At 32.4% G+C, this 63,859-nt stretch overlaps 1 protein-coding gene, 2 long non-coding RNA genes and 1 pseudogene across 4 annotated transcripts; all 4 read right to left on the bottom strand.

Annotated features, from left to right (window-relative positions):
• Positions 1 to 2,318: 2,318 nt before the first annotated feature.
• LOC107960946 (uncharacterized) lies at positions 2,319 to 3,977 on the bottom strand (the record flags this gene model as incomplete). The annotated part of the gene is made up of 2 exons (XM_016897195.2): positions 2,319 to 3,552; positions 3,877 to 3,977. Coding segments are annotated over 2 exons (1,032 nt in total), but the record flags the coding sequence as incomplete, so codon positions are not given.
• Positions 3,978 to 23,242: 19,265 nt separating this feature from the next.
• On the bottom strand, positions 23,243 to 24,480 carry LOC107959713 (uncharacterized; annotated as a pseudogene).
• Positions 24,481 to 42,167: 17,687 nt separating this feature from the next.
• LOC107961450 (uncharacterized) lies at positions 42,168 to 42,917 on the bottom strand. Its single transcript, XR_001701293.2, has 2 exons — positions 42,805 to 42,917; positions 42,168 to 42,545 (listed from the first exon to the last, which is right to left on the bottom strand). It is a non-coding gene; the product is annotated as an uncharacterized lncRNA (long non-coding RNA).
• Positions 42,918 to 58,327: 15,410 nt separating this feature from the next.
• LOC121216271 (uncharacterized) lies at positions 58,328 to 60,737 on the bottom strand. Of its 2 annotated transcripts, none has more exons than XR_005912379.1 (5): positions 60,505 to 60,737; positions 60,350 to 60,387; positions 59,674 to 59,771; positions 59,442 to 59,497; positions 58,328 to 58,589 (listed from the first exon to the last, which is right to left on the bottom strand). It is a non-coding gene; the product is annotated as an uncharacterized lncRNA (long non-coding RNA). The 2 variants fall into 2 exon arrangements; XR_005912378.1 differs by having other exon boundaries at positions 58,328 to 58,601.
• Positions 60,738 to 63,859: the final 3,122 nt, after the last annotated feature.

Here is a 63,859-nt window from a genome sequence, read left to right on the forward strand (position 1 = left end):
AATAAAGGCATACCAACCCATATTCGGTTAAATAGAACGTGGGTATGATCTCTGCAAGGCAAGAAAAATTACCCTAAAAGGCCAAGTCAAAATGGCATTTTAGTAACTTGAAACTATGTTGTTTCGACTCTATTTTTTTTCCTGAAGTACTCATGTCTGGTAACCATATCAAATGTATATCCGGAAAAGGGTATAGGGATATGGTCCTCTAAGAACTCTGAAAATACATGGAAATCTTGGAAAAGTTTGAATAAACACGTGTCCGACAAGTCTTAGTAACATAGACTTGAAAACATTTACATTAAGAAAAAAGAAAATGCTTGCTGAAAGTTTATTGATGCACAAGCAGAATTAGCACATGAGCTTATGTAATTTTATTTTAATTTTCAAAGTATGATGAGATGAGATGGTGCATTAATCAGGTTGGGTATCTCATGTAAATTGAAGAGCACCACGAACATCGAGCATGGAGTTGCTGATACTTCCTTCAAGATCTACTTAACTCTTTGACCCTTTAAACCTCTTTAGATGGTTTTTTGATGCAGACACCAGACTGGACTGAGCTGTAAATATAAAATGCTTGAATAAATGAAGGCAGCAACCAAAATTCACTATGACTCCCAGAGCAACATAATTCCAGTGACCTAATTCTAGGTGCATTTTTAATGCCAAAAAACTCTAGAAGTCTAAAGGAAGAAACAGAACGGAGAGATCGTGGAAAGGGATGTCAGATGGTAGTCCAAAATATAAGTTCAAACTTAAAACCCTGCCAGGTTAAAGTGGAAGCCATTGTCTCACTTAACATCTATTAACAACTCAATATGGAAATTAGTATCAAGACCAAGGTAGCAGACAATTTATACATACTCAAAGGGTCCAATATAATTTTATAAGCTTTCAAGGTACACAGACAACAAATATAACTACCTGCATCAAGCTGGCACAAAAATTCACGTATTAAATCTCTCTGTCCTATCTTAAAAGGCAAAATAGAAAAGGAAATGATTCTTATTGTATCTTTTCTCACCAGATTCATGTAGCGACTGCAATGGTTGCATCAAACTGTAATGAAATTTCCAAGAAATTAGAACAAACAAATGCCGTTTGCTGAGTGAGTAGTAAGTTGCTTTAGTTGCTTTCTTAAACAAAACAGAACTTCATAGGATATTTATTATCAAAACAAAAAGGAAGGTTTTATATATATAAAATTAAACCATCACTGGCATTGACTTGATAATTTATAGATCAGAGTTGCACTTTCATCCTGATAAAAAATATCCAATGAGCAAAGACATCTCAATCTTCTCCAATAACACAAGCTTCAGAATGTAAGTTTGGGACATATGCAGTCTGCAAACACACTTTTACATGCTCTACAAATTTTAGGGAGAGATGAAGTGTAGCACAATAAAGTATTTATATGCAGAATGTTGAAATTCTCTTGGAACTCAAGCAGCATGGTCAAAGAGTAAAAAATTGACAGTGAATAGCAAATCATTTCTCATATTTAGAGTAATAAGACCTTGCACTCAAGTAAGATTCAATTCTATCCATTTTCAGAGATCAACCATCCCCATATTAAGTATTAATTGATAAAATCAATTGACAGTTGAATGCATAGCAGTTTTAGTATGTTTTTTTCCTGAAAGAAGTTTTAATATCTTCAAGCAGACTAAAAAGATCATTACCATTTGATCAGTGTGTCTTGCATTGTACTTTGGTGATTAGAAACGTCCGGAATGTGTAATAGAAAAAACCTTGAAAAGAAAAAGTACCTAATAATATTGAGTTATTAAACACAACACCAATAAGCAAGCTCAATCGCATACTTATGCAACGACTATAGCATATATATATATATAATCCCATATGTTACTCATAAAACATGAACTTTCCACTCTCCATGGAAGTTTTGCACTTTTGTTCAGAAATACATATCTAAAGACTCTAGGTTCCCTTTTCACTTCCAACACAAAGTTAATGCTTGCTTGGGTGCTTGAAGTGTTAGCTACTGCATTTTCATTTTCTAATCGTTAGCATGGATTAAGTTCTAACCCAAAGTCCAACAATCCGGACTACATTCATCTATGATTTGTAACATGGTAAGTTGATTCTTGCAACTTGGGAAAGGATAAGTTAGTAGCTGTTTTCCCCTTTCATGTCTGGGTTTCTTGTCTTTATTTTTTTTCAAAACTCCAGATTAGATAATCTACAGATGCCCTAGTAAGGAGAAAATGACAAATCAAAAAGTAAATAGATAACAAAAAGATAATTCATTCAAAGCAAGCACAAACAGACCCCTTAAAGGAAACAAGGGATACTTTGCAATTGGAGATTTATATAATTATTTGTAATATAATAGTATAGTGATCAAATTTGAATGTTTTCTTTCCAACACACAGCTAAATTTACCTAGTACATAGTGGATGTTGCAGTTTGGTTCAAGGTAGTAACTTTACATCCTAGTCTTCAGTTGTTTGAAGACAAGCTTCAAGCAATAAACAATTCAGTCCAGCTCAAATTCAGGGATTGTTACGATGAGTTGTATGTACGATCACTTTTGACAGTCAGTACTTTGGTCAAACAGAAAGAAAGGAGAATGTCGCACAATTGAGTACTGTTCAGGCCATATGAGACTCAAACCATTTAAAAATCTCTTCAGATTGCAAACTAGTCATTTCATGATAGGCAAATGCAAGATTTAGCTCCTCCTCAACGGGATGCACCAAATCCTTTTCTAGCAAATTAGGCTTACTATCCTGGAGAGCATCTTTCCAACGTGTCGCACGCCCATCCCGTTTCATATACCCATTCTCGTCGACAAAGCCTTTCTCCCTGAATAAGTTGAACAACGTAGCAGAAATAGTCTGATCAAGACCTGGGATTCTATCAAACAAAAAAGTTGGTGACAGAGGCAACTCCATGCATTCAATCTCTGCAACATCAACCCCTTTATTTCTCAAAACTTCAATGAATTCAGTTATTTTTTGTTGCCTGCGTAAATCTTTAGGCATGTGCACAAAAAGGGTCGGTGGATAGTCCTCTCTAATGTCCATGTGATCAAATAATCCTTCAGCAATCACAAGTGTAATACTACTAAACTTCAAATCATTAGCAATTGCAGATGCAAAATACCCACCAGAAGAGGCCCCCAAAGCCACAAGAGGAAGCTTTCCAAGGTTCTGTCTCTTAACCCACCATGTTATAATATCTTCAACAATCAACCTTTCTTCCCCAAATGCCCAGCACCTCCCTGCACTTGATATAGTCAAGACAGCAAATTTACGAGCAAGAGCATGAAGCACAAGCAGCCTTTCCTCAGGCAAACCAACACATTCAGGACATTTAGGAGACTTATCCCAAAAATTAGCAGCTCTGCCACTACATCCATGAGCTAGAAAAAGAACAGCCTTAGGCGAATCGGGTATTTGCCATATCAAATCCGTCCCATTCCGGAATTCTCTTTTTGGATTAAACTGCACCAAAGACTCAAACCTATTCCATTTTCTCTCCGGTGGCAGTCCGTATGCCTGAATCCGTTTTTCATCATTTCTGTGGAAAAGGAACACTAATGCTACTGAGACTGATACCACAAACATAACTGGGACCACAACCGGGTATTTTTTTTGTCCATGCCATGCCTTTAACTTTGTTCCACGATTCAGCATTGCTGACAACAGATTAACAATAACAGGCTTGAACACTTGTAAGCCTAAAGTCTAATTGAAACAATTCACTAATAAATTGAATCTAAGATTAGTCTAAAGTCTCAAAAAGGGTGGGTGTAATATAGATATTAAAGGTTGGACATTCCAAGATGTTATTTGTAGATCGCAAAAGATAGAATGATAGTTGAAGAAGTGAAGAAGTCAAGACCTGGAAAATATTTGGGAGGGTAGTTGGAGATCTAATCTTCTGCTTTCCGAATTTCCAGAGAGCTTAGCTTCCGTTTCCAGTTCTTGCAGCTTTTGAATGGGTTAACCTGTTATCAAAAGGTTTAGGGTAAAGTACAAAAATGTCAATAAACTATTGATTTTGTTCTATTTTAGTCACTTAACTATTAATTATTTCAATTTAATCACTAAACTTTTTGAAATAAAATATTTTAGTCCCTTGTAGTTATGAGCGAGAGGAAGTTGACTTGGGCTTTTTTTTTGTCTAATAACAAATTTACCCCTCAATGTTTACAAATTTTGTCATTTTAATTCATTTAAATTCTAAAATTTCAATAAATTTAACCCTCAACATTTACAACATGGCAAATTTGAGTCCAAAGTCTCAATTAATTAATCATCATAGTTGTATTGAGCGAGGCAATTAAATCTATTTCCTCAGATTCTAATACGATATTTTAACAAAATTAGAATTAGGTTGAGAAAATAATTTAATGGAGTTAATTAATTAATTAATATTTTAATAATAGAAAATTAGCTATTAGGTTGGTTAAATGATAAAATTAGCTATTAGGTTGGTTAAATGATATATGTTGGTTAGAAGTCCAAATAATACATATAATTATACCAGTACATGAGACGAGCCCAATATATCCATCTCAAATGAAAGGGGCAGCAAACCCTAGTATCCATTAGGGTATGCCATCGCCCCTTAATATTCCATATAAAGGAATATTGTATTTTTCTATTAAAATATCATTATTTAATAACATATTGTTCAAGTAAAACTTTTGTAGATTTTTTCTTATAAATAGGAACTATGAAATAACTTAATTAACACACCATTTAGGGGTTATTACTCCGTCAGAAAATAATGACAATTTATTCACAAAATAAATTCTATTTTCTACTAAGGTCAAAAGGTTTTCTAATTTCTCATAGAGAAGTTAACTTTCCCACTTAATTAAAGTTTTTATCATGTGTATTCAATTGGTGTTGTGTGAACCCACACTTAAAGTAATCCAAAGTTCAAGAAAAGCAAAGAATTGGAATGTTTTTGTCCAAATAGGCAATTATACAGTACCTTGCCAAATTCGAGATTGTCATCACTAAACAACCTCTACTTCATCATGAGTACTGCAACATGGTATCAAAGCTGAGTAATGATTTACCTAGAAGCTTGGTCAGCTGGTTTTATGACTCAAACACAGGCAGAAATTAGTAGTGTGCGTCTAACGTTTATGCCTCAAGACCAGGCTAAAAAGGATGACCAAAACCCTATTGTTATTGATGAACATGGTAAGTACTCAAACCATAAACAAATTGGTATAATGATATTTCCTCGAAAGGCTCACTAAATTGCCTGATGGTATTTTACAGCAAAGTTGGCATGATCAATTTTGCCTAGAAATTGTTCGACAAAATGCTAGAACTAAAATGTCGTCCTACTATATTAAATTGTAGAACTAAAATGCTAGAACTAAAATGCCAAAAATTGTTCGGCATTTACCCCTTCTTTACTAGTCACATTACAGAAAACAAAAGCATAAAAAATCAGCATTGTAACAACAAATGAGAGGTGAATTCATTCTAAAAGTCGAAATGTAAAGAGATTTTGAATGGGAGAAGAAATAAAAATGTGGGTTTTGAATAGGAGAAAAAAATCTTCCAAAGAGAAGCACCGGTGGTGGAGAAGAGGAGAAAATATACCGAAGATAAAAATTAATCCCATAATAAAAACAAACAAAAATATACAGAAGAAGAGAAGAAAAAGATAAACTCACCGGTGGTGGAGAAGAGGAACAAAGAACCAGCGACTTCTTCAGTGGAGAAGAGGAACAAAGAACCAGCAATGAAGAGATGAAAGCAAAGTGCTTTCTGGATGAAAACAAAGAACCAGCGTTGTGTTTGGCTAAAAAAGTAAAATACCAGCCCAAAAGCACTTTTTGACTGAAAAAGCTGAAAAATTCTGCTTTTTCATCTGCCCAAAAGCAATTCAAATAAGTTGAAAATTTACTATCACTAAAGTCTCTTCTTTATTGCTTTTTAGTGAAAAACTCAGAAAGTAATAAAGAACACAACCTAAGTCATGAATCATATGGATATGGTTAAGTCGTTTCCTTTTTTATGCTTGAGCATGAAATAACTTAGTATTAGCGTCCCCATGTCAGAGCCAAATAATTTTTGACCATTGTCTCCAATAAATAGCTTCCTGTGCTAAAAATTATTAAGGGCCTGTTTGTTTACATGTTAAAAATTGTACGAAAAATATTTTTGGTCAACGAAAAATGACTTATAGAACAATGTAAAACAACCTTTTTTTTTCTGTAAAATGACTTACGCTTTTGAAAAGCGTAGGTTATTTTCTCGAAAAGAGTTCCTCTATAGGTAATTTTATTTTTATATAAAAATCAACTTAAATCAAGCTTAATATTATTATATTGAAAATAGTTTTTATTTTTATTTTAAAAAATATTTAAAATATTAATATAAAATATTATATTTTCAATATCATTAAACATACATAATTATTTATTTATATTTAGTCATATAATAAATTATTAATATAATTAATATATTTATTATTTTAATAAATTATTTAATATTTTAATTTTATTTTAATAATAAATTTTAAAAATAATAATTTTAAATAATATTCTTTTGAAAATATTCAATATTAATATTTTAATAAATATTTATTACAATTATAAATATATTAATAATAAATGTTTTGTAGTATAAAAGTTCAAATATGTGATAAGTCTATGTACTCTTCACAAATTTTTAATTTAGTTTTTGTACTTTTATTTTCAAGAATTTAGTCCCTCTACTTTTTAGATTTGAAAATCAAGTCCAACAGTTGACATTGTTAATTTTTTTCAATTTTGTTGATGTCATATTTTTAAATAAAAAAATACTCACTTGGTAGTTGTCGAAATCTTTTTATTTTTAAAATCAACTTAACACGATCCCACCATGTGTAATGATGTTTTTAATTAAAATCACTTAAATAAATTAAAATATGTGTAAAAGGCCTTCTCATCTCGAGGTAACCCAAACAAAAAGGTCATGTCCCATCAGTTGGGACACGGCATCTCGAATCCTCAAAAATAAGCTTGCCCATTATTTAATTACTATTTAAATCTCATGTGTTTTAGTTTTAAAAAGGATGTTCGATTATTTAGATTCAAAGAGAAGGTAAAATCCCGTAAGTTAGGGCACAACTTCTTGAATCTCCAAATACCGAACATTGCCTTGATTTTAAAAATTTCCTTTTTTATGCATCGAGTAAAAACAAACGTAACATTTAAAGCAATATGCATTTAACTTATTTGGGCATAATATAAAAATGGATAAGTATATTTAAATACGGTTCATGGAGATTGGCCAAATGAAGTAATATAGTGGCGAGTAAAAAAAATAATGATATTAACATGATAGATGAATAAATAAATGAACAAATAAAATAAAAAAAAAGTCATGCTAATTAGTAATGATAATAAAAATATAATAGAAGTAAAAACATCAATTTATGGTAATAACAACGATATTGCGTCATGATTACTACCATAACATTAATATAAATGATAGAAAAAATAATAATAATAATAATAAAAGGGATAAAATAAAAATGCATAATAAAAATAAATAAATAACAAAGATTTTGAATGTTAAAATAAAAGATATAGTAAATAAATAGGCAACATTAAATACATGAGGGATTAAATCAAAATTTAAACGAAACATAAAGCATAAATTGCGAAATAAATAAGAAAAAAGGAAATAAAATACTAAATTAAAATTATAATAAAATTTATCGCCTAAATTACAAAGAAACAAAATATAAAGGATTAAATCAAAATAAAATTTAAATTATGGGGCAAAAATTAAAAAAATAAAAATAAATAGGACTAAATTAAAAAGATGAAAAAAGTAGGGGGCCAAATCTGTAAATAAACCCCCTTTAGAAAACGCACGGATCCTAAGGGGGTTGGGTCAGGTTGGCGGATTATGCTCAAAACAACTCCGTTTTGGAGTTTATGGAGCCAGGCCAAAACGACACCGTTCCAATACCCTATTTAAGTTCAAATTTTCCCAAAAAAATCATTTTTACTTTGTTTAAAAAAAAAACCCCTTCCTCCTTTTTTTTCCTCTGAAGTTTTTTCTTAGGCTGGCCATGGAGACTACCATTTTCGGTGACTGAAAAATTACCAAAAAATCCTCCTTTTAACCCCATTTTTATAAGGAACCCCATTTTGGGGTTAAAAACACTAAAATCTAGGCAAAATTGGGTCGAAAGTAAAGAGACTTTTCGGTTTCTTCTTCCATCCAACAAGGCCCTCAACGGAGCCCTAGAGGGACTCCAAGGCTTCTTGAGCCGGAGACGATTCTCATTAACGGTTGAAACAGGTAAAAAACTCTTTTTGTTAATTTTCTATTTGTTTCGAAAAATAAATAAAAATAAATCAAAAGAATCACCTTTTTTGTATTCAATTTTTGTATTTTTTATTGCTTGTCTATAAAAAATAAATACATGGTTGCCATGGCTTTTATAGCTGAATATGTTACACTTAAACTGTTGTTTTTTACTGTTTTTCTACTGTTCTTTGCGTGTTTGTGTCTCTATCCTTGTGTTTCCTTTTTGCAGGTGTCCATGGTCAACGGCGACAATGGGAGGTGCTCCTTTGCCATTTTGGTGCAATGGAAGCAGGGGTGCGTCAGGCCTCGGGCAACGAGCACACCGACGTGACATGAGGAGCGATGCCAAATGAAACTAGGGTTTTAGGTTTTCTAAAAAAAGTTTAGGTTTTGGGCCACTGGGCCTCCCTTTGTATTTGGGCTTGTAATAATTTTTTGGGGCTTTCGAGCATTGTAAATGGCTGTTATTATTACATTTTTTTACTGTTGTTTTATTATTGGGCCTGGGCAAAATTGGGCTCTTACAGCTGCCTCTCTTTGCTTATTGTCGTGTAACGGGAATGGAGTAAAGACTTTAAGAAGGGCTAATTTTGTCTGGTCTTGTCGAATCTCGACTTTTTTGGTGCTTCTCTTTTTCAAGTAGCCTCATTCTAACCCACTGCAACTTAAGGGGTATAGGAATTGTAGTTTCAATCTACTCCGCTGCAATTTCAGGGAGATGAGATTCGTAGCTTCAATCTGCTCCACTACAACTTCAGTGAGATAAGATTTGTAGCTTGTAGCTTTAATTTGTTCCACTGCAACTTCAGGGAAATAAGACTCGCTATGGTAGATTTAATCCGACCCACTACAACTTAAGAGGTATAGGATTTGTCATTTCAATCTGCTCCACTACAACTTTAGTGAGATAAGATTTGTAGCTTTAATCTACTCCACTGCAACTTCAGGAATATAAGATTTGTAGCTTCAATCTGCTTCACTGTAACTTCAAAGAGATAAGATTTGTAGTTTTAATCTATGCTGCAACACTTCATAGGCCGTTCTCTTAAGTAGATGTATATGAATGATATTTGTATGAATGCAAAATGTCATTTTCAAGAATGATCCCCTTTTTAGTACTTAGGTTGATATTGTTCGTTGTTCATCAAGGTTCTATCGCTGACGTGTTACAATACCTTCTTGTTCAGATCTGGTATCTTTGACAGGAAACCCGAAGAAGTGATCACAATTTAGACTATTCGTTCTCAGATATTTTTAACCCTTAGATTTGGTTAGTTCTAACTAGTAGTCCTGTTTCAGATCCTTGTACTATTTAGAAACCTTTTAGAGTAATATGCAAAAATCCTTTTACTTGAATATTGTTAGTCTATTAATCGTTATTTCAATGTAAAAATGCTTGAAAAGGTTGTAACAATGGACAAGATTAAAATCTATTGGGAGCAAAGCTCGAAATGAATAGATTAATCAAAATAGAAAACATTATTAAAATAAAAAATGAGTAAGATGAAAATAGGTGCCCCAAATATCGCAGCATGAGCTTCTTTACACAAACTTCTTGAAGACCAGTTTGAGCCTGATATGTGTTTAAGAAATCTAGAGTATTTTGTTGATGCCCCAAGATGTAACGTTTCTCCTTCCAAGAAGAGACAACTACCACATGCCCAATCTTCGATCCAAATTTGAGTTGCCCTTTCTTGGATTTTCAACTCAAAACCCCTTTGGTATCAAGACTCCTTTTGTGAGTTTTCGCATTGGCCTTTTTTTTTAGGTGAAGTCTTTCTTGACTGAATCTGAATTCACAGGATTAGGCAGGTTCTTGCCATCCATCTCGATTAAAATCAGTGCTCCCCCAGAAAATGTTTTCTTTACCACATAAGGTCCTTCCCAATTTGGCATTCATTTCCCTCTGAAGTCCTTTTGTATGGGTAGGATCTTTTTCAATACTAGGTCTCCCTCATGGAATTCTCTAGGGCGAACCTTTTTTTCATAAGCTTGTATCATTCGTTTTGGTACATCTGACCAGGATAGCTTTCAACCTCTTCTCTTTAATCAAGTTTAACTGATCATATCGAGATTGGATCCATTTTGCTTCATCTAACTTAAACTCTAACAAAACTCGGAGAGAAGGAATCTTGACTTTTAATAGGCAAAACCACCTCCATTCCATAAACCAATGAGAAATGTGTTGCCCCGGTGGAGGTTCTAACAGATTTTCGATAAGTATAGAAGGAAAATGGTAATTTCTCATGTCAATCTATATAAGTATATGTCATTTTCCCCACGATCTTCTTAATGTTCTTATTGGCTGCCTCTACAGCACCATTCATTTTTGGACGATATGGTGATGAGTTGTGATGTTTGATCTTGAATTGACTACAGACCTCTGCTATCGTGCTGTTGTTTAAATTTAATGTATTGTCAAATATAATCCTTTTTGAAATCCCATACCGACATATGATCTCTTTCTTCAAGAATTTGCTGACTACTAACTTCGTGACATTGGCATAAGAAGTGGCTTCTACCCACTTGGTGAAGTATTGATAACCACAAAGATGAATCGATGCCTATTAGAAGCTTTTGGCGAGATCGGCCCAATAACATCCATGCCCCACATAGAGAAAAACCATGGAGAAGTCATAACATGAAGAGGTGAAGAGGCACATGAATTTTGTCTTCATAAATTTGGGATTTATGACATCTTTTGGCATAACTGATACAATTCCCTTCCACAATGGACCAATCATATCCGGATCTCATGATTTGCCTGACCATTGTAAAACCATTAACATGTGTTCCACAAACATCCTCGTGTACTTCTTCTAAGATTTTCTTGGCCTTAACAATATCCACACATCTTAATAGTACTTTATCCTTTCTTCTTTTATATAGGATCTCCCCATCTAAGACATAGTCATTGGCCAGTCTCCTCAATGTCCTTTTATCATTCTCGGTTACCTGATTAGGGTATTCACGATTCTTTACATATCGCAATATATCGGGGTACTAAGGGTGACCATCGTTTTCTTCTTCCTCGATGTTGTAACAATGGGCCGGAGCCTCATAAATACTCATCTGGATAGGTTTTACATCCTCTTATTTGTTCATTTTAACCATGGAAGCTAAGGTAGCTAGGGCGGTAGCCATTTAATTTTCATATTGTAAAAGGTAACAGAAGGTGATGTCATCAAACTCCTTAATTAACTCAAGGACCAACCTTCGATAATTGATCAACTTGGGGTTTCTCGTCACTCATTCTCCTTTGAGTTGATATATCACTAGTGTAGAATCTTCATATACCCCCAGTAACTTGATCTTACATTCTATGGCTGCACGGATACCCATGATGCATGCTTCGTATTCTGCTATGTTATTTGTGTAATCAAAATCAAGTTTGCTGGTAAGAGGATAATGATCTCCGTCTGGAGATACTAGAACTGCCCCGATTCCGTTACCTATAACATTTGAGGCTCAGTCAAAATTTAGTTTCCAAGGATATTCTTCTTAAGCATCTTCTTCGGTGGTTGCAACATACATCAGATCCTCATTTGGGAAATTAAAATTCAAAGGCTTGTAATCTTCTAGAGCTTTACTGGCTAGAAAATCTGCTATTGCATTCGCTTTTACTGCCTTCTAGTTCACATAAATTATATCAAATTCAAAGTAGAATTTGATACATCGCTCCCGCATTTTTCAGCCCGAATGACATCACTTTATAGCAAAATGTTCCCTACATGGTTACGAATGTGACCTTTTCCATGTCTTCTTGATGTATCTTTATCTGGTTGTATCCAGAAAAACCATCCATAAAGAAGAATAGTGAATAACCTATTGTGTTGTCCATTAAGGTATCGATGTGAGGCAATTAAAAATTGTCCTTTTGGGCTGGCTTTATTTAAATCCCTGTAGTCTACACACATTCGTACTTTTCCATCTTTCTTAGGGATGGGGACTATATTGGCTACCCACTCCGAGTATTTAACTACTTGTAGGAAACTAGCGTCGAATTATTTCTTGACCTCTTCTTTTATTTTTAATAGGACATCAGCCATCATCCTTCGAAGTTTTTGTTGAACCGGCTTGCATTCTTCCTTTTTGGAGAGCTAGTGTACCACAATATCAGTGCTTAGACCAGGTATATCTTGATATGACCATGTGAAGACATCTTTGAATTCTTGGAGTAACTCAATGAGGCATTGCTTTGTCTCTGCAGTGATGCAAGCTTCGATCTTCACATTTCTCTTTTCTTATTTGTCTTCCAAGCTCACAATTTCTACTGACTCTTTGTAAGGTAAGATTTGTTTCTCATCTTGTTCTACCATCCTTAACAAATTAGGAGATAGGTAACAATCTTGATCATCTTCAAAGTCCTGAGGTTCCTCTAGACACATATCTTGTTCAAAAGGAGATTCTGAGTTAGTAGCAGGGTCGCTCATGTCATTGATATCTGGAGACCTGTTATAGGAATGAAAGAAGATCCAAAGAACAAATGAATCTAAAAATAATTATCTGTGTGGTATGAGTATGAATGAAAGGAAAAAAAATAGAAGAATATTTTCCAAATGAGACACAAAGATCATTTTGTTGAAATAAAAAAGTGGACATATGCCTTTTTCACAAAAGGATTCTTGTTGCTCCCAGGTTTAAAGCAATAAGTGTGTTTTGAACATTACTCTGAATTAGTTCTAAAAATTACAGGGATCTCTTCTGCAATCCAATTATTCAGAACACTTCTAGGGATATAAGGACAAATGCCTGATAGGTTTTCTTCCCCAATTCCTTCTTTGGACATGACATTGATGCTTAGATTTCCCAATATTCCTTCCACAATTTTGGTTAACAAGCTCTCTTTTTCTGCCATCTTTCGTTTAGGATAAATGATTTCTCCTAACATGAACATTTTAGATATATGGGGAAAGATCATCAATTTTCATATGACCTTTCCCCCTCTTAGTCATGCACTTCTTCTTTCTTGCTTCTTTTTTATCTCATTCTTCTTTTGTCTCGCATCTGACTTGTACCCTAAGCCGAATCGGTTTTGTTTGTCCATCAGCATTGGTGCTTCAACTCTTCCTTGAAGGTATTTTTTGAGTCCTCTTCCAGGTAAAGCTCATTTCTCAACTGTTAACTACAGACCCATCCTCGTGGTTCTGGATATTTTTGGCACTGGGATCTTGTTTCCTAACGAATGATTCTAATCCTCTGTCAAGTCATTTCATAATGAATGATTCTAATCCTCTCCCATGTTTCCAAGTAAACTGAAACTCGAATACTGGAATTTCTATAATCTTACAATCAAGAATGCTGTTTTGAAACCCACCCAACTAAGCAATTAGATAGTCACCACCTCCCTATTTATCACTCACTAAAAGTAGGTTGTTGAAATCATCAAGGCAAACCCAAGGTAAAGTATAAGCTCGAGAAAGAAACCGAAGCAACTCCCAACTATCTTGTTTTTATGCAGCCTCAAGATACCCATAGAAACCAATAAGCGAAAAATTATCACCATCACCATCAATATGATTTCTAGAAAAAACTAGTAATTGAAACATTATAGTCCTTATTCCAAATGAAGGCTAAGCCACCACTCTGCCCAACTTGTCGACATAGAAAAATAGTTAAAATTTAAGCTAACATGAAGTTCTTCCAATTTATTAGACAACACAAGAGTTTCAAATAAAAATAAAAAATCAAGCTTATTCAACTATACAAGGTCCCTAAGGGACAAAGTTGCTCGAGGATTGCCCAATCCTTGACAGTCCCAAGTAAGGCAAACCATTGCTCCTAGCGGGCCCCAGGAAAGGGACCGAGCGATTCAAAATAAGTGGAGATAATTGAGGGAGACAACTAGTGAGCTTTTCCTTCAACAGAAACCTAGTCATCTACATCAACAATGCTTCCTCTTTAGGTCTTTTTTTAATAGCCTCGACATCCATCAAACTATCTTCTAAAGGGATGTCACTTTGCATAAGAAAGTTGCATGAGCCATGCAAATTAGTTCCACTAATATTAGATGAGGACCCACACCACTACTTGAGTTTATGATCTGTCATAATTTGATATGTCAAATTAGGCTCCTAGTGTCACCTAACGAGCTTATTCTTAAGCAATTTAAGGGTATTTTTTTATTAGTTTAGCTTAATTTTAGATTTCCAATTTAATAAGTGTAAATACATCTTTTTACTCAATTTTTTATACCCAAATTGGTCAATTGTGTCATTGGGGACCCTAATGTCTATTTGAGTGTTGTAGGTACTTAACGGTGGTTCGAAATTATGCAAAAACATCATTGAAAAAAAAGGGTATCATGACATCGGAGCATAAGAATCGCAACACCTTTAACAGGCCCGGGATGAAGACCACCTACAGTGGTATCGCGATATTCACCTTCCAAGGGACACCCCATTTTAATATTGATTATAGTGTCGCAATATCTTACCTTGGGTATCACAATATCCACGTCATGTAGGGGACAAAAAATGACCCCAGGGGTAGTCTTTGTCCAACTGAAGCACCAATTAGATAAAGATCGTTCAAGGGCATTTTGGTCACAAAATAGGATAAGATTTTGCTGCTTAAAACAATCAATTTTGGTTGAGGAGAGAGGACACAACTTGTAGGTTTAGTTTAACTTAGTTTCTTTTAGGTTTTCTTCTTCATTTATAGGGTTTTTTTATTCTTCATCTTTTTTAGCTGTAGAGTTTATTTTTCTGCAATCTTTTTTCTTGTTCCTGTAACTCTTTAAGTTAGTTAAGTTAGTTATCATTGTATATAGAGTTTATTTGCACTTTTAGTCTATTTCCTTTGCTTGTAATGACATTTCAACTTTTAGTTTAATGTATTTTAGTTTCCTTTAGTTTCAGTTGTTAAAAACTTTATCTTTTATTATTATTTTTTGTTCTTGATTACTGTTGAATGTTCATCTTTACTTTGTTTTAAAGTTTTCTAGATTAAAAATCTCAAGTTTCATATTTTTCTTAAGCTTTATGTTAATGGCTACCATTTCCTTTTATTTCATGTTTATTACCTTAGTTTTTGGTAGGGTAACTAAACTCTAAGGGGGTTGGTTGATGGAGATGTGGGTAAGCTGATTTTTGGATGAATGACTAAGTTGTAATAAATTAGACTAAATTGAATAAACCTAAAAACTTAGGTTAGGATTGATACCCCTAAGGGAATATCTAGGAAAGTGAGATTGAGAGGTAATCTTGTTGAGCATCAATTCGTTAGTCACGAGTTAGCTGGTGAGATCGAGAGATAAACCAAACTAATTGGTTTAATTTGGTAAAATTGAGATTGAGAGGTAAAACTAAACCACTTTAGGAGTTTAAGCAATTTAGATCCCTAATTCGAAGATTAGTGAACCACATCAAAGTCAATCAACCACTATTTGTTATTCATTGGTTAATTTAGTAACTTTACATATTTTACAATATAGTCCTCGCGGAAATTAGTTGGCAAATTAGTATAATTATTCTTGATTTTATGGCTTGTCGTACTATAGTGTTTAGAAATTAGTTAGTTAGACTCTTAATTTTGCATGTTTGTAGCTAGAATTTGCTCAATCGTTGACTCTCTTGGGTTCGATCCTTAGAGTACTCCGTACTTTTTTGTACAATTATATTACAACTAACCTGTCACACTTGCAGACACCGGACGTTATTATATTCTGATTATTCGATTGTTTTCTTTAATTGTTGATTTCCTCTTGTCATTTGTGAGGGCGACGAGAGGGCGGTTAGTTGACCACGATAACATTAAAAAATGATATGGTGAAGTGATTGAATCTGTTTGGGATACGACTCTCCCCACATCTTGCATTTGAAATTCTAATTTCTTGAAAATCAATCCCCAAATCTCAGTCTCCCAAACTTCCCCATTCACGTCATCGCTATGAAGTCGAGGCTCTCGATTAACACCTAACATTCGCCAAATCTCCTCCGACCAACCTTGAACCACCTCACCCTTAGGAGCCTCAAGCAACTTACCACAATAATATTCACTATGCCCAATAATTCCGGATATATAGCAAACCAATGGTATATATTTGTAGTTAAAAGACACCTCAAAAAAAGTTATCAACCTGAGCAGGAATCTTCTTCCTGTTCATAAGCAATTCCTTTAAATTAAGACGAAACCGAATTTGTAGAAAAATGTTCATAAAATTTCGATAGTTGTTGACGTCGAAATCAAGAAACTGACCATGAGATTTCCTAGATTCTTAGCCAAACCCTATGAATCGTAGCCCGGCAGCAAATCATAGACTTGAACCCAAAAATTGGCAAATGAAAAATCAACTTGCTCTGGATTCTCTCCCCTCGCAAGTTGGTGTACGAAAAGAATGCGATTGCATTAAGTATTGTTGAAGTTTGGGCTTTAAGCATCTTACACATGATTCTTTCTGTTGATTACTCTTCTTGGCCGAAGCCTAAAACCTTGGGTAGCTAGGGTGAGGTGAAGGCAACTATATTAATTATATATATGTATTCACATTTTTTGTTGCGCTCATGTTATTTTTCAAAGTTTTATACCCTACTACTTAATTTTATGTATATTTTGGTGTGATGTTCATGTTTTTCATTTTAATTATTTAAGTTGTGTATGCTATGCCCCAATTCATCCATATTTAATGTAATTTTAAAAATTAACTGTATGTATATTTTAGCACGTTGTGCATGTGTGTCATGTTTATGTTATTTTCATTTTGTAATATTTTTATATGCTTTGTCATAATGATTCAATTTAGATAAATTGAATTTTTTTTATTCGTATTATGTATCCATTTATATCATATTTTACATAATTTATCATACAGATTCAACTTGTAAAAAAAAACTATCTATAAATGTATACATGTTCATTATATTTGTGTCATATACATATATATTTTTATGACATCATGAACATGTGCTTTAATAATTTTACACTTTTTTATTATGTCTTAAATTATGTCATATTTTCCATAGTCGTGCATAATATTTTAATTTTAATTTTAAATTCATTTAATTAAAAATTACATCATAGCACTTATCATATATATGATTAAATACTTAAATAAAACATAATCCCTCAATCACAATAATATACACTTAAGTATGTTTAAACTCACATTAATATAAATATTATATTCAAAACTTTAATAATGATACAATTACTTAACATATAACTTTTTATTGTCTTTTTTATTATGTGTATTTTAGTAAAATATTGAATTCTTTTATATTTGTCTTTTACCATTTTTATTTTTAATTGTTCACTTTAAATATTTTGATTTGGAGATATTTTATGAATTACTACCCCATTACAAATGTGTAAAACATTATTCCTTTTCATTATTATTATTATTATTATTATTATTATTATTATTATTAACTCACATAATGTCAAATTTAACCCTTAATATTATTTTTTTTGTTAATTTGTCTCTCTCTTTTTTAACTAAATTCGACCCTTAACATTTTAAAAGGAGTCGAATTCGACCATCAACATTTTATAAAAAGTTGAATTTAACGAAAATACTAACTAAAATGTTAAAATTTTAGACACGAGTATAGCAATCCACATGTACTTCATGCTAATGTTGTTTGAATTTTTACGAAGTTTTATAGTTTTTTTTTTATTTTAATTTTTAATTTTTAAATTTTCTTTAATAATTTTTAACTTATTTGTTGATATAAGACAAATAGTGCCAAATTAGCGTGAAGTATACGGGAACTGTCATGCGGATTACCATGCCAACATTATTAAAAGTTATTTTAGGTTGTGTTTGCTTCACTGAAAACAACTTCTGGAAAATGAATTTTGGAAAATGAATTGATTTTATGGAAAAGCTGATATTTTATAATTTTTGGATGATTGTACGTAAAATATTTTCCATTTTTTACTAAATTTCCTTAAATAATTTTCTGGAAGTTATTCTTAGTGAAACAAACATAACATAAATTATATTTGTTACAAATTATTATAGTATCATTTCTTTTTGACAATCAAAATTTATTTTATGATAAGATAATATTTTATAATAATTAATATAATATAATATTTAAACTTAATAATAAAAAATGCTTAATTAAAACTTAATTTAAATTACATATATTACGTATATATTTATTATTAAAATATTATTATAAATATTTTTCAATAATATATTAAGAATATTATTCAAAATTCAAAATTTTGTTGTTAAATTTTATTATTAAAATAAAGTTGTAATATTAAATAATTTATTAAAATAATAATTTATATTAATTATATTAATAAATTATTATATTACTAAATATAAATAATTAAATATGCATGTATAATAATATTAAACATTTTAATATTTTAATATTTTTAAAAATTTTAAAAATTAAAATAAAAAATTATTATTAATATAATAATATTAGACTTCATTCTAGTTAATTTTTATATAAAAATAAAACTACTTATAGATGAGTTTTTTTTCGAAAAATGACTTATGCGTTTCAAAAGGGTAAGTCAATTTATAAGAAAAGAGGTTTATTTTTGGTTGACCTATAAGCCATTTTTCGTTGACCAATTTATTTTTCATGAACTAGACACAATAAAATGTAGAAAATATTTTTCGCAAATCATTTCCCGTGGAACAAACACACCAAAAATTAAAAAAAGTATAATGCCAAATTTAACTCTCAATGTTTACATCTTCTGTTAGTTTGGTCCTAGTTCTTTTCTTTTCTTTTTTTTAAATTAAATTTAACCATTAACCTTTTAAAAAGAGTCAAATTGTTTTTTTAATCATTTCAAGGAAATGATGGCTAAAATTAACATATCATCTACATGTTTGGTGTTTTGTTCAAGATATGAATTGTCACGCCCCGAAATATAGGGGGTTAATCGTAATAGATTAATAAGAAATAGGCTTAGGTCTAATAGTTAAAAGCTTGCTTCCCTCCCTTGTGAACTTGAGCCATTTCATCTCCTTTTATTTTTAAGAAACATAGGGTAAAAGCCACATTTGGAATATATACGATCAGAAGTTAAGATTCAATAAGAAATGGGTGATAGCCTAATGATTAAGAATTAGTCTGTATGCTAAAGGTCCTAGGTTTGAGCCGTCTTTCTTTTATTTCTTTTAATTTTCAGCAAAGCCTTGTTTAAATGCCCAAATTGCCGCCCTGAAATTTACATGTGGTAGGTGTCTGGATTAAGCAAGCAATAAGCTATGGGCTCAATGGTTAAAACACTAGAGCCCTTCCAAACCCAAGTTTGAGTCCATTCCTTCCCTTTTTATTTCGTAATTTTGCCAAATACGCCCCAAAATATATGCATATGATTAAGCGTCAAAATTAAATAAAAAAATGAGCAACAGGCTCAATGGTTAAAGCATTAGTACTCTTTGAAGCCAAGGTTCGAGCCTTTTCCTCCTTTCCCTATTCATTTTAATTTCAAGTTCGGCGGAACTTTGAAAAATTGCATGTGACGTCACACTAATTCCTGTTCCTAATTAGAATTCATATATTGTCTTACCTCAAAATTCCAATAGAATTAAATTCCACCATATTTTTCTCTTCTTTTCCTAATTAGATTTTCATATTGCCCATTTTCAAATTCTAATAGAATTTGCTCTCCATCTTTCTATTTGTTCTCTTTTTCTTTTCTTTGCCTTTTCTTTACATCATATTTTTCACCCTAATTGTTGATAATTATTTTGCTAACTTGAATCAAATCAATCCTCTGTTTAATCGTTTTTCTATTGGTTTTGTAATTGCTGTTAATAGCATCTCGATCTTTGTCAAGAAACAAACCTGATTTAAGTGAATCAGATCAAATTTGATCATGAGGAATGTCGATCAAACTCTCGGTGAAAGGTGTGTGTTCTTTTACAAGTTAATCGAGGCAAACTGTGTAGGTTGAGGGCCACACAGTCTCTCACACGGGCATGTGGACCTCATGGCCATGTGCCCTTGTAAACCCTAGGCTAGTTCATGAACCACACGGCCTGTCACACGGCCGTATCCCCCCTGTAGATTATTTTTTTTAAAATTGTCACATGGCTACAATTTGTTACACGACTTGACCACACGATCGTGTAACCCCCTGTTTTACAGTTTTTTCCAAAAAAATTGTGAATTATTTTGTTTAGTCCCTATACAATCCCGAACTATATTTAGAGTTTTATTACTCACATTTGAACCCCTAATAATATGAATAATTGAAAGCTATGATCTGAATGACTAGATTATTACTGTTATATGCATAATATGTGAACAATACATGCCTATTGTCTCTACTGATTGTATGTTCAACATGCCTTTTAATACCATTAAACCGAGTACATGTTAAGCATGACTTTGCTACTGTATTAACTTGAACTACAGACTCGACATACAGATAACCCCCCCATGTTAGGACGTGAACTCAACATACAAAGGGCTCAGCTCTACTTAATTTCTATTAAGAAGAATTTCAGATTTACTATTTGAAATTTCTGTTATTTTGAAACTATACTGCTTTATTAATTTGTGGCATGATTCTTAAGCTTAGGGTTTATTTAGCATGCATGATATTTGATTTGAAGTTAGGATGTTGAAACATGGAATTAGGATTAATTACGCATATAATAATTCTGATTTTACTTAATTAAAACTAAGTATAATATTACTTTTCTGCTGTTAAATTATAAATAAATTTTGATGAATAAATAAATAAATAATTTAACTAAGTTTTCAAAAGTAGTCACAGTTATAAGGAAAATGTTTTACTTAATCAATTTTTGTTAACTCGTGAGTTTTTCTAAAAATAGGTTAAGTTTTCTTCTAAGATAAACAAATGTTTTAAAAAGTCTGTTTTATAAACTTCGATAGTCAACTGGGTCATTTCGATGATCAATGTAATCTTCCAAACTCGGGCCGGGTTGGGGAGGTTATATGAATGTTAAGGCCTTTTATAATTGTTTAAGAAATAATTTTCATTGATTTGGCTAGGATTTTATTTTAAGTAAGGTAAGTTAATTAACAAATTATAATTTATTAAGAGAGTATTTTAAGATTATCTATCTTAGTTTATTTTCTTTATTAAAGAAACATGTTAATTTTTTTTATAAATTTATAAATTTAAAAATGTGAAAAAGATATTTGTTTTTTCATTGTTGTTTTGATTTTTTTTAATTCTTAATTATTATATTATTGGTATTTTTAGTGTTTTGACTAGAGGTGCTCATGGGCCGGGCTGAGCCGGGCCCATAAAAAAATTTTGGCCCGAGTCCTAGGCCCTGGCCCGACCTGGCCCGAATAAGGGCCTAAAATTTTGCCCAGGCCAGGCCCGGGAAAAAAATCATAAGCCCGGGCCCTGCCCGGCCCATTTTTTTAATAAATACCAAAAATTTATTTTAAAAATTAAAAAATTTAAAAAAAGTATTTTAAAAATATTTTAAAAATATTTTAAAATTAAAAAAAAAGTATTTTAAAAATATTTTAAAATTTTAAAAAAATAAAAAAAAGTATTTTAAAAATATTTTAAAATTAAAATAATTAAAAAATAAATATATTTAGCCCGGGGAAAAAAATGGTACCCGAGGCCCGCCCGTTTTCTAAACGGGCCTCATTTTTTTGCCCAAGCCCATATTTCGAGCCTATATTTTTACCCAAACCCTTCCATATTTAGGGCGGGCCGTCGGGCCAGGCCGGGCCGCCTGGCCCATGAGCACCTCTAGTTTTGACCAACATAACCTATAATTACTCCTTATATATTCTGGTTATGATTGTATTTTAGCTAAGTTAATAGATAATTTTATAATTTATTGAGATACTGCTTTAAGATGGTAAATCTTAATCTATTTTCTTTATTATTATTTTATTAAAATAGTATTTTAAGTTAGTAAATATTGATTTATTTTTACTTTTATTTATTAATTTTTTAAAGAAACAGGTTAAGTTTTTATATTTTAATATATTGAAAAAAAATCTCTTCTTACTAATTTAAAATTTTTAATTATTTATGAAGATTGTATTTAAAAAATATGATTTTAAAATTTTAATTACTTATAGATATATATTTTTTGAAAATTTCATTTAAGTAATTTTCAATTTTAATTACTATCAAAGGGTTATATTACAAATTTAAAATGTTAAATACTGGGTTAGAATTTTACTTTACAACTTTAGCAATAGAAAAACTTTTATTAATTTTTAATTTTTTTATGACATGTAATTTCAATACTTTAAAATTTAAAATTTAAAATAATATAAAAATTAACTTTTTTTTTTGGTGAAAAAAGAAACTTACAAACCTAAGTTACTGAATTGGAAAATAAAATACAAAAATTTTTCTCTTTATCAGCTTTGATGAGTGCTGAGACTGCTTTGGGGGTTTCAATTAGTTGTAGATCTTTCTTTTCTCCAAAAGCTAGTTTGGCTATAAGATTAGCACTTTAATTTTGCTCTTTAGAAATGTAGCGTAGTAGCCAACTGTTTTTTTGGAATAGGTTTATTTAGACGCATTTAATTAAGATAAAATATTCCTATACATTACAAATAAATTAATAAAAAATTAAGCATGTAAAGATTAGGATTATATTTGAAAATTTTTATCCAAATAATTTTCAAAATAAGATAATAAAAATTTTATTTTTTGATTTCCTTTATATATATTTGTAAAATATTGTTTTTTATTTTTTTTATTTTTATTTCCAAAATTTCGGATTGTCCCTCCTAACAATACTAATTGAAAATATTGAAAACAATTCTATCCAATTTCAGAAATCATCCATTCTCATATCAAGTATTAATTGATAAAATCAGTGGAAAGTTATACATTTATGATTTGTAACATAACTTAATTCCAGCAGCTTGGGTATAAATAGATCAGCTGCTTCACTAGAAAGGAGAAAACAGCAAATCAAAAAGTATATATAGATAATACATAAAGATCCTTCATTCAAAGCAAGCAAGCAAACAAAGGACATTTTGCAATTCAAAACATAAAGTGAATAATAGTATTCAGTGTAATGAAGATTGGTTTGTTTCCCACATACAGTAAAATTTACCTAATACATAATGGATCCTGCAGCTTTACATCTTAGTCTTTGGTTATTTAAAGACAAACTTCAAACATTAAACAAATTTGTCCAGCTCAAGTTGAGGTATTGTTACTATGAACAGTGTATCACCCATCACCTTTCACACAGTCAGTACTGTGGTACAATAGACGGCTGCTCAGGTCATATGAGATTCGAACCATTTAAGAATATCTTCGGATTGCAAACTAGTCATTTCGTGATACGCAAATGCAAGATTTAGCTCCTCCTGAACAGGATGCACCAAATGGTTTTCCAGCAAATTAGGCTTACTATCCTGGATAGCATCTTCCCAACGTGTTGCACGTCCGTCCCGTTTCATATATCCATTCTTGTCGACAAAGCCTTTCTCCCTGAACAAATCGAACAACATAGCCGAAATAGTTTGACCAACACCTGGGATTCTATCAGACAAAAAGGTTGGTGACAGAGGCAACTCCATGCATTTAATCTCTGCAACATCAACCCTTTTACTTCTCAAGACTTGCATAAATTCAGTTATTTTTTGTTGCCTATGTGTATCTTTTGGCATGTGCACAAAAAGGGTAGGTGGATAGTCCTCTTTGATGTCCATGCGATCAAATAAGCCTTCAGCGATCATAAGTGTAATACTACTAAACTTCAAATCATTAGCAATTGCAGATACAAAATACCCACCAGAAGAAGCCCCCAAAGCCACAAGAGGAAGCTTTCCAAAGTTCTGTCTCTTAACCCACCATGTTATAATATCTTCAACAGTCAACCTTTCCTTCCCAAATGTCCAGCATTCCCCTACACTTGATATAGTCAAAACAGCGAATTTACGAGCAAGAGCATGAAGCACAAGCAGCCTATCCTCAGGCAAACCAACGCATTCAGGACATTTAGGAGACTTATCCCAGAAATTAACAGCTCTACAACTACACCCATGAGCTAGAAAAAGAACAGCCATATCAAATCCGTCCCATTCCGGAATTCTCTCTTCGGATTAAATTGCACCAAAGACTCAAACCTATTCCATTTTCTATCCGGTGGCAGTCCAGGTACCGGAATTGGGTTTTCTTCATATTTGTTGAAAAGCAATACCAAAGTAACTGAGACTGAAACCACAAACATAACTAGGACTACAACCGGGTATTTCTTATGCCCATGCCTTTAACTTTGTTCCAAGGTTAAGCATTACTGACAACACACAAAAAATAACTTCTAGGAAATATAAAAATCCCTAAGTTGGAATTGAAACGATTCACTAATAAACTGAGCCTAGGATTAGTCTAAGACTCTAAGTTGCAAGGGTGGTTGTATATAGATCTTAAACGTTAAGGCATTCCAATATCTTCATTATAGAAGGTAAAAATGAATATTTCAAATCGCAAACGATAGGATGATAGTTCCAGTAGTGAAGTAAAATACCTGGAAAATAATTTGTTGGGTTCTGTAATTTCGGGATTTCCAGAGATCTTCGGCTTCCGTTTTCCTTTTTTGCAGCTTGGAAACGGGTTAAGGCGTTTAAACTAGAAATCAACGTATGTTTTTATTTATTTTTTGGTTAAAATTTGCAATTAGTCCCTCTACTCTTCAGATTTTAACTTCAACAATTAACACTGTTAAAATTATTTTGTTAACATCTCTATGTTTTAGTTACATGGTTACAAAGTGAGTATTCTTTTTTATTTCAAAATATCATACTAACAAATTTAACAAAACAATTAGCAGTGTTAACGAGTGAACTTAAATTTTGAAATAAAATGATTAATTTCCAAATTTTGTGAAAGTATAGAGACTAATAAAATATTTTAACCAATTTCTCGTTGGACTAAATTCCTAGAATTAAAATTAAAATGATTAATTTCCAAATTTACGAAGAGTACAAAGACCTATCGTGTATTTTAATTGTATTCTTTTTAAACATAAGTTGGTATTTTAAAGGTATAACGAGAAATTGGTTAAAATATTTTATTAGTCTCTATACTTTCACAAAATTTAAGATTTAATCCTTGTACTTAAAAACGTTAAAAATAAAGTCTTCTTGCTTTTTCCATTTTAAAAATCTCAACCTAGTCACTAAAATTGTAAGTATTTGTTGTCAACTTGAAATTTTGATTAAGTTGTCCTTATATGACATGGCATATGATAGATAGAAAATAAACATGGTAAGCTGATAAATTTTGACAGAAATTACCAACGACAATAATGATTGGGTTAGAATTTTTAAATTGAAAAAGGAGGAAGATTGAATTTTTAATTTTTAAAATACATGGACTAGATCTCAAATTCTATACAAGTATAAGGACTAATAACATATTTTAACACAATAAATTTATCTCTAAACGTTTACCTCTTCACTTTGGCCTTAATTTCTTTTTTATCATTTTGATCCTCAACTTTCAAAATATTTTTTAAATGGAACAGTAAAAATTTTAACAATCCTAACTTGAAAATATATATGTACTTCATAAAAATTCTAAAAATAAAATTTATTAGAAAATTCAATAAAAATTAATAAAATCCATAATTTTATTTTAAAAAATTATTGAAGTAAAGGTAAATTTCAATAAATTTTCACGGTTGTGCCGCAATTGTTGGCTTGGTACCCGCCTAAGTAGTTTTTCGATCTAGATTTTGCTGGTTGTCGGAGCTTTGTTGTTTATGGGTCCTTTAGTGGGGGAGGAGTGGATGCCGGTTCTGACAACTTGCTACTGCGCCTTGGGTTCTTGTTTTAGTCCTAACTTGTCATTGTTGACACCATTTTTTTGACAAAACGGGGTCGACTTGGGTTTTGAAAAATGAAAACAAAAATGGGGGTCGCCACCAATCCTTTTTGATAAGGTGTGATCGGGTTACCTTAAAAAGTGGTTGTTTTTAGTAAACGGTTTGATTTTATTAAAACAACAAGTTTGGTCCACGAAATTCAGAAAAACGAGTTCGGGAGTCGGTTACACACGAAGAAGGATTAGCACCCTCGATACGCCCAAAATTGGTACCTCGTTGATTACTTAATGTCTTGGTGTCGAAAATTGAGAACTTTAAAGAAATTGAAAATACGATCCTAGAAAACACTTAAATAACATGGATTAAGATTTAAGAGGATATTTGGCTATTTGGTCAAACGAGAAATCGAAACCCAGCACATTAGGGCACATTTTCTCGAATTTCCAAACGCAAAACATTGCCTTACTTCGAAATTTTAAAAGGATATTTGACAATTTGATAGAACGAAAAAAACGAAACCCAGCACATTAGGGCACGTTTTCTCGAATCTCCAAACGCAAAACATTGCTTTTATTATTTTTTAGAAAAAAATCTTCGTCTCGAGAAAACGACATGTCATATCCAATGCGTTAGGACACAACGTATCGAATTCCCGATACGAGAATACATGCCAAAAAAATTTAATTATTTAAAAAGACATTTAATTATCTCGGGTTTAGAAAAGAGATCATGCCCAGCGAGTTAGGACACGATCTTTTCTTAATTCCCGGGATCGTTTAAAAACTTGAGTTTGAAAAGATTCGGCATTTAGATTTATTGCGAAAATCGAAACCCAGTAAGTTAAGGTACGGCTTTATCAAATCTAAACACGAAATTTTGTTTATTCAAAAAGTCATAATTTATGCATTGAACGAAGACAATTTAACGCAAAATAGTAAAAATAAAACACGATGTTAATATCATGAATTCGGTAATGTAAGTACGAATAAGACTAACGATCATCAAAAATGAAATAAATAAATATAAAAGACAAGTCAATCATGTATACACAATAATAAATAAATAAACAAATAAAAACTAAAGCATCAAAATAGACATGTAAATAAATAAATAAATAAAGAAAATAAAAAAGATATATATATGTATTCGTGAAAGAAAAAAAATGTATATGGATATATATATAGATATGTAGATAAATTATAAAATATAAAAAATATGAGTATGTATGTATATATTAAATGAATTATAAAAATATGTACATGCATAATGCATATATGTATTTATATAGAATAAAAATAAAGTTAGAAAATAATATAAAACTAATTAATATATTAATATAATAGTAACAAATAAATAAAAGGAAAATAAAACTAATAATAATTAATAATGATAATAATAATAAATGATAATACATTAAAATAATTAACAAAATAATAAGATTGCTAAAACCGGACTAAATTGATATAAAAATGAAAAAACAGGGTGAAATCGAAATAAAGAAGACAAGAGGGACCAAATTGTAACGCGCGCTGAAAGATGGGGGACCAACAGGGTAAATAAACCAAAGCCCCAAAACGCTGCGTTGTAGTGGACCAAATCGAGATAAAAATGAAATTTTGTGGCCAAATCAAAAAATAAAAGAAAATAGTGAAAAAGGGCCAAATTGCAATATGCTGCAAAATAGGAGGGACTGCGCGAGCAAATAACCCGCCCGCACAAAAACACGCGGACCCTGGGTCGCGGGTCGAGTTGACGCGCGGGTTAAAGGGCTAAACGACGCCGTTTTAGCTATTGGTGCTGAAGCTCAAAACGACGCCGTTTCATGGACCCTATTTAAGTCAAAATTTTTTTAACAATTTTCATTCTTCATCCATTCATTTAAAAAAAAAATCTCTAAACTCTCTCTAGCCCCCCTCCCTCTGATCTTGGCTCCGGCCAATGGCCACCGTGCTAGACTCCGGTCGCCGGTGTCGGCGCCGCCGCGCACGGTGGCCGGCGAAGGCAAAAAAGCTTATTTTCTAGATCTCGACCCCTGAGCCCGGATCTAGCCTCAAAACAACCGAAAATAAAGGGGAAAATGCCGTTATGCCTCTCTTCAACCGGTTCCGTCACCGAAGGAGTCTCCGATGGCGAGAGGACGGAGCGACTCCCGGTGAGTTCCTTTTTCCCTTTTCTTATTTTTTTATGTAAAAGATAAAATAAAATAAGTAAAATAAAATAAACAAGCAGAAACGCGGATATGAAAAAAAGAAAAAGTCACCTTCAAAAATCTATTTTGTTTTTTTATTTTCCTTAATGTTCATAGCCAAAATGAAAGAAGAGAAAACTCTTCTTCTTTTACAGTAAACTCGGCCCTTGCCGAAAAGGAAAAAGAAAAATCCCCCCGTTTCGGTTTACAAATCGGTTTTTTATACCCGAAAGAAAATAAAATAGAAATTCAATTCTTGCTATTGTCTTCTGTGTCTTTGCTTGTTTCTGTCTTTTGCAGGTGAAGTCAACGGAAGGATTTTTCCATCTTGGTGCAAGGCCGTACCAGAAGAGCAGACCTCGGGCGGTGGGCGTGCTGACAATGCACATGGGAGCAGCGGCGCAAAGGGGCATTAGGGTTTAGGTTTTCTTTTCTGAAAACTTTAGGTTGTGGGCTTAGGGTTTGAGTTTAATTTTGGGCCCTGGGTATGTTATTGTAATTGGGTCGGTGGGATATTTTGGGTCTTATTTGGTTTGATTTGACTGTGTTGGGCCCGGGCTAAAATTGGGCTTATACAGTCATCATTCTTAGGCCTTTTCCAATATTTTGGTTGTTAGTGAATGAGAATGGTTAATATCTACTTTCCTGTTTGAACTTGTTTAAAGTATATAATTGATGTTTATATATTTTTTACTTAATTGCTACATGAATTTATATTCTATCAATTACATTGGTATTTCAGTACTAGCACTATTACTTTGCGATGATGTGATATTATTAATCAATTTGGTAATGGCACGTATCATAAAGTAAAAAACTAAAAAAAAATCTTTAAAAAATATATAAATTAATTAAATAAGTATAATTTTTTTTACATTAAGAATGAGCTTAAATAAATAGTTGTCCATATACATCTAAATCTAGACATCAACTTGTCCAAATTTATTCTAGATGTATTTTATAATTTATAGTAGTTTATATATTTTTAAGTTTTTAAATAAAATATCAGTGGTTAGGTTATTATTATTTTTAAAAATATATAATTTATAAAAATATCTACAATTAAAAGTATATAAAAGCTTTTATAAAATATATATATAAGGCTATAATTTGAAAAAAAAAATTACAATATATAATATATAAATAAAAAGTTAAAATTTATAAATTTATGAAAATATATAAATATATAAAAAAACTAAAAATTTATAAATTTTGTAAAAAAATATAAATATATAAAAGAATTAAAAATCTCATATATAATGAATCTGGGCAAATGGTTGTCAAGATGCATTTGAATTTGAATTTATATATGCCATATTTCATATTAATAGGCTACCACGTATCACCACTGGATTGACTAATAGTGTTACATTTAAGTACCTACTAGTGTTACGGGTAATACGATTATGTGGGCAATTCGAAGCCAAGAATTGTGAATCAAGAGGATTCTGTTCGAAGTAAGTTAGAATGTGGGCAAGAGAGAGACACAACTTCTTGCCACCAAGATGTACCTATGAGTGGGACAGTTCGAGTTAAGAAGCGACGTAAGCCGAGATAAAAGTTTCGAAAGAAGGGAAAAGCTAAGGCATCGAGACGAGATCGAGGTGAATCAAGTCAGTGCCATTCCGAAGGCGCAAAGAGGGTGTTGCGAGAATGGGTGTAATGCCCCAAAAATCCAAGTATTTATTTTTGCATGTTTGTAACACAACTACTTGTTTGCTTTAGTGGTTAAGTGATTTGGGTGTGCTTGGGAATGTCTAAGAAGTCTTGAGTTCAAGACTGGGCTTGTGTAAAAAATTTTGTTTTTAAGGAAGGAAACCCTTGCCTATAGTTAGTAGGTTTTTAAATTTTTGTGGGTAAAGTATGACATAAAAAGCCTGTTGGTCTAGGGGGTAAATGGCATGTTACCTATGCTAGTGGTATAAGGTTCAAATCTTGTTGGAGGCAAGGGAGTGTTTATTTTGCTGCTTTGCCGTGGGGGGTGTTGGAGTCTGACTGAAACACTGAAGTGGTTGAAGAGAATTCAAATTGAGTGGTTGAGGGGAGGTGTGATCAGGTGGAGAGATTTAATGAGGGGATTTTAGGAGAAAATCAAGGGAAGTGTGGGGAGAGGGAGTGTTGTGCCGAATGGGGCTCTGAGGCACTCGAGAATTTGGCTAGAGGGGTACTTCTCATTTCAGTTCTGCTTTGTTTTTTCTCTCTGCCGAAACCTCTTCTCCCCTAAACCGTTTCTCTTCTTCCTTTCCCTCAGGTTTTGTGCTATCGATTCCTAATTCTGATCATTGCTGAAACCATTCCTCTCATTGCCTCTTCTTTGTTTCTTTTCCCAAATATTTTTGACGATTGCTGTTGTTTCTCCCTTGCCGATTCTTTTTTCTTTTTACCTTTATTGTGTCGATTCTGTTCTTACTGCTTCCTACCGATCAGTGTTCCAGTGTTCCCTCTCTCTGGACTTCCCAGGAATATTAATCTTCTGAAAAAGCCGACTGCTTTTCCCGTCTCTATTGTTCTGATTATCATTCTTTATTTGCCGATAAGTCTTACACTTCGTAGTGGGTACTCTTCTCGCGTTACTGGTAAGTGAAGATAGTAAATTGTTATTTTGTTGCTGATCGATTGAGTGCTTACCCATTTTTGGTTTGTGCCTAGGAACCATTCGAAGAGTTGAAGGTTTGTAATCAACAGTTGGGTAGGCGAAACTTCCCTCTATACTTGGAAACACGAAAATTTATGTGTTTTTATATGCCGTTTTTAACTTAAAATCATGTTATTTCGGTTAAATTCTTGTCGAAAAATAATTAAATATTATAAAATAATTAAATTATGCTAAAAATATGAACATGATGAATTTTAATTAATTTTATAGTTAATTTTGATTAATTTTGACTATTTTCGACAGATTCGCACAAAGGGCGAAAATTGACTCGATAGATAATGCTCGAAGAATAAAACCGAGAAGCAATTTGAAACATCGAGGAAAATTTATTTCTACCCTAAGATGGTCCAAAAATGTGTGTTAATTCATAATATAATTAATTTTAATTTATTCCCAATTTAATTTGGGCTAAATAAATTATTATTAATTAATTATAGAAAAAAAGGGTCCAGTTAAACCGCATTGGTTGAACCGAATTTAGTGAACCGAACCAGCCACCAATTGGGCTGCCCAGAACCGTCCATATGCTGACCCAAATCAGCATTTTAGCTGACTAAATAAGCTTGCAAAGAAGCCCTTGAAGAACTTTCAACCTTGCATTCAAACCATTCCAAAAAATGTGGCTTTATGAATTTGCCCCAGGCTATTTTTAGTAAAGTTGAATCTCTCAACTTTGCCATGTGTGTAGCCAGCCAAGGGGGATCTCTTTGGCTGATGGAATTTTCTATTTTTAGCAGCCACAATAAGCTATAAAAGCTACCCCTTGCTGATTATTCAAGTCATCCTTCACACTCTCATTCTCTCTTCTCATCTCTCACTTTCTCTCAACTTTTCCTTCCCATTTTCCCTTTTGTTCAAGTGCCGATTTCTTCTCTTGGGAAAGAGGTCCTCAGCAGCCATTGTTGAACAGTAATTAAAGTGTTCATAAGCCACCTTGATAGCCGAGGACAACGGAGAACGAAGAACGGAGAACTCAGTCAAACCACGGAGAAACACCAGATTTGCTTCTTGTTCCCTATCTCTTTAAATTTCGTTGTTTTTTTGACAAACATGTTTATAAATATTTATGCTATTGAAATGGTTATTTTAATCAATCTAGCTTGAATTTAATCCTTGTTGGGTTGATTATATTTTTCCTGTTTGAATTATTGAAATTGTGTTTGTGCTGTTATAGGCTTCGGTGAGATGCTTGATTAAGTAAAAACATGCCTAAGTTATTCTTGTAATATTAATTGTTAGATAACTAATGAATTAATTATTAAATCGTATTGAAATTGTAATTAGTCGACACAATACTTAATTAGTGCATGTTTATTCTTTTAAGGTAGCTAAAGTTAATTTAGCATTGTATTTGGCGATACATATGCCTTGCATAACTTGCAAGATTATTGAGATTAAACTGTTTCAAGAGATTTTATATGCTTGTGAAGATTGATTAATTGCTTGGATTGACATTGAAAAATGTTCAAGAGATTGATTAATCTAATAAGTATGTATGAGCAGTAGGTAGCAAATTACCGAGTTGCCATGAATTTGTTCGTAGTAGTATAAACATAAGTTTAATACTTCTAAGTTAAAGGAATGTAATTAATCCAACACAATTATATCATTTTGATTAAACCTTATTTGAAATCATGCATTAGAACCTTTTTATTTTTAAATTTTTTTTATTTAGTTTTTAACCCTTAGTTTTTAATAATCTTTAAACCAAAATATTTTCCATCACCAAAGTGTTTTAACATTAATTTCATAAATATTACTTTTTACAATCCCTGTGGGTACGATAACTCGACATTTACTTGTTACTTTATTACTTGTCGCGATTGTGTACACTTGCACATTTTCGTCGTTCCAATACTCGATCGAAGGTATTGTGGTGTGAGTTCAATGATTGGGATCTTGAGTGTATTCGATTAAGTATATGTTTAATTGATTAATTGGGAATTTTTGGTTAAGTGTAGGTTTCAAAGGTGGGGGCGGTTTTCTCAACAAATAAAAACCAGGTGTGTAAACACTGCCCAAATTGTAAACCGGCAAAAGCCAAAAAATATGACAATTGACGCTACACGAGTATGCGCTTGCTAGTGTGATAATTCGAACGCATAAAACGTGAGCGTTAGACTGTTGAGGCCACTATGAGCGAATCGTGGTCTTTGGCTGTTTTAGGCCATGTTGGGCCGAAATAGGTCGTGTGGCCCAAATGGGCTTGTGGGCCTCACATGGGTAACCACACGAACATGAGGAGATTATTGGGACAAACTGTGTGATTTTCATGATTGAGACTAATTCTGGGCAATGTGGGCTACACGAGTGTGGGCCCGCATTATGGGCCTTAGGCTCAATTTCACTGTTTGACTGTTAAGGTTGCACGGGTCGCCCGAGATGACTGTGTACCTATTGATGGTTTGATAAGTAGACCTAGACTCCCAAATTGATATAAAATAATTGTTATGCCCCCACGTGGTAAAATGACTGTGATGCCCCTATGTTATAAAATGACTATATGCTCTATGTTATGTATAACTGTATATAAACATGCCACAATATATATATGTTGCATACATGTATGATATGTTGCATGAGAATGGGGTTATTATTGGAGGAACTGTACTGTACTGGCAGCTCTGCTGCATATACTGTTTAGTGTCGCAACCGGTGCTAATTTTAGAGTGTAGGAATGGGTGGGTGATTTATCCCCACATGGAGTGTTGGGCTGGACGGAGTGAAGTGTAGAGGTTGGTTGGGTAGGACTTCTGATTGCATGTCTAAACTGTTACTGATACTGTAATGGGCTAAGGCCCAACTGAAATGAACTATTATTGAATTAGGCTTAGGCCTAGACTGTACTTGCCTAGGGCCTGTTTGGCCATTTTACTTATATAGGGTTACACTTTGAGTTTTCGTAAACTCACCCCTCTTTTTATTTTACAGGTAATCCCCAGTCTTAAGGACCGGTGCTACGAGAGACTCGGAGGTGGCCACCCAACTGTACCTACTTCTATACTGGATTTTTATAGATAATAATTAAATTTGGGTATTTGATTGTAATAAGGCCTCTTTGAATTATTAGCTTTTAATTTGGGATTTTAACTATTTAAAATATTACTGGTAGTAGTAGGACGCGGATTTTCAAAAGATGTATGCTTTTCAAGACACCATGTTTTCCTAAAATACTGTAAAAGCTTCCGCATCAAACAATGTTTTAAATATAGTAACAAACTAATATGATTAACAAACTGCTAAAGACAACTTGAGTTTTCAATAGACGAGAATTAAAATAGAACGAATTTCTTTTATTGAAAGTACGTTTTCGAAAAACACTTCAATGTGATATCGCCAGACTCGGCCATAACGTTTAGGCCGGGTTTGGGGTGTTACAATAGATGGGGGAGAATGTCACAGGTCGCAGTTCAAAGCCCATGACCATCATACCAAATACATCCAATGGAGGTCTATTGTTTAGATGGGGATTATTTGGCCTACAAGAACTGACCCGATTCGGTAAGCTGTTGGAGAAGCCTATTAGATTGGAGCTTGAGTGGCCCAATGATGAAGATATGACAACGTAGGCTATCTTGGTAACCAATCTTAAGAGATTGATAGGAATCATATCTTGTTAAGATTAGATTTGATATGGTATATTTTGTAAATCCCATAATTTAATGGATATGATTAATCTCGTCCATCGATATAACTTAATCTTGACCGTCGGTTTTGGGAGAGCTCAACTATAAATAGAGAGCCTACCCCTCACTTGTAAATCACTTCATTCCATTGTTTCATTATTCTTTGTGAATAATAGAATACTGAGAGTATTTACTCAAAAACCTTTCGTGTATTCTTTTCTGTGGCTTTTTGTTGTTCTTTTATGGCTTCTTTTGGCATAAATTGCTTCCGCTATACAAATTGGTGTCTTGGAGGAATTCCAAAGGAATCATCACTTGTGGTGTTAAGGCTAACTTAGGCGAGTTTGGAACGAACGAATTGCCTAAGGCCATGCGGATCATGAGATGAAAGATCTAGCCTTGCGACAAGTGGTATCCGAGCTATTGGTTGCGAAGGCACTGTTGGGTGTCAAAAGAAGAGTTCAAATAGAGGTGGGCCAGAAAATCAATCTCTTTGATGAAAATGTTGTCGGTAGTAGAGAAACACGTGGGTAAACTTAAGGAGTCCATAAAGGATGCGAATGAGTCACACAATGCGCTTGGTGAACGCATAGATGACTTGTGGGAGTAGTCTAGGGACTTTGTGACTATGTGTTTAACTTCTAATAGTGATAATGTACAAGAGTTGTTAGATTCCCAAAGGAAGAAGCTGGCGGAGAGGAACGATGCTCTTCAGGCCATGGTGATGGCTTTGAATGAGGAAATAATGGCCATGACAATAGCTTTAAACACAAGAATAGAGCAGCTTGAGGGAGAGTTGGCCTTGTGTCGAGCAGCCGTGGGGAAAGGAGTGTCAAATGTAGCACTCAATTGTGAGGATATCCCAAAGCCGAAAGAGTTTGTGAGGACAAGGTCTGCATACAATGTGGGTAATTTCTTGTGGAGGATGACAAACTACTTCCATGCCAAATGTATCATGGACAGTGCAGTTAAGGTAAATATTGCTTCAATGTTTCTTACTGATATTGCACTTTTATGGTGGTGAGGCAGGTCCACAAATAAAAGGAAAAATGAGATTGGGACGTGGTAAGAGTTCCAATATGAGTTTAAGGGCAGTTTTACCCAGAAATTTTCGAGAAAGAATCTCAAGCAAATTTGTAATGGCTAACGCAACGAGGCACAATGAGGAAGTATGTTCAAGAGTTCAAGAAACTCATGCTCCAAATTTCAGATGTAACCGAGAAAGAGGTGTTACTTTCTTTCAAGAATGGATTGAAGCCGTAGGTTAGACAGGAAGTGGAACAAAAAGGTGTCTAAGAGCTATCGAAAGCCATAACGGTAGCGGAGTCCATGGTCAAACTTGGTCTAGGAAAAAGCAAGCTTGAGTCTTTCAAGTTCCAGGATAGGGAAGTATATGAAAAGGATCACAAGGTAGATGATGATGGCAATGGCAATGGTGAAAATTGTGGTAATAGGAAACTACAAGTTGGGAAGAAGAAACCCAATAGAAAGAGGGACAAGTTGAAGTGCTTTCTTTGCGATGGTCTGCATATGTTGAAAAAATGTTTGAAGAAATCTGCATTTTCTAAGAAGGAGAAGCCGGTAGGTAAGGCCTTGATACTTGGTTTGGTACAAGGGGTATCGAAGCCAAAGAGGCCAAAAGCGAGAAGAAGCCAGTGAAGTGTTTCTTGTGTCATGGTCTGCATAGGTTACGGAAATGCTCGAAGAAATCTGTCATCGAAGGGGACGATGGAGCAGACAATGAGCCCAAGAAGCTTGGTTCAAGCAAGGGAAATGTCGAAGCCAAAAGGGCAAAGAGGAGAAAAAAGAAGCAACAAGTAAAGTGCTTCTTGTACCGTGATCCCCATGAGTTGCGGAACTGTCCAAAGCAATCCAAGTCAGTTGTGGTCAAAGAAAAGGCAATATCGGAGCTTGTTGAGTCATCGGAGGGGATTTCACATAAGAAAGATGTGAGTTTGTCATCGAACTTAAGGGGAAAATGTTACGATGAAAATAGTGAAACTGGGACCAATGTGACTCAATTTGAGTAAAGCGACGAAGTTGGCCAAGTTGTTGACGAGGCTTTCACCTATGAAAGACGTGAGTTTGACATCGGACTTAGAGGAAGAAACCGCAATGCAAACTTTAAAGCTAGGATTAATAAGGCTCATTTCTGTTGACATATCGAAGGAGCTACCACCTTTGGGAGAGGTGGGTTGTACATCAAACTTCAGGAAAGTGGTAATGCAAGTTGGACAGTTGACTCGAGTAAATGCAACGAGGAAGGTACATTCTAAACACTCTGATAGTGTTTTGTATTCTAACTTCTTGACTTGGCAAGAACGTAGGGGCCCTTTCGAAGTTCTTAAGCAAGGTGGCAGAGGGACTGTGAGCAATTCGAAGCCAAGTATTGTGAATCAAGAGGATTCTGTTCAAAGCAAATTAGAATATGGGCAAGAGAGAGACACAACTTCTTACCACCAAGATGCACCAATGAGTGGGACAGTTTGAGTTAAGAAGCGACATAAGCTGAGGTAAAAGTTCCGAAAGAAGGAAAAAGCTAAGGAGTCGAGACGAGATCGAGGTGAATCAAGTCAGTGCCATTTCGAAAGTGCAACGAGGGCGTTGCGAGAATGGGTGAGGGAGAATGTCACGAGTCGCAGTTCAAAGCCCATGACCATCGCACCAAATGCGTCCAATGAAGGTCATTGTTTAGATGGGGATCATTTGTCCCACAAGAACTGGCCCGATTCGGTAAGCTATTGGAGAAGCCTGTCAGATTGAAGCCTGAATGGCCCAATGATAAAGATATGGCAACATAGGCTATCTTGGTAACTAATCTTAAGAGATTGATAGGAATCATATCTTGTTAAGATTAGATTAGATTAGATTTGATATGGTATATCTTGTAAATCACATAATTTAAGGGATATGATTAATCTCGTCCATTGATGTAACTTAATCTTGACCGTCGATTTTGGAGGAGCTCAACTATAAATAGAGAGCCTATTCATCACTTGTAAATCACTTTATTTCATTGTTTCATTATTCTTTGTGAATAATAGAATATTGAGAGCATTTACTCAAACACCTCTCGTGTATTTTTTTCTGTGGCTTTTTGTTGTTCTTTTGTGGCTTCTTTTAGCATAAATTGCTTCCGCTATATAAATTGGTGCCTTGGAGGAATTCTAAAGGAATCCTCACTTGTGGTGTTAAGGCTAACTGAGGCGAGTTTGGAACGAACGGATCGCCTAAGGCCGCACGGATCACAAGACGAAAGATCTAGCCCCATGACACTAGGTCTAGAAAAAATATTTAAGCACCTACTACGTCGAACCAACTAAATAATTTTGGACAAATTTAGAGGGAAATTACATATTAACCCTTATTTTAACAAAAAAAAGTTTATTAGGTGAACCTGCTGGTTGTACAATCGACCTTGCCACTTAAAGAGTTCTTTATATAAAATGTGTACCCAAGTATTGTTTTGTTATTAAGGTTTTACTTCTTGATTTTAACGAGTCTTGATAGGTATATAGAGTGAAATTGTGTAAATAGATAAACTGTACAAAATTAAAGAACTTGCATACAATTAAACTGATTAAGTTAAGTGGTAGCATTCTCCCCCGTAAATGACACATATGTAACACACCTATACTATGTTCGACTTAAGGAACCTGATATAGGAATGTTACATTTGGTGCCAAATTAATCCTTGGCTAATTACTAATATAATTGAATACAAAACTAATACTAAAACATACCTAATATATTTCATGCATTTCATCAATAATCATTTCATAAAATCATTATTTCATATATTTCATTTATACATCTCAATTCAATAATATATCCTATTTCATATCTAAAACCTTACAACATTAGTCTTTCAATGACTATTTCACATTCATTTCAATTTCCCATACATTTTAATAATTCATCCATCATCGGTTTCCATTGTCAATTCGTTCTTTTATATTCAATTTACAATTGTAATCTTTAAATACTCAATTCATACATTAAATCAACAAATATATCTCAATAACTTGTATTCAATTAAATTCAAGTATTATTTCACTATTTCAAATTATCTCATTTTCACTTCTCATTTTTACATTATTTCATATTATCAAAATCTATTTCATAAAATTTATCCTTATCTGTTTCTTGAACCATAATTCTTACCCTTTCACATATGTCATATCATTCAGATTTAGTTTTATCAGTAACTTTATTTCATTTGCCCCTATTAACTTGTCTCGGACTCGGTGGATACACGGATTCCAACCAAACACACTAGTAAACAGTAATCAGTAACGGTAGCAGTAACAGTAACAGTAACAATATTCAACACATAAAGTGCTGAACCTGTAATAGTAACGGTAACAATATTCGACACACAAAGTGCCTAGTCGGTAACAGTAACGTAACAGTATTCGACACACAAAGTGCCGAATCAGTAACAGTAACAGTAACAGTAGTCGGCACATAAGTGCCTAATCAGTAAGCCGGCAAATACCCCGTACTCTTCCATATCCTATGGCATGCCAACTATATCCGACTAGCCCGACTAGTTAATAGGGCATTTAATTCACTTTTCAGTACAATTTCCATCTTAGTTCAGTATCAATTATAATTCCTTATTTCAATAAGTTTCACAGTATTGCAGTAATTCATTACTTCAGGATTTTCACAGTTCAATGCAATACACATAACAGTATTCAGTATTCCATAATTCAGTTCGGTATTAGTCTCACATATCAATTTCCACTTTCTCAATTTCAATTCCAATAAAATCCATATCACTCACCAATTTCAATATTCCAGTTCAATTTAATAATTCAATTCAAACCATTCATGACGTTATTTCATGCCAAATCATATACCGAATATATCGTACACACATACTATGAAATTTTATTTTCACACATGAGCTTAAACCATGACCAATAATGCACAAATATAAGCATCATTTCTATTTCATCATTTATCAATTATAATCAAGCATATGACCAATTATACACAAATCATTCATATATTTTCCAAATTTTCCTCCTCCTCCTCTCCATTCCACATCTTTAATGTATATAACACACTTAAACAACATTAACTATAATTTCACTATTCACTCACATGTATATTCAAAGCTGTTTATTCGAGTCAGAGTCACTAAATTATTTTTATCCGGAGCTAAAGAGCTCCAAATTAAGATCCGTAAATTTTACATGAAACTAGACTCAAATATATTCTTACCATAAAATTTTCAGAATTTTTGGTTCAGCCAATTAATAAAGTTTATTCTTTAACGTTCCCCTGTTTTGCTGTCTAACAGTTCCGACCACTCTTCACTAAAAATGAATTATCTAATTGTACAGAATTCGGATGATGTTTCCTTTTACTTTATTTGAAAATAGACTCATCGAGGATTCTAAAAATATAAATTATAACTCATTATTATTTTTATTAAATTTTAAATGATTTTCCAAAGTCAGAACAGGGGAACCCTAAATCATTCTAACATTGTCTCACAAAACTTATTATATCTCATGATTTACAATTCCATTGATTACACCGTTTCTTTTATGAGAAACTAGACTCAATAAGCTTTAATTTAATATTTTATTCACCCTCTAATTCAATTCTCACAATTTTTGGTGATTTTTTAAAGTTATACTACTGCTGCTGTCCAAGACTGCTTTAGTGTAAAATATTGATTTCCATTTTACCCTAAATTTTACAGTTTATGCAATTCAGTCCTTTCTCAATTAACCCCTCAGCTAATCTAATTTTCTCAATTCATACTTTACCTAGACATTATAAGTTATTTCACAACTATTGAAATTCAGAATTTCCACATATAATCCTAAATTCAAACTCTTTTACTATTAGGTCCCAAACATTCACTTTCTATTCAATTCCTTCAATAAAACCAGCATATGAACAATTTAAATCTTTAATTCCATGCTAAATCATCATATACTTCCAGCATGTATTCATAGCAACTTTCAACTTCTTTCATAGAATCAAAAACTAATGAATACAACAAGTGGGCCTAGTTGTAAAAGTCACAAAAATACAAAAATTTCAAGAAATAATCAAGAATTGAACTTACCTGCAGTAAAAATATGAAGAACCAGCTTAAGGAAACCCTTCTATGGTGTTTTAGCTGATGAGAGTGCAGAAAAATAAAGAGAAATCTAGATAATTCCACTTTGGTCCTAACTTTATTAAGCAAATTTTACAATATTCCAATTTTGCCCTTAATTCTCCTTACTTTCTTGCTGATTTCATGCTTTTACCGTCCAGCCCAAATAAAACTTGGGTCCATTTTCCTTTTAAGCCCTCTTCCTTTTATCATTTAAGCTATTTAATCATTTCCTATAATTTTGTATTTGTTACGCTTTTGTCCTTTTTGTTCAATTAATTATCAAAACTTGAAAATTTCTTGACGAAACTTTAATACTAACTTTTTAACACTCCATAAATATTTATAAAAATATTTATGGCTCGGTCTAAAATCTTCGAGGTCTCAATACCTCGTTTTTTTATTTTATATTCCTAGTGCACTATTCACTATTTCAAAATTTTTCCTAACTTCACATTTAACTTATATTCACTAAATTAATAATATTTTCTACTCATTTGTCGAATTTAGTGATCTTGAATCACCGTTTCGATACCTTTGAAAATTCAGGCCATTACATTTTTCCTCGTCGAATTGTGGTCTCGAAACCACTATTCTGACTAAACCTAAAATCAGGCTGTTACACATATGTCATAAATATCATCAGGGGAAGTTCAATCATACATAAAATTTTCAATTTTTACAATTTTATCTATTTAAATATTTCAAAACAATGGCAATCCACTGGACTCATAATAGAGGAAGAAGACAAAACCAGAAGGTAACAATACCCAACATGTGACTTGTTCAAGATCCAGCTTGTAAGAGACCCTACCCAAAGTAGACTTTACTTGGATCTTATTCATATTCTTTTTTCCTTCGTCTTGTAATCATGTTTAAGTTATTATATATGAATTTTGATAAATACATGTCATATAATCCTATGGCGGAAGGTAGGATGAATGACCCACCAAAGCAACCAGCTTTGCCCGTGAATAAGACAGATAGGGACACTGTCAAATCAGCAAACTGGACTGGAGCCAACTAATGTTTATGAAATTGCCACAAATGTGAGAATCGGTACATAAATTTCCAAGAATCTTAATACACAAAAACGTCTTTTCCATGGAATGCACTGCCTCATCATCTTCCCAAGTGGCCAATTCTATAAAAGATTCTTCAACTTTTTATTAAATCTAAAATACATTGTCAATGTTGATATGTGATGATGTGACAGATGCACATTAGTAATTTTTTTTGTATAATTAAACAAATTCATTGCACATTTTAAAAAAGATAAAAAAATATTTGTTGAAGTGTACAAAAAATGTGAAAAAAAAGTTGATTAGAGAAATTAAAATAATAATAATAATAATAATAAAGAAACTAAATTCACCAAAAACACAATAAACTAATTTGAACTTTTAAGCTTTTTTTAATCAGAAAAACAAATAAAATAAAATACAGTAAAAAAAATGAAAAAGAATAATAATAAGCATAAACATATGGAAAAGATGAGACGTAGCACATTGACATAATAAGTAGATCATTCTCATGTTCCACCAAAAAAAGAACAAAAATATCATTTTCATTTCGACATCAATCATGGCACATTTTAAATTCTTCAAAGTTGCAAAATACAAAATTACCCAACCGGATATCCTAACGCCACCGGCGATCAAAGAGAAACAATTATACCTACCAAATACCATATTAAGCAACTTGCTCGCCCGCCCATCTCTTCTGGGGATCACATTCTTCAATGTCTACCAGCTCAAGTGTTTCGTGTATGCTCATTATCTTCAGCAAAATGTTGGAAACCAATATTTCAAAAAAAAGTTGTACCTACATGCAATGCAGGCAGCAGGGCACCCCTTCTTCCCGCAGCTACAATTTCTGGTGGAGCGGCCCCTTTTGAACCACGATGGACCTTGTCTAGCAAACAAAACATGTAATCAATAAATCAGTGACTCTTATATATTCATACACCCAAATAAACACCGTATATATATATATATATCATAAATTTAATATAATGACTTGTTAATTTACGTCGTCCACGCGCGAAACACACATGCAAAGCTTTGAAAAAACACAAATGCAGTGCGTGTCGCGCGTGGACAACAAAAATTCAGCAGTCATTTTTGCTTCATCGACCAACTATGGTGTTTGTTCAGCTGTCCTCCTTTGTTACCTAAACCCTTTATATATACCCAAAGGAACTGTGCTAACCCTATTTTTCATACTCATATCTCAATCATAGTGAATGACTTTAAACGTGCACTTCTTGCCATCTACATCTAAACTCAAGTGCAATTATATATACTACCAGCCTTAAGCTTTGAGGTCCCCATTTTTGTAGACCGAAATCTAAGGTCGAGTCAAAATTTTTATCTCGAAGGTCAAGAGAAAATATATATTATATATTAAATTTTAATTTATTTTTTATAAAATTATTTTTTATTACCATTTTTAAGTGTAAAAATATTAAAATTGTAAAAAATATGATACCAAGGAAAATAGCCACACAAACTACAATCCTTTTATGAGTTTTGTTTTATCGCGAGCACACAATTTATGACTAAGATGTGGGAGTCATTATCAAGTGCCGTATTTAGCAAGTTTTTTTTTTTTTCTAAATTTCCAATTGAAAGAATTTGAAGTGATATTGTAAGAATGGAGGAGCAACGCCACGAATAATGACATAGGTAGTGGGCTCTACGAGTGTAACTGTGATAAATAAAGATGAACACGAGGAAATTGTTTTCGTAACTTATTTTCCTTATGTTTGTGGGACCTTATTTAAAGAGATAATTAACTACTTTTCAAGCTCATACAATAAATAATTTAGGATATCAAGGATAGGATCTAGACTAAAAATCATTCTTAAATATCCTTGATATACTGAGCTATCATGATTTGAGCCATTTCTTGAAATATAATCTCCCCTCAATTGAATTAAATCATATAGCAATCTTCCTCAATAGGGTAGCCATTTTCTTTGTAACAATATGCCTTTGAATATTTGAAATCCAATTTCTAGTAGCTATTCCAAATAGTGTGGCATACGTTGTATGCAAAGGTGAGGCATGAATTTCACCTTCTAGTTCCACATCAAAAACACGATGGGAATAGAAGATTTTTCTCATCTCTTTAAGGCAAAATGAATACCATTTGTCTTTAGAAAATACTTAAGATACAACTTGCTCTAAGGATAATTAAAACTCCTCAAGAGATTTGCATAAAACTCCAACACAATCTAAAGTATACAAGGCTTAACAAAATAGATAGTTCCCACAAGGCCATTATTTTTAAAAAAAAATATCAATTTCGTGATCTGCAAAACTTTTTTCATCTATATTTTGTTCTTCACTAAAGCATTTTTAGCGAAGGCTAAGTTTCCGTTGGTGCAAGTAAGAGTAAGGAAAGTTTGTTGTTTCATCTTCAGAAGAACAACTTCTTCCTCTCTTGCTTTAGCAATGGCTTCATCAAGCACTGATGGTACCCTAGCTTCCTTTAATCATTTGTTCCTTTGCTTGCTTGGAAGTGAGAGGAATACTGAGCCCTTTTGTTTTAAGCATTCCACAAAAAACAACCTTTTTAGTCGGTCATTCTCATCTTAGCTTTTATCAAATTCGGTGGTAGAGGAATCTGAGTTAGTTTCCCACTTTGTTCATACTCTCTTAGAGGTTCGTGGAATAACTAATGCTTTGCCTCTATTAGGCTTTTGTGAAGCTTTGCTTTGGAACCCCTTCAAAGTGGTATGTTGCTATTCAATTTCCTTGGTTACAAAGGAACGAGTACTCCTACGCACCACAAGATCTTCTTCATTTATTTAAGGAATGAAAAACTCACCAACAAGTGGCTCAAAACTAGGGTTGTTAGAGAAATCAAGAGTTGGTTCAATAATGTTAGTTAAAAATTCAGATACATCATGATCAGGACTCCCAGACATAGTTGTTTCAACTGTAACAACATTGACTATAGAATATAAATCGAAGTATCAAGAGTAGGTTTAATATTACCTTGATAGGTAATGACATTAATTGATGCGTCGTGAGCTAACTAAAAATTTGAATAAGGCAAGTGCACTTATCAATTAATAGTATAGCTATGGTGAGCAATGATATCGTTCCCACGAAGACTAAAAGTACTAGTAATCATCTTCTTTCTATTATTTAACAGAATAATTCAAGTAATTGATTAAAAAGTAAAATTAACTAAATTAATTACTAACGATACCTCAAATAACAAATCAAGAAAATAATTTATTAATAGCCAAGAAGTGAAACAATACCCAGGAAAGAATTCACCTACATTTCATCTATCACTATCAATCTAAATTACACAAATATATCTTTCGAGCATAAGAGCATCTGACTCTAAGTTGATTAATTGAAATTTCTTTCTAGTTAAAACCCCTATTATCGCATTAACTTGTGCTATGAATTCCACTATTAGATTGACTCTAATCCGGTAGATTTATATTGTCCTATTTCTAGGATTGCATGCAACTCCACTCAATTAAGCAATGTCTACTCTTAAATAGGTTCTATTCAACCACCAATTTAAGCACATCAAACATGGATCAATAGTCTAGAAATATTAAACAAAGAACTAAGCACACACAATTGAGAACAAGAAACTAAGTATTTATTTCGTAAAATAAAATCAAACGATAGAATCCATCATAGGGTTCATCTTCCTAGGTATTTAGAAAATTAGTTCATGTTTGAAAGTAAAAACATCCAAGAAACAGTACAACTAAAAGAAACAAAGAAACTTATAATAGTCTCCTAAGAAATAAAATGAGAACCTTCAATCCTGATGGAAATCTGCTTCATAATCAGCTTCAATGGTAATTTTCGAGTTGTTTTCTTGAATATCCTATGACGACTCCCTCCTATCTTTTTTTTTATATATATGTCTCAGAATGCCCGAAAAAACCTAAAAATCTTGATTTTCTGCTGTTTGGTATGCAATTCCATGAAAACAACTTGGCCTACCACACGTCCGCGTGGCCAGGTTGTGTGGAATGGGTAAACCCATATGGATTCTATAGCTTGCTCTGATTTTTTGATTTTCTGGTTTTCACTCCTTTTGCTCCCAAGTGCTCTATTAAGCATCAAACATTAATTTAAAGGATTAAGAACATAAAATTCATAATTAAAATCGAACAAGCACCTAAAAATGCATTAAGAATGAGGTAAAACATGTTACTTTTAGCAGTTATCATTAATCAAAGCTTCCAACTTGTCTTGTAGCATTAGAGTATGTTTTGGCAATGGTGGGTTATCCAACAATTGATCGATCTCCATCACGGCCCTGTGGGTGGTCGCATAACTCATTGTTCATTGATTTGGGGCCACACGGGTAAGGCACACAGGCGTGTGTTAAGGCGTGTGTGGCCAAATTAGTGTAAATTTTGGACTCTTCGGACTTTTGGACTATTGTTTTAAATTTTTGGATTTGGATGCGTTTATGATTTCTAAATTGCGATGATTGACAAAAACCTGATTTTACGAAAACAAATGTTTTCTAAAAACAAGAGCTGGGTTTTCAAAAAATAATAACGGCTTTTAAGATTTCCACTGCAAATTATGTTTTAGTAATGAATATGTTAGTGAATATATTTTGCAAAACTCGGACTCTTTTTAACAAGTAACTATACAAGGTTTTTATCGAAGTGACAATAGTTTTGAAACCCTTCTTCGTAACACTCCCTGATTCGACCATAACGTCTAGGCTAGGTTTGGGGTGTTACAACCAATCTGTATGGATTCGACCCTACTTATTGCTATCTACAAGTTTATTTTTTAAGTAGGAATTTATTTTTGCGGTCTCGACGATCATACATTACGATAAATTTAAAAAATATATTTTTAATGAATTTATAAAAAAAATATAACTTATAAAAAAATTTAAAAAATGAATTTTAATGAATTTATAAAAATTTTATATTTTTATAATTTGGTAAAGAAGTATTTGGGTAATTATTATTTGATTTTCATTAAAAAGAAAAGAAAAATTGTTCATAAGGACCTCACATAACTGGTCAATAGTCAACAGATAGCCACGTGGTAGCCCTCGATTGGACAAAGCACCACGTCAGCAAAAAAAAATTGGAGAAGTTAGGGTCATGGACTACATTAGTAAACGAAAATAAAGTGCATGGGCCTAATTGAAAATCTTGAAAGTTTAGGAGCCACATTAGAAAAAAACACCAAAGTATGGGGGCGAATGATGCTATTATCCCAAAAAATGAAAACATAATTTGAAACTTCACATACAACCTTTGAAATGTCCTTATGTGACTACTTTGAAAGGTTTGATTTTTATTTAAGTATTTATGAAAATATTTATCATTTATTTGACAATTTTAAAAATTTTGACCTTTATATTAACAACTTCCGAAGGATTTGATCCTACTTAGAACATTTAGGCTATGTTTGGTTTGTGAATTTTTATTTTCAATATTATAGAAATTGAAAAACATGTTTGGCAAATAGAAATAAAAATTTGTTTTTAATAATGAAAATATGAGAACATGTTTGGTAATTATTTTTTTATAATAGAAACATGAAAAATAAAATAAATAATTTTTAAATTCATATGGATTTAATATAAAAAAAAAGAATATTTTTGCTTTTATATAAGTTTGAACCAGTTTTTCTCATTTTTAGTTTTAAAAAGCATTTTTAGTGCTATTTTTTAATTTTCACATATTTTCATAAAATATATATTTTTATTTCTCAAAGTATCTATCGGAGCGAACTTAGTAGTAACTAATTTTCTGCATTCTGTAGGCCCATTAAGGGGGTAGATGTTGAAAACGAATTTTAAAGCTGCTTCATACCTAAGGCGAGGATCGGACTCTCGACCACTGGTTAAGGTAGAAAAGACCCTTATCATCTCATCTAACTCCCGTGGTTTTTCAAAAAATATTTATTAAATATTAATGTTAAAGTAGTGTTTTAAGGAGTAGAAGAATCCTTCTTTAGAATATTTATATCAACGTAGTCATTTAAGTTTCTTAAGAAAGGAAAAATGTTTTAAAAATCACCAAAACTGTTGATTTGGGTAAATGCGTGTGGGGGAGGTTGTCGTTGTAGAAAGTTCGGAAAATAAAAAAGTATGCGTCGACGGTTGAAAGTGTCTTACAATTGACTCCCATCACCACATTCACATGGAGCTACCCAACCCGTCTCTGTTCTGCACCCATTTATCTTCACTTTGACTTGTCCTTTTCGTTTTAGGGCATGGACACATCTACTGCACAAATAAGATACATGCTTTTCTCTCTATTCAAACAGCTGTTTTGCTTTTTTTTTCAATGGAGATCCAGAAGAAAATGAAAGTTCCTCAACTTCTCTTTCATTTTGTTCCTTTTAATCAAGATAATAAAAAATATCAATTTATTATCAAGCTGTCTCGATTTTGATTCTTGAACAACCTCTACCCTTATTTCATAATAAAATCGAATCCATCTTATTTGAAAAGTTGTTTTATGTAAGTGAGATGTGTCACAACCTAACATTCACATGTTACTGACCTTTCATTTGCCAAAGCCTACCAATAATTCACAATTAGGTAGCCAATCCAATATTTTATTGTTGTAAAATTTAATTTCTGTTTTAATTTTTGAGTTTGCTTGAGTATTATTATTTGAATTTAAAACTAACTATTCCTAGAAATATTAAAATTTAGCAATTTCATAAATTTTAAATTAAAGCAAATGATATGTGGCAAATAATGAATATCTAAATCCTTCAAGAAGTTTATTTCTTATTTTAGTCCCTTTACTATGTTAAAGTTGAAGATTTAATCCCTTTACTTGAATATGAGATTCTTAGTCGGATTAAATTGATAATACTTACCTACTTATAACTTTCTTTTGGTCACATAACACTTTTTATCCTATATATTATAGGAATAGGATTTGAAATGGTAACATGTTGTAGACCATTAATGATTATTGGCTTATCAAATAATGATGATAATCATCTCATGTTTTGCATGAGTTTCAATTAGTTTAATCATATATATTTAAATCAATTAATAAAAAGATAAACTATAAATGTTTTCAATTAAATGTAAAAAACAATAATACCTTTAAACAAATTAAAGATTATGTAATTAGAATAAAACTAATAATAAATTAAATATATTGGAAAAACCCCAAATTCTTAAGCATATAATTATTTAGCTTATTATCTTAATTTTATTCCGTTTTTTTTATTTATTCATTATGAAAAGTAAAATTTATGATAAGAAAAATTGTATAAAGCTGAGATACCATGTCATTTGAATCTCTTTCCAATAAGAGCATGGCACTTCAGCATTGTCATCCTGAAAAAAATCAAATCCAACATGATCTGTTGAAATTTAAGATAAAAATACTGAAGTGACATGCTCTTATTGGAAAGGGATACAAATGACATGGTATCCTAGTTTTATATAATCCTTTCCCAATTTACGATATACATAAAAGTATAAGTTTGAAAATACTTTTAAAGCTAGCGAGAATACGCTTTAATATTCAATATATTGCTAAATTGAAATTGAAATAAAAATTTATTTATATATTACTAATTATTACATGAAAATAACAGCAATATTATTAATCAATAATTAATCCATTGAATATAATTATATAAAATAAAAATAAAAAAATCCTAAGATAAACGATACATAAGTAATCTAACTATGCATGCAATTTTTCAATTTCATATTTATTTTCAAATAAATGTGATAAAAGGTTAATAATATAAAATAACAATAATGATAATTATTTTGCTTACAAATACTTTGTCTTATCTTGGTTTAAGTTGATTTAATCCATGAATAAATCTAATTACAAAACGGAAAAAAATAACTAAGGTATAAAATAAAACATGAATAAAATATAATATAATATAAAAATATAAAGGTGTTTAGATTTATATAAAATATAAACGACCAATAAATAAAAATTATATAAATATATCCCTTTAAATATAATTATGTAATCTCCTTAACCTAACCTACACGTTATGACTGGATCTTGAAGGCTACATTGACCATTGAAATGGTCTAGAAAATTGTCAGAATTTATAAAATTGTCATTTAAAATGTTTGTTTATTTTTTAGGAAAAGCTTAGTAGATTTCTAATTTATTTATTACTAAAAAATTCATTCATTATATTACAACCAAAAAGTGATAATCGATTGGGTTTTAATTTAAAAACCAAATTTAATGCATATTTAATTAAATTTTAAGATTCAATAACCTAATCAACTTAAATGTTATACATGTCAATAGTTAACCCCAAAATTTAAATCACATGTCATAGTTTATATAAAACATTACAGTCCCAAATATCAGAAATTATAATAAACAAGTCTAAATACTTTTAACGAAATTTAATCTAAGCCGAGACCCTCAAATGCTGAATCCGCATCCTAACCTTGCGGGTTATCTATGATGATTGAAATAAGAGGGGTGAGCTTAAAGGGCTTAGTGTTAGTATAAACACAAGTAAATCAATGTAAAATAGTAGTCAGGGCATAAAAAACAATAGTTCTTAGATAAAATCACAATCGTACAACAATATAGAGAACATGGCATACAAAATATCAGCTTTTCAGTTCAATACGTCACATCAGTATAGCATTTTAAAATTTTCAGTTTGTTTGTACATGCTTTATGAATGAAAATGAAATTTCAGTTTATCAGAAAAGATCCTACCCAACTCCACTACACACCATAGTAAGAGTTCCTTAGAACTCATACATCCCTACACACCGCATTATGGATAAATCACCAATAATTTGTGATAAATTGCCCGTAAAAATTGTGGGTAAACCACCATTATTTTTAGATAAACTACCAGTAAAAATTGTGGGTAAACCATCATTATTTTCAGATAAAAAGTTTGCAGATAAACTGCCAGTAAATCGTGGATGAACCACTAGTGTTTGTAGATTATTAAACTACCATTACTTCCTCCATTCATATTACCCCGCCCCATGCAGTGCAATATGACATGCTTGTAATAGAACAATGCGGATACAGTAGGCATGCTTAACATGTATTTAGTATAACATTAGTAGTAGACATGCTTAACATGTACTTAGTGGGGTAGGAGCAATAATAACAGTAACAATTTATCAGAAATACCGTGACAGTAGGAATTTAACAATTTCATATCATACATTATAACAGTAGTAATTTAGTCATTAAATCACAAATTCCAAAATATACATAATATCAAGGACTCAATTGAATGAATAAAAACTCTAAAAATAATTCAGGGACTATACAATAACTAAATTGAACAATTCACAAATTTTTGGAAAAAATCACAAAATAGAGGTCAACGACCATGTGGAAGGTTGATGTTGTGTGAGAAAGGGTACACGATCATGTAACAGCTTGAGGCTGTGTGAAAAATGATAAATTACCTTATAATAAAGACACAGCCGTGTGGCAAGCTATGTAACAGGCTGAAGCTGTGTGGTTCATGAACTACCTTAAAGTTTACATGTACACATGGTCGTGTGGTCCACCCATGTGGGAGACCATGTGGCCCTAAAATTACACATTATCAGTACCGATTCACTAAGAAAAGACATACACCTTTTACCACGGGTCAGATTGATGTTTCTCAAGATCGATTTTGATCTGATTCACCTAGATTCGATCCTTCACAAATACACACAATTAATAATTGGTTCCAAGATTTGGGCAAGATTCAAAAAAGATTGATTAATTGAATGAAAGATTTACATCAGATATTTGTACAATGGAAATACGAAATCTAACCATTGAGACGAAGTGTACTTACCGGCCTTTGGCAAATATTACAGATGATATTGATGGAAATTCTAAACTCAAATAGAAAACGATTGAATGTGGAACGATTCGATTTGAGAAAGTAAAAGAATCAACAACCCAATGATGAAAAATATGGTGTAAGAAGAAGGACAGAAAAGGAAAAAAAGGTGGAGAGCAATTTCATTAGAATTTTGAAAAGAGGCAATCCTAATCAAAATAGGAAAAGAATGATTAAATAACTAGAGTTTGAAAAAACTATGGGTGGCACCTGCAATTATACCATGTTGCCAAATAAGAAATTGAAAGGGGAATGAGGGGCTTAAACCTAGGATCTCTAGGAAGAGGCATTAACATTTAACCATCAAGCCTATAATTCATTTCTTGCTTAATTTTGACTCTTAACTATATATATTTTAAGGTGTGAGAAATCATAATATTAAGAAATAATACTAAGACTTATGATGGAAGGACATAGTGGTTAAACCAAGAGAAAAGGAAAAGGAAAAAGAATAATATACTATGTTAGGGAACATAAATTTAAGGATTTAGATTTAGATTGTGAAAATGTCTAACTTATAAGACAATTTTTGTGGATTTTATAATTGATGTTGTAGTAGTGAATTAAGATAATAGAAAAAACAATAGATAAAGAAAATAGATGAGGCATGAGATTGTTTATGTAATTTGATTTTCAAATTTACATCTACAGGGTCTTGCTAGATAGTGAATTTACTATACAAATTTTGTCACATCCCAAAAACCGGGTTAGTAGAAATTGGGTTAGTGAAACCAAGAGTGGTCTCGTCCTGATTTTGAGTTAAGATTGTGAAAATTATGTCAAGTGTAGTGATCTAGTTTAGTGGATAGGTGTTGTGCTTGTGTGTATGAGGTTCTAGGTTTGAATCATTGCATTGAATTTTTATTATTTTTGTCCTAATCCCTATCCTTGATCATCTGGCATAAATAATATTTTTACTTTTAATTAATAACAAGAATGAGTTTGCTGGTTTGCTGGCAAGCTTTTAGCTTACCCTAAGATTTTGTGTTCAAATTTTAGGTCTGCGAAGAGAAAATATTTTTGTTGTTCTCTACTTGTGTAGGGTATGTGCTCATAATTTGAATTAAAATACAAATTATGGATATTTGATAGGGTTGGATAAATAAGTTTTTATTTTATTTTTGTTTTAAAAATATGTTTTGGCATTATCCCTCAAAATTTTCTCCCTAAAATTGTCCATTCGTTCTCTCTCTTCCCTCTCCACTCTCACGTTTGTTTTGTTCCGTACTGTAAGTTCCAATTTTGGTTTCTTTCCTTTTCTTTTCGATTCAATTTGTTTTCACAAGACTTCCTCTTGTTGTTCCTCTTCTTTTGTTACGCTCTTCTTTGCTTTTGAGATTTTTTGTATCAACTTTTCCTTTTGTATCATTGTTGGCCGTGTGCGGTAAGGTTGTGAATTTAAGTTTTGTATTTGGTTTTGGGGACTGTCATGTTTTGAGTTATGATTTTTTCGCTATAGTTTTAACCATGTGAAATCTCGTTTAGGTGAAGATTTAGTAACAATTAACCCTCTGGCAAACTGAGGAATTCGTTTGGTTGTTGTTTCTTTCAAGGGTAAGTGAGTTTTTGCTCTTTTTTTAGGGTCGGTTGGTGTTTTTATTTGAGATATTGTTGTGGAATATGTTCGTTATTAACCAATTGATTTCGGGAGTAAAGTTGTGTGATCGATTGTTTTTTGGTGTCATTTAGGTAAACTCATTTTCATCCCAGCAACTGGAAATCCAAGTTGACATTTAAAACCCATTTGGATTGCCACATAGGACTACCATTAGGGAGGTAATGGAGTTTAATAGTAGAGTGACCACTTCGTAACAAAACGATAACGTAAGTGGCTAAAACGTAACATTTTAAACATAAGTGACTAAAACGTAATCTGAGGCAAACAAAAGTGACTATTTTTGTAGTTTACCCGTTAATTAAATACGATGATTTACGTTAACTTTTCTGGACATTTGGACTGTAAATATGTTTTTAGATTTTTTTTTTCATTCTGTCCATCAGTTTTTGGTATTTTTAACGTAAAACTACAAAATCGTACGAAGTGCCAAATTAAAAATCAGTTTTCAAAACTAAAACTCTGAAGATTTCCGTTGCAAAATTATGTGTCAAATTAAGTGCTTTTTTGTAAAATAAATAAATTCTACAAGTGTGCTTTTCTGAATAACATGTAAGAGTATTCAAAAATAAGAGCACGTTTGGTTCGCTGTATTGGATTAGAGGTGTATTGGATTGGATTAGAGGTGTAATGGAATAGAGGTGTAATAGCAAATCAACTGTTTGGTTGAATGTAATGGAATAGAGGCGTAATAGTAAAACTGTGTTTGGTTGAATGTAATAGAGGTGTAATAGCATAATGGAGAAAACTAAAATGACCAGAATACCCTTAGCATAAATTTGTTTTGGTAAATGATTATTGTTATTGTTATTTGAATTTTAATAAGATTATTTATTATCAAAAATAAATAATTTAATCATATTTAAACATAATTATTATTTAATATATTTTAATTAAAATATATAATTTAATAAAATGGTTAATAATTTGCAAAAATTTGTTTTGGTAAATTATTTTATTTAAATTTTAATAAGATTAATATCAATAATAAATAATTTAATCATATTTAAACATAATTATTATTAAATATATTTTAATTAAAATATATAATTTAATAAAATTCTTAATAATTAATATTCTTATATGAATTTACTCAAACCATAATATATGATACTGTAAAATATAAATTAACATAATTATTATTAAATATATTATAACTATATTTGCTGCAACATCATAGAAATTCAATACCGTAAATCACTCCAATTTTCCTATTTAAACTCTGTAACTATATTTGCTGCAACATCATAGAAATTCAATGGAAGCAAACTAGACTAAAAGCAGATAATAGCCAAATGTTTCCATTTTTTCTTTTTCATGTTTTTAAGATGCAGGCATACATTGAAAGCAGATATGCACACTTCAGGCACAGTATTCATCATACAATTTGAAGAAAAACACTGCTACAAACAACGGCTTTTAGATAAACTTTACAAAGGTAAACACATCATTAGCACAAATTCATAGCGGCCACCTGTTGGAGAGATCTTGGCTGATGATCCGATGACCCAGAACCAAGCTATGACTGATCCTGATGCCAGACCAACTACTAGAAATAACACCATAACGATGCCAGAAGTCTCTGTGTGTTGTATCTGGACAGATTTGGGAGCCATGATCATTAACACACTTGTCAAGTAGCCATTAGTTAGACCTAGATTTGCCATTTCAAACTAAAACAAAATCCCATGATTTGCCACAAGTTAAAGACCAAGTCTCTCAATAAGTGCCACTTCAAGATCTCATTTTCTTTTGACATAACTCTTAAAATTCATTTTTACTATGCTTTTCCCTTCAAAACAAACTTTAACATGTTTCTGCATTCCTATTTGTTTAAAAGAAAGATCCATGCAATTTCCTTATTAAAAATAATTCAGCTTCGCAAAACACTGGTTCTCATGCAATTGATCAAAAACATGATTTACAGTGACCTGCAATAGGTCAATCCAAAATGCATTTAAGGTTAGCAACCTGCCTGCAGCAGCAAATGACCATTTACATGCAAAACTATGGCATATCAGAGTAGATATTCAATGGCAAGAAAATGAAAAGTTTCTAACAATAACCAGTACGAGAACACACCCTAAAACCATCGGTGTGAGTATATATAAATAACATTAGAAAGCAGCAAATACAGGAACCATCACAAGTGGATGTGCATTGTGCATAGTGCAGAGACTGGAAACAATGACTAACAGTCTAAAACAATCAACTACAATGTTGTCTGTTGTATTGAGACAGTATTGGAGTTATCCAACATAAGACTCGATTATTGCGAAGTAAAATCTTACAAACTGCTTAAAGAACCAATTTCATGAAGAAATACGGGATTATGAACCCAAAGTACATCAAAGATTTGATATGTGCCCTCAACTATACAAAATTTAACAATTAAGTGCCCACAATAGACATGGATACTTCCTCGAGCTCTTTTAAGTAAGGAACAACGTATTTCTCTCTGAACTTCTTGTCAGGCATCTTATAAATTGTAGTCATGCTAACTTTCCTTCTTAGCGAATTCTTACTTTCCAGAGTCTCAATAACCAGTAACCGAGGCTTCAGCCTACGCTCAAGGCTGCAAATAAGCACCATTGGGTGGCTTATTATAAATGAAATACCTACATTCGTTCTATTAAGCAAAAAGTCAGTGACTTGCTTAATCTTCCTTTCAGATACAGCAAACACCTGTGGTGTCCTCCTAAAAGTAGACATGATATCATCTTCAGAGAAACCCAATTTCCTAAAAAGCTTCAATTTGAGTTCCCAATTCTCTTCACTCATTGAACTCAACATCCTAATAGCAGCAAGAAACATATTTGACTTCCTATCGAACCCCAAGGCATCCGCCCTTTCAACAAACTGCTTAATGCTCTCAGGTTTAAGCAAGAAAAATCTAGGAAAGCTGAACACATATGAAACAATTTGCGATGAACAAATCCCGCAATTTCTCAAGAACTCTATATTAGGCATCATAGTCTTTTGCAAATCAGATTTGACAAACCAAGCAGAAGTTTTCAATAACTTAACAACATCATCATTCGATCCTAAAACAGTCTTTAAATCGGAAATAGAAGGTGCAATCCTATCATCCACGCTTCTAGTCAAAATCCAGGGATCACTAGCTACAATATTAGCAACATCATGTGTTGAAAATCCTAAATCCTGGAAAATCTTGAACTTGGGTTTAATGGTTTTCTCAAGACTAGAATATAGAAGGTTAGGCTTTCTTTTGACCACTGCTTCAATATGGGATTTAGAGAAACCGCTTTCTTTCAAGAAGGAAATTATAGTATCACACTTACGAGGATCCTTCACATAGGTTAGGGAAGATGCAGTCTTGACGGCAAGTTCAGGGGAAAAGTTGCGTTTCTCAACCAAAAATGGAGTTAGACCTGGGTCAACTCTGGAGTTAGACCTGGGTCAACTCTGGAGTTAGCCGAGGCCCTTGTTGGTACCGGAAACCGGAGGTCACAGACCAGAACAATACTAAACAGCTAAATTTCTGAGCCTTCAAATAATGAAGAACAAGTTCCTTAGAAATAGACCAATGACTCCTTTAAGTACCAATCTAATAAACTTCACCAACTTTCAAGAATTCATGGATCAACAAAATTAAATTAACATCCATATCTACAGTTAGTCAAAAAGTTGGTCGTTAAATTACCAGAACCGCCGGATCCCGCAACGATAGCCTGCATGTAGCGTTCAGGCAATTCCCCAGCCACTCCAATGAGCCCACCTTGAACAAGCGCATCGCCTATACCCGCCAGAGCGAGAAGACCGACCGTGACGTAGAATTTGTCATACAATCCGACCTGACCCTTAATATAAACTGCATCCATAACAGGCACGACGAGCAGGGAAACCACGAAAATGCCCAAACCAACATTGATCCGCATGTAAGCTTTACTCTTGTGAGCATAAAATACAATGACCAAGAGGCAAGCGAGGCCGACGACCATGTAAACGACGGCGAAAACACGGTGGACGGAAGCTTCCGGGTAGAGGTAGGAAAAGTAATCGACGGCAGTGATGAAGCTATTCCATGGGAGGAGAAAGCCAACGTCCAAAGTGAAGTAGATGATGTAGCCCAAATTGAATTTATCTTCTGGTTATAGGAATGTGCGGAGGAGGAGGGCAGATTCAGAGTCGAGTTTCGGGCCTCCGCCGATTGCGGATGCATCGGGGAAACCCATTTCTGTTTTTGTTTGGTTTTGTTTTGTTTTTTTCCACCAAAATGCAACTAGGAGGAGAAATTATGAGGATAGAAGAGGAGAGGGTCGGGTAGGGAGGGAGGGTAAAACAGAGAGTTGGGGAGGGAAGCCAGACGTAATACCTATTACTCGATTTGGGAAGGGATTAGAAAAGCAGGGAATTTGGGGATTAGGTCGGGATTGTATTACGCCCGTAATACCTATTACAGCGAACCAAACGCCGGATTAGGGGCGTAATGTAATAGGCGCGTAATCGGTCAGTAATGGATTACCTAATACATTGAACCAAACACAGCGTAATATTTTTGTCACATGATCCTTTTTTTAATTAAATTTCAAATTAATTTTTTTATATTTTAAATAAACTAATGTAATTTCTTCAGATTCGACCGTAACATCTAGACCGGATTTGTGTGTTACAAATTTCTCAATACAACTCTTGGTAACAACTCAACTTTATCAAAATTCACCATCGAAAATTGTAACGTCAAAGTCATACAATTTGTATGCATTCATTCTTCATTCAACCTTTTATAGAAGACTGTAAAACATACTAACAAAATGTCAAGTGAACTGTAAAATGGTCCTGCCTTGAGCTGGTTTTAACTTTCTTCACCCCTTTCAACACAAAGGACATAAATTTCTTCTATAGGCAAGTAAAATTAACTACACATATCTCCAAAATATCTGCAGCATATCCTCCAAATAAATGCATGATTTTATCAATATCCAAATCACTTAATCACCTCCCAATCCTTCAATTAAAAGTATCATGATTACCTCATTTAAGGAAAGTAAAAACCCACTTTATATGGATTTTAAGAATGCATTTCATGTATTTAGTTCATTTTTACAAGTAAATCCTAGTATTTGTTTCATTCTCTTAAAATAAACATACTATCATTGTGCATTGTTATATGTCATGTTGTGTAACAATGCAAGTAACCCTATAAATGTTCCAACAATCTTTTCAGATAAAATTTTGCAACAAATATGCTAAATATCTCATACCAATAAACTAAAAAGAAACTAGCATTCAGTACTGAGTCCAATAAGAAGTCATTTTTAGATGCATCATAGGAGTTATCTAGCATAAATATATCACATTAAAGTATAATCAAAACTACCACTATGTTGATGCATAATCAAAATTATCTCAAAATATCAAACTAATAAAATGTCCAAGCATACAACTACAACACCATCTCCTTTCTTCTTCTTTTTCATCAAAAATAGTCCAAATAAAAAAGATCTCTCTCCCTCATGTGTTGCATCCCTACGAACATGTCTAGCATCAAAAATAGGAATATGAGTAGCAGAAAGAAATAGCATAAGAAACTATTAGCAACACTAAAAACCAACAACACAAAGTCTTTTTGTCAAAGAGGCCAAGGCAATAACTCCCCTTTATAAAGGCAATATATATTTTTAAAAACACACAAAAATTAAGTAGTAATTATAAAGACAATAAATAAAAATCTATACCCACAATTAAAACATAAAATGCCAAACATCAAAGAGACTAAGGACATTATATATATACCTATACAGTATATAATAACTCTCCAAACACATGAAAAACTTAAAAGAAAAAGAAAAAGAAATATATATACCTATGTCGGACAATATGCGTATCCACACAGATACATGAGTACAAGTAAACAATGCACACTAAAAGTATCAGAAAATAACATCAGTGATTAAGGACATTAATAGTAACATTAATAGTAACATCATGGCTAGCTAGACTCTGCGCTTATTTGAATGTGCAAGCTGTGCGACACCCTTTCATGCCCAATTGCTACAATACCAAAGATATACTTCCAGATAATGTATTTTTATAGAACTGTTCGCTTTTATTTTTAAGATAACACCAAAGTATCTAATTAAAGTAGATGAATCAATGCAAAGAAATAATTAATATGAACCACAAAAAATCAAAACATAGTGTACTCTATAGGCATAAACATATCAAAGTGTTAATTCTTGAGCACATTAAGGTGAAATGACATCAGCATTGACCACAAAAGATAAAAGAAAGAAAGAAGCATATGCACAAAGCCACAGGGATAGAGAATGAGTAGGATGTTGGCAAAAAGAAAGTAATCAGCAATCAAAAAAGCCACACCTCGATTATAATTGGTTTTCCATCTTTCATTGCATTTTTTAGATCCCCATTCAACCCTAGGAAATAAACAGCACAAAACAAAATCAATAGTGAATATACCTTTACAAAAAAATACAAATAAAACATATAAGAAGCTATTTGGGTCTTATATGTCTCTAGGCAATTCCTGCTTTTACATTTATAAGGAAAGAACAAAATTTCATCATAGCTAACTGGATATTTTAGAAACTACCTTTGTTAACTATCCTGCATTCTCGACAAAATTCTGTAATCAACTCCTCGGAGGAACTGAAATCCCGTTCCCATACAAGAGTGGATGCCAATGGTGCACTGAAACAAAAAAGATAAGTAAGCATTTTTAAACATATCCATTTGGTATGGATGAGCTCTTAGCCATTTGGGGTTATAGAGTTCGGTCTTTAGACATGGTTGATTTAGCAGCAAAAATCAATAGAAGGTACCATCTTAGCAGCAAAAACCAATAGAAGGTACCATCTTAGCTGCAAAAACCAATTAAAATCCAAAACCTAAATTCATGATTTTTTTGAATTTATTTTTTGAGATTTTATACTACTCTTACGAACCCCAAAACCTAAATTCATGATTTCTGTCATTCAAATCTTGAGAAACATAGTCTCATAAAAATCCAATTAAAATCGAATTCATTACCTGGAAATGTAATCATCATAAACTTGTAACAACTTTTTTTTATCAATTAATAAAATAAAACCTAAATTACACATCAAAATTTCATACTAAAAAAAAACAAGAACATGATTTCATCGACACCAATAGAAAAGAAATGAAAGCATAACATTTACTCCAAACTGTCGTCACCAACAACATAGCATTTACTCCAAACCAATGAAAGCATTCCCAATATAAAAGAAGTGAAAGCATTACAGTACCTTCACGATGATGAAGAAAAATGAAACGATCAAAAACCCTATACACAGAGAAGACGGTTTCAAGACATTTCAGGGTCATCAACAAATAACAAACAAAAAAATTAACAAAGACAAGAAAACCCAATGTTTAAATGCGCAGAATTGGGAAATCGAACCTTAAATACCGATTCCCCCGATGACAGAATCCGAATTTCTGGCCACCTTCTCCGTCTTCTTTGTGTGGGTTATGTAAGTTTGCAAGAAATCGAAACAATGAAGCTTTTCCTTATAAGTTTGCAAGAAACCGAAACACCAAAACACTGAAGCTTTTCAATTGAAGAATCACATGTAAGAAATCGCAGATAAAAAAAGAATTAGGGATTTCGACAGATAGGGGATTTGGGGCTGGGAGCGGGGATATAGTCCAAAACTGATTATATGTTTCAAACGACGCCGTTTTCTATTTCAATTTTTGCGGTGCTTACAGGAAACGCCACTAATTTTACAATTTTTACGGCATTTGGAGATAAAACGCCACTAATATTTAATTCGTCAATGAAACGGCGCCGTTTTGTTCAATTTTTATTGTATTCTTTGTGGCGTTTATTGACAAAATGCCACTAATATTTAATTCGTCAATGAAACGGCGTCGTTTTGTTCAATTTTTATTATATTCTTTGCAGCGTTTATTGACAAAACGCCACTAATATTTAATTCTTCAATGAAATGGCGCCGTTTTGTTCAATTTTTATTATTTTCTTTGCGGCGTTTATTGACAAAACGCCACTAATATTTAATTTGTCAATGAAACGGCACCGTTTTGTTCAATTTTTATTATATTATTTGCGGTGTTTATTGACAAAATGCCACTAATATTTAATTCATCAATGAAACAGCGCTGTTTTATTCAATTTTTATTATTTTCTTTACGGCGTTTATTGACAAAACGCCACTAATTATTCACTTTTTACATATATATTAATAAGTTTATAAGTTTTCAAATTTTGAATAGATTTATGAATTTGATACATTAATATGACATTATTAATATTATTTCAATAATATTATTTAAAAATATGATATTTTTAATTGTTAAAATTTAATAAATTTTATAAATCTTAGAGAGTGTATAATTTAAATATTATCAACATTCAAATTTATAAATTATTAATATTATTCAAATAATGTATTTCAATTTTAAATTTATGCTCTATTTTTAAGTTAATAAACGAATGTAAATAACACAATTAATTTGTTTCATTATAACATATATGCCACGACGAGTCAATAAACTAAGCATTCGTGTCACTTAGAACCCTAATAACATAATAAGAAGTAAAAAAACAAAAAGTATTTGTATTTTTTTTGAATTTGGTATCACAATTAAGTAATTAAACCCTAAAATCTGTAACACTAAATCCTAAATCCTAAACCCTAAACCCTAATCCAAAACCCAAAACCATGCATTGTAAACCTTAAATCATTAACACTAAACAGTAAACCATAAACATCAAGCCTTAAAACACTAAACTTCTATATCTTATAAGCCGTAAACACTAACCTGATCTTAACATTAAAACATAAACCCTAAACCTTAAACCTCAAACCCCAAACCCTAAACCTACACTATAAACCCTGAACTCAAAAGTCTAATCCTAAAATAATAAACATTATGTCATGAACCCTAAAACCCTAAACCGTATACTATAAACCTCAAATACTAATCCCTAAGTTAACCCTAAAAGCCTCCGAGCATTAGCGGCGCTTTCTAAAAACACCGCTAAAGCCTAGAGAATTAGCGGCGCTTTCTAAAAAAACGTGCTAAAACCCAAAGCAATAGCGGCACTTTCTTCAAAAACGACGCTAATGCCCAGAACATTAGCGGCGCTTTCTAGAAAACGCCGCTAAATCCCTCAGTATTAGCGACGCTTCTTCAAAAACGCCGCTAAATCCCCCAACATTAGCGACGCTTCTTCAAAAACGCAGCTAAAGTCCCCAAAGCCTCAGTAAATGCCGTTGGGCTTGGTTTTTTTGCAGCGCTTCCTTATAAACGCCGCTAATGCTCAATTTTTAGCGGCGTTTTTCAAAAAGCGCCGCTAATGCTCGATTTTTAGCGGCGTTTTTTGTCCAAACGCCGCTAAAAATACCGCTAAAAGCCTATTTTGGTGTAGGGTTAATAAGATGCCCTTTTCAATCTATAAAACCAAGTGCAATATGTGGAGTAACATCCACACCAACATAAATAGGAAAGCCTTTATACAAATAAGCGGCAATGTTATCAAAATCTAAAGAATCCTCTACACTCTCTTAATAGAAGCCTTTTTTCTTGGAAAATTAAACTTAGCTCTATTGTTTTGTTTATAGACATGTTCAAGGTCTCAGCCAAATCGTGACTTAAATTTAATAAATTAATCTAAATAACTATTCCTTAAAATATTAAAAATAAAAATATTTATATTATATATTATAATAAAAATATTAAAGCAATTGTTGTATACATAGTAAGTTTCATACGTGAATTTAGGATATCGTCATGTGTTCTTACATAAATAAAAAAATAAAAAAAAGACACGTAACAATATCTTAAATTCACTTGTGGAGCTTCTTTTTCTTTTGCATAACCACTACTCATCTGTTTTACGGTCTGAGCTTAATATTGTCCGAGTCGAATGTGGTATTCAAATAAAACCCTCCAACAAATAGTAACTTCAAAATTCAATCTTTCAGAAAGAAATCCACTTTGCTTCTTACTCCTTCTAACCATCTCTTGGTTCGCTTGTGGGGTTTTTCTATTCCACGTAAAATAATTCAAATATTAATTAATAATTTAAATTGAATTATACCCTCACAAATTAAGAAAAAAAAATCTTATATAAAGCTGGATAGCGTATGACAAGTCTACTTCTTAGTTTCAGCCCTTCTAAATTGTTTTAAGTAGTTATTTTGCCTTCCATTTAGCCCTTTAAATTGTTAGTTGATCATGAATTTGAAGATTTGATTTTGGGCTTTTCAGTTCATGATTGGGCCTTCCACCTAATATAAAATTTGGTTTGCTAATTATCTCTGTGGGTAAACTACATCATAGGCCACTCAAATATGGGTCATTTTCTTTTTGGATCTCTCAACTATAGATTTGTTTCTTTTTTGTCACCCTACTATGAATTTTTTAAATTGGTCACCCAGCTAATCAAGATTATTTTTTTGGTCCATTTCTGTTAATTGCACTAATAGGAGGGTGACATGGTAGTTAAAAAGTTAGTATGATAATAAATTTAGCCCTCAACTTTTACAAATTATATCGATTTAGTCATAATTTTAAAAAAATAACCCTCAAAATTTACAAATGGTCTCAATTTGATCCTAATTTTAAAATTTTAAAATAAACATATAAAAATACATAAATATTTTCAAAAAATATAATTATAAATTTAAAGAATATATAAAAATAAAAAATGATTGTTGAAAAGAAATAATAGTATATAAAATTTTAAAATATATAAAATTATAGCATCCCTGATACCCTTAAAATGA

The sequence above is a fragment of the Gossypium hirsutum genome, chromosome D04 (assembly GCF_007990345.1).
Source record: "Gossypium hirsutum isolate 1008001.06 chromosome D04, Gossypium_hirsutum_v2.1, whole genome shotgun sequence".
Taxonomy (NCBI): domain Eukaryota; kingdom Viridiplantae; phylum Streptophyta; class Magnoliopsida; order Malvales; family Malvaceae; genus Gossypium; species Gossypium hirsutum.